Source organism: Pinus tabuliformis, chromosome 1_2, assembly GCF_031772625.1.
Source record: "Pinus tabuliformis cultivar Carrire ecotype Pingquan chromosome 1_2, CPIR1, whole genome shotgun sequence".
NCBI classification, from domain to species: Eukaryota; Viridiplantae; Streptophyta; class Pinopsida; order Pinales; family Pinaceae; genus Pinus; species Pinus tabuliformis.
The window spans coordinates 284,618,927-284,691,015 of record NC_142298.1 but is presented as its reverse complement, the minus strand read 5'-3'; the positions used below and the strand labels follow the sequence as shown (position 1 = coordinate 284,691,015).

The 72,089-nt window shown below is 38.0% G+C and overlaps 1 protein-coding gene across 1 annotated transcript; it reads left to right on the top strand.

Moving 5' to 3' along the window:
- The first annotated feature begins 52,964 nt into the window (after nt 1-52,964).
- Nucleotides 52,965-66,829, top strand: LOC149205440 (sm-like protein LSM3A). The gene is made up of 3 exons (XM_089393470.1): nt 52,965-53,221; nt 54,109-54,204; nt 66,608-66,829. Exons 1-3 carry the CDS (start codon nt 53,105-53,107, stop codon nt 66,812-66,814), a joined length of 420 nt encoding a protein of 139 aa, XP_089249596.1. The 5' UTR covers nt 52,965-53,104; the 3' UTR covers nt 66,815-66,829.
- Nucleotides 66,830-72,089: the final 5,260 nt, after the last annotated feature.

Sequence of the window (72,089 nt, the reverse complement as noted above, 5' to 3'; positions counted from 1 at the left end):
TATTTTGGGAGTAGGGCGCACTACCGAAGGGGAAAGATCTAAGTCCTTTGAGGCTTCGAGGTGTGCTCATGCCCTCAACTAGAGAGAGGAAGCCCAAGGAAGGGTGCAGGATGTAGGTCTGGAGAACGAAGGAAGACCATTAAGGCTTCCCAAATGTGTTTTGCACTCAAGGGAGACAGGAAGGTCATAGGGCATACTATTGAAGGTTGAAGGGACGAAGCTTCGGGCTTCCCAAGTGCATTATGCGCTCAAGAGAGGTTAGGAGGGCGTAGAGTGTAGTCTAAATTCTGAAGGGATTAGTTTGAAGGCTTCCAAAGTGCGCTATGTACTGAAGAGAGTCAAGGAGGGCGCATGGCGTACTGCCAAAGGTCAAAGGAATGATGATGTTGCTTCGATGATGCCCCTTGCACTCAACAAGGAGGAAGGCTTCCTTTAAGGATGCAATTTGGAACAAAGAAGAGGAATAATGTTTGGGAGTGCATTATGCACTCTTGGAGGGTGCACAGTGCGGGTCCTGACTAAGGCTTAATAGTGCACCATGCGCTCTCCTAGCCTTAGTCGAAATTTGTCTAAGTCTAGAAGATAGAACAAGGGGTGAACACAATGAGTTTAGACATAAAATCAAGTGCGACACATACCAACTCATTGATAAAACTTAGACAAGCTTGAACAATGAGGAATACACATCAAAACGCCAGTTTGCAAACACTCCCCAAGTACAATAAATAAAGTGTGTGTGACTGCGACCAAAAGTGTCGTTTTACAACAAACAAAGGTGTTATAACCATGAAGTGCACTAGAGATGTTATAAACAATGGATGACACTTAGGAATGACCAAAAACACTTGAAACATGTGGTGTGACTTGAAACGACACTTGACGACCAAAGCAACACTTGATGCGACAGTTTGGTAGGCTCCAAAATTTGAATGTAGTGAAATTTTGGAGGGTGTTGTGGCAGAGACAACGGGAAAAGAAGGAACAAAACCCAAGTTCTTGTTTTTTTCCATTTCACCGACATATACCTCAATGAAGGAGAAATTACTAGAACACCTTGTTTCATGTATGATGAAAACAATTTATTTTTTAAACCATAAATAGATTTTTTGGAGAATTGGTAACTTCAAAAGATCAATTGCCACTATTACACCAAATACAACTATTTCAAAAATGCCACAAATGGGCCAGTTACAACATGTCTCTAGATACTTGAACCCGTGCTTAGATGGCTCAAAATTTCTTCACCATACCTAGAAGAATTTTCTTGTCTCCACCCACCTATTAAGAGCTTACCCGAAGAAAACTATCTCCACTCTCGACCTTTGGGATTTTCTTGAGCCCACCTCAAACAGGATCCAAAATCTACATGCAGTCCAAATCTCCACCAAACAGGGAACCCACGACATCGTGATTATATAGGAAATGGCATAAGGTAAATCCCATGCATTATAAATTCCAAGAAATGGCATATTTCTTGAAACTTGTGTATTCCAGAAATTCCAGTTTGATTTTTTCTTGAATTATACTGAGAATTAAAATTGAATTCTATTCTCATAGCAACTTGTAATAATTAACTAGAGTGAGTTGACTTAGTTAACTTAGGAATTTCGAGTTGGAAGTCTTTCTGAAGTCATGAATATGTTCTCCCTATATTATAGGGGTCCAAGATGAGTTAAGTATAAGTTGTAATTAGTTAACTCAGTTTACTGAGTTCAGTCCAGTTAAATTAGTTCCAAATTGTTTAAGGAAATAATAGTGAGTTAACATTCAATTGGTGCACTAATGCATTAACTAGTGCTACTCTAGTTAACTGAAGATTCCCTCATCATAAACTCATGCATGTCGATTCTAAGAAAGACCCAGTTGAGACTAGAGTGCAGGGACATTGTACTATTTGTTGTAGAATTTTCTAAGTTGTACATATAGTGCATGAAATCATGAACTAATCCTTGAAGGGATTTCATAGATTTGGATGCACTGATTTCCCTTTAAGATGGGCTAATCAACCATAGGAATTGCGCAAGGGAATAAGGACTTGGAGAGCTCGTGAATTGGCTAGGTGTTGGCCAAGAGCTTGCTTGTGAGTTGGAGATTGACTTTACTGAGTGCTGGAATTTTTCTTAAGAGAACAAGCATTGTATTATCATCTTGGATTTCTGATTAATGCAATATAGATAGTGGGGTTTTGAGCTATGGCTTTCCCCAGATATTTATTGTGTTATGTGCCATTGATGTTCTTCCTCTTACCGATTATTGTTTTGCTCGATCTTTATGTGTTTCCATTGTAAAGAGTAGACGTAGATTCTTGTCTCTTTTTTTAGTATATTACATGAGCTTGTGAATCTATAGGATTATCTACATGGTATCAGAGCTAGATTTGTAGAAATTTTCTACATGGTATCGAAGCTAGAGCAAGATTGTTTTTTGGGCCGCAAGTTTGCAGAGAAGATATGAAAATTTTTGTGTAAAATTTTCAGAAACAAATAGCATATCTACATTCCTTGTGAAAAAATACCAAAATTCAGAAGAAAAAAAAAATCAGCCGAATTGGAGTTCGGATGAGGGAGATATCGTTGATTTAAAATCAACTCTTTTTTCTAGAAAATTTCGTGAGGGTGGGACAAATGAAACAAATTGGTGTGCTAGTCAATAACTTGTATGCACTTGAGGTACAAGATGCATGCAAAGCCTTGAGGAGCAAGGAAAATGTTAGAGACTTGGTGGTTGAGGGAGAGTAAATTACCTCTCAAAATGAAGCCCTAAAAGAAGCCTCAGAAGCAGCTTCAGGAAGTTGTGGAGCAACCATAACTAGAGAAGCTGAGAGGAGACCGAGTGGAGGCATCCACTCATGCAGAAACCTCCAGTAAGGGGAAATTTCAAGCCAAGTAGGAAGAGGGAGCACATGCAGCCATACCTCCAGGTGTGAGGTGGGGCGATGTGAAGTGCTAGTCCCAAGTGGGCTGAAATTGGGCAGGGTCCATTGAGTGGTTTTATCTCATGGATCGTACCTTGCTATGGGAGCCCAAAGTACATAGTAGTGGGAGGAATCAGTGGAATTGATGCAGTCAGAGATCAAAGTGACAAAGGTTAGAGCAATCAGATACTGAAGAAGTGTAGATAAGGGTTGACAACAATGCAGAAAGGCAGAGTCACAAAAGCGCAGAGTTTCAATCGACAGAGGCAATAACAGTCAGAGACTTTGATGACAGAGGCATCATTCTGATTCAAGTTGGATGTTTTTTTGTTTCTAGAGTTGCTAGAGCAAAAACATTAGAGAGAAGTGTTGCATGCAAAACATTCCAAAGGTTCAGGATCGTGATCGAGTTGAATTCCTTTCTTGTTGAGAGGGAGTGTTGAAACTAGCAACAATAAATGATAAAAATAGAATCCAAAAATTCCAATTTAATTTGTCCTTGAATTAAACTAAGAATTAAAATTGAATTATATTCTCATAGAAACTTGCAATAGTCAACTAGAGTGAGTTGACTTAATTAACTTAGGAATTTCAAGTTGGAAGTCTTTATAAAGTCATGTATATGTTCTCCCTATATTATAGGGGTCCAGGATGAGTTAAGTATGAGTTGTAATTAGTTAACTCAGTTTATTGAATTAAGTCTAGTTAAATTAGTTCCAAACTGTTTGAGGAACTAATAGCGAGTTAACAGTCAGTTGGTGCACTAATGCATTAACTAGTGTTGCTCCAGTTAACTGAAGATTCCCTCATCAGAAACTCATGCATGTCGATTCTGAGAAAGACCCAGTTGAGACTAAAGTGCAGGGGCAATGTACTATTTGTTGTAGAATTGTCTAAGTTGTACATATAGTGCATGCAATCATGAACTGATCCTTGAAGGGATTCCACAGTTTTGGATGCACTGATTTCCCTTTAATATGGGCTAATGAACCATAGGAATTGCGCAAGGAAATAGGGACTTGGAGAGCTGGTGAATTGGCTAAGTGTTGGCCAAGAGCTTTCTTATGAGTTGGAGATTGATTTTACTAAGTGATGGGATTGTTCTTGAGAGAGCAAGCATTGTATTATCATCTTGAATTTTTTATTAATGCAATACAGATAGTGGGTTTTTGAGTTGTGGCTTTCCCCGGATATTTATTGTGATATGTGCCATTGATGTTCTTCCTCTTGTCGATTATTGTTTTGTTCGATCTTTATGTGCTTCCATTGTAAAGAGTAGAAGTAGATTCTTATCTCTCGTTTTAGTAGATTACATGAGCTTGTGAATCTACAGGATTATCTACACTTGGTCCACTTAGATGCAATAATGATTTTTTTCCCTAATGACTGGTTCCTTTCACTAGAATTTGTGTTATGATCATCAGGTGGTTCAATCTCCTATGTCTTGGGCACCTTACCCATAAGTGCCCAAGTCATTAGGTAAGTATGTTGGCACTCTCAAGTGAAGTGTTGAGACTCTTGGGCCTCCCAGCAGCACCAATAGATCACACATGTGCCAGAGCACTCCTTGCACCCATGACATTGTGCCACTTTCCACTAGATTTGATGATTCTTCAAGATGACAGATTTGTAGCCAACATGCCCCCAGGCCATCCTTAGCCCCTTATGAGGGATGATAGTTGATTCAGAGCCCAAATGAGGATGGTCTTGCCTTCATAGACTAGGGAGGGCTAATATCACATGGAAATCCCTCAACACTAGAGCAAGCCATTGAGGTTAGTTTGAGTCCCAAGACTCAAATCATGATTTTTACATGCTTCTACATCACATTTGACACCTCCTAGCAGTTGTACATGGAATTTAGAGCTACTCTATGCTTGACATCACCCTAGAAGCCTAGCAGCTCACATGTGTGGGCTTATTTGAGGATTTATGATGAGAGCCAGTGGGTTGGCTTGTAATTGAAGCATTTTTAGTGATTTAACTTGTATCTAGGGGCTTTTAGACTGATATCAGACATTGTCCTCCTCATATAAATAGATGAGAGGATCATTGTTATCAATCATCATCACTTGGACTAATTCGACCTCTCTTAGAGAATTTTATCCTCTTTGTATCCTTGGAAATATGTGATGATAATTTTATTTATTGGAGCTATATTCTTGTCTTTGGAGAAGTTACCTTGGATCAATGATTTGATTGTTCATGCATATTGCCATGTAAGTGAGCTTTATTGTTGAAAATTTTTTATTGTATGTCTAATGTATGGAATAAATTTATGATCAAGGGTTTTCTATTGCATAATTGTTATTGAAGATAAATTGTATGGAAGCTAGATCTCATTATTGCATGCATTACTCATGTATAATATGTGAATGTAAACCCCCTTGGTAAACATTAATTAGCTCTCCAAGTGAATTTTGATCCCTCACATGGATGATAGTTATGGTTTTGTTGTTAGGGCATCAAAGTATCCTCACTCCCTGGCAAGGTTTAGCTAATTTTAATCATCCATAGATTCCATCCACCCATAGGCATTGACTTTTTCTAATAGGTGATCAACCTTTACCTTATCCATAACTTTAATTTCTCTCTCTTTTCCTCTATTTCGACCTCCTTAAGGACAAGCAACCTCATGTATGACTTGGTGTGAATTTTCCTAGGAAGGAAATTTTTGGCATTGGAAGGATTCAACATCGAGAGTAGAAGTGGTTGCCTCAAAATCATTCCTCTTGGTGGCTAATCTCTCCATTTTTCTCCATAATTTCTCTTGCCCTAGCTATTTTACCCCAGGAGAAACCCTAGTTTGGTTAAACTTCAACTTGAGGGAATCTTGAAGGTTTCATGTGCCTTTTTTTAACTGATATTCATAGTTTGAAACCTTAGGACATTCCATTTTCCATGTTATTACTCAAACCCTAGGTATAGTGTGCCCTAATCAAGCTTATCTCTATGATGTGAATTGCCTTTTCATTATTGTTTGAGCCTTCCACTTAAGTTGAGATATCCCTTGGAATCATATTGTGTCACTTTAAACCTTTGAATTATCCTAGACTATCTCTTATAAGTGACCTAGATATTAGGACTCCTCCAATTGGTGAAAATCCATAAAGATAAGGGGTAGTAGTTATGGTGACAATGGGCTATTACCTTATTATTGTCACTTAGTCTGGTGCTTGCCTTGTAGGGTACCCCTCTACAAGGCCTGCTAGATTTGTGGAAATGGGCACGAAGGGAGATTTTGGGTGTAGGAATTTACAGGGTAAGTTCCTCAGATAGAACACCAGAGGACACCGCTCACAAACAGATCACAGATCAATGCACCAGTATCGTTGACGTGGTTAAAACCCTCAAAGAGGGAAAGAGTCCACGGCCTGAGCCAACGTAGCCACTTCAGGCAATTTATCAATAAAAGAATGAAAATTTACATAATCTTCTCTCATGAATGGTTAACCTACAAATGACCCTCCATGCTCTTTAAATAGAGATCATGGACCAATCGAGTGTTAAGACATGGATCAAATGTCGGTAATATCGAGGAGAGAATGAATTGTTAGATCACTTCATGTCTAGAACATATCGTGACCGTCGGATTGTAAGTTACAAAAGTACATAGTAAAGAAACACACTTTACCTAACTCTACACTCGGCCAAGTTATACTTAACTATTTCCTATGTGTCGGAATATCCTAACATCCCCCCTTAAGAACAACTTGGGATAGGATTGAAGGATGTAAAAATATGACACAATAGGAAAAGGAAGGAGGAACTAGAGCCTGTCCCCCCTTAGTGACAACTTCCTGAACTCCAACCATAAATCGAAGTTTAGTAAACTTCACCTCTGTGAGAGCCTTTGTAAAGATGTCTGCAACTTGATCATATGTTGAAAAATATTGCAATTCAATAACATGGTCATGAATGAGCTTTCTGATGAAGTGCATGTTTAGTTCAATGTGTTTGTTGCGCTGATGCTGGATTGGATCTTTTCATAGTTGAATGGCACTTTGATTATCACACCAAAGTGTACTCAAATGTTGCTGCTAAAAGCCAAACTCTGACAGGATCTGACGAAGCCACAGGGCCTCCTTACTAGCTTCTACGGGACCATGATATTCTGCTTCTGCTGAAGAAAGAGAAATGGCACTTGGTTTCTTGCAAGCCCATGTAATAGGTCCTGAAACAAGAGTGAACACATAACTAGCAGTAGACTTTCGATCATCAGGGTCACCAGCCCAATTGGAATCAGTGAAACCAACCAATAGGGGAGATGCTTCTCCACTGTAATGAATCCCAAACTGAATTATACCTCAAACATAACGAAGTATTCTTTTAGCTGCTTTCCAATGACTTTCATGTGGGTTTTGCATAAACCGAGTAATAAGGTCAACAACAAAGGAAAGGTCAAGACGAGTATGGGTCAGATACAAAAGTTTTCCTACAAGTTGTCGGTATAAGGTAGCATCAACTTCAAGGGAAGCACAAGTGACTGAAAGTTTGGCTCCAGACTGAAAGGGAGAAGGGGCTGGCTTACAATCTTCCATGTGAAAATGGCGTAGAAGATCACAGGCATACTTGGACTGGGAAAGGGAAATACTTTCCTTGGATTGCAAGACTTGAAGACCAAGAAAATAATGCAATTTTCCTAAGTCTGTCATTTCAAACTTCTTTTTAAGGTTGAACTTGACATGATTTATAAGGTTGGGATCACTACCAGTAAGGATAATATCATCAACATAAAGAACAAGAATGATACGAGACTTGCCCACTTTCTTGGTGTAGACAGTATTGTCAGAATGACACCTAGAAAAGCCAGTTCTAAAAGAAAGCTATCCATTTGGGCATACCAAGCTTGAGGGGCTTGCTTGAGATCATAAAGGGATTTCTTAAGCCGGCATACAAGGCTGGAGTCTGTTTGTATAAAGCCAGTAGGTTGTTCCATATAGATTTCTTCATGCAATGTTGGCATTATGGCTAAAGTGTTGTCCTTGATGGCAACCCATTCAGGTGATAGATCACTGTACTTCAAGTCAGCAGCAGAGGTTGATGATCAGCTATCAAATATTGAAGAAAATAAGGGGTACGCAGGTACACCTTACAGAAAGTGCGTACCCGCAGGTACACCATGCAGGGACCGCGTCCAGATACGCAGGCCAGCCGTTCAGGAGGTGCGTACCCCCAGTGCACACATTTCAAGGCAGAAAAAAGCACATGTGGGGTTTTCTTATGTTTTACTCTTGGTATTTAGCCGACGGTATTGGGTTATTATGGTGTCGGCTCGTGGTATTGATCCATGTTTTAAGGAAGAGCTCTCCTATATAAAGCAAAGGAGATCATTTGGCTTGAGCATGTTTTTGGTTGAATATCTTATGAGGGCTAGATCTAGTCTAGATCTAAAGAAGGCAAATCTACTGATGGACTGAGATCTCTTCGGCGCATGATCAGATCTGTAGATCTGACTGTCTGGGTTATTCTTGAAGTCTTGAAATCATTTATGGCCGAAGGTACGCAGGTACAGTGAAAGAAAAGTGCGCCGGTACGCAGGCTCAGAAGCGCTGCAGTTGCGGAGGTACGCAGGAAGTCTATTTGACACAGTGCGTGGGTACGCAGGTGCACAGTTCAGAACAGTGCGTACTGTACGCAGGCATTACATGGGTGAAGCTGCGTACTTCTCTTGAAATCAATTTAGCTGTTCATGTTTATCATTGCTGTGTTCTGGGTTTTGAAGTGATGTCTGGTTTCTGGTATTATGTTCTAATAACAGCAGTGATTGAGTGAATGAATATGATTAGCTTCAGAATTGATGGATCAGGTTCTTAATAATCTGATGGACTAGATCTGATTGATGACTCTCATTGTATATGTATTGATCTAGTGATTGGGTGTTTCAGAAGGTTGTTTGATTATAAGCTTCAATGTTGTTGTTGGGTCCAGTATGAAAATTGGATGAAATGTGGCCTTTCAAATTATGGGTTGTGCTTCAGTGTATCCAGTATGAAAATTGATGAAACGTGGTACTTGGAGGAGAGAAGATTGTAGGCCGGCGCCTACGTACTAGTATCTAAGCTAGTACAAGAGCTAAAGGAAATCTTTGGAGCATTGTAGCAGGTAGTAGCCTGCGTACTAGTAAATGGATCGGCTAGTACAAGAGCAAAGGGGGTTGTAGCTCCCGTACTGGTATAAGACTGCACCAGTACAAATATTGTAAAAGGATTTTCTTATTAAGAAGAAGATTGAGATGACTTGCAGCAGGTGGTTTTCTCCCGCATTGGGTTTCCACCTTATATCATTGTGTTCATGTGTGTGCCTTATGTGTGATGATCTACTTTATGTTACTGCATCTGTTAACTGATAATATGGTTGATAATGTTCTAATGACTCATTGAAGATCAATTAACTTAATCATAAGAAGTTGTGGAAGTAGCATATATGGATCTGATTATGGAAATGAAAAAGTTTTATTAATGTGATAATATTGATTCACCCCCCCCTCTCAGTATTATTTCCAACAATGTCTCCATCCAAGAAGGTAGATTTAATATCCATCTGATGGACTTCCCATTTGATAGAGGCAGCAAGGGAAAGAATAAGTTGGATAGAGTTCATTTTGGCAACATGGGAGAAGGTTTCAGTATAGTCAATGCCTTCAACTTGTGAAAAACCCTTAGCAACAAGACAAGCTTTATGTTTATCAACTTTTCCATCTGGGCCATACTTGGTTCTGTAAACCCGTTTGCATCTAACAAGTTTTCATCCCTTTGGAAGAGGAACAAGATCCCATGTATCATTTGCCAATAATGAACGATATTCTTCATTCATAGCTACATCCCAATCTGGATGGCCTAAAGCTTCTACAAAGGTGTCAGGATCATAATTCGCTGAAGCTTGAGCCAGTAAAGAAGAGGCTCTATCAAACTGAGAATGTGTGCGACATTGATCTCTAGGACCACCGACAAGAGCACTTGCTGCATCCCGAGTAGCATGGATCCATTTTGGAAGCTGAGGAGCTGAAGGAGGATCCTGAAAAGGTGGGGGAGGATTGTCATCCTCACTGTCATCATCTGAAGAAGAAATATTTTCAGAAGTAAAAGGGATAGAGAGGTGGCACATTCGCTGCACTAGGCTCGTAGGCCAATATATTTTCAGAAAACTTTACATCTCTTCTAATGATAACATTTTTGGACTTAAGTGGAATAAGTCTATATCCTTTGACATCTTCAGAATATCCAACAAAAATACATTTTTCACTCTTAGGTTCTAAAGCTTTATGTTTCTTTTCTGGAATATGGGCCCATGCTTCACTTCCAAAAACACGAAAGTGACTTACATCTGGTTTAATTGAGCTCCATGCTTCTTCTGGAGTGATTTTCTTTAAAACCTTCATAGGAGTGCGATTTACTATGTAATTTGCACAGTTAATTGCTTCTGCCCAAAAACTAAGACTAAGTCCTTTAAATTGAAGCATACAATTATCCATTTCCTTTAAGGTGCGATTCTTCCTTTCAGCTACACCATTTTGTTGTGGAGTATATAGAATAGTATGTTGCATTTGAATTCCATTCTCAGTGAAAAAGTTGATGAATTTGTTGTTAACATATTCTCCGCCATTGTTCTTAGCTTAAGAATTTGATGTCTAGATTGTTTTTCAACAAAGGCTTTAAAGGCCAAGAACATGTTAAATACTTCACTCTTGAGTTTTAAGAAGTATACCCAAGTGCATCTGGAGAAATCATCAATGAAAGTTAAGAAATACTTGTAGCCAGAGAATGAAACAACTGGAAGTGGACCACATAAATCACTATGCACAAGCTTTAAAGGGGCTGAAGCGTGCCAAGAGGCACGTTTTTCAAAACTATCCCGGTGATGTTTTCTGAGTACACATCTGGAACAAACACCATCTCTGCAAGATACCATTGGAAGACCAGTCACCATATTTTCTTTACATAGATTCTGCAGGGAGCGATAGTTTAAGTGACCAATCACTCATGCCAAAGTTTGCTCACTTCATCGTTATGAGCAAAAAATACCGAGGGAAGATTTGATGACCCAAAGTTGTTAAACTTATACAACCTTGTAGAATCATCAGCAATGCCAGTAGCTAAAATCTATTTAAGATCTCTTAGGTCCTTAATTACAACATCGTGAGGTGAAAATTCAACGATTTTACCTTCACCTGAATGAGTTATATGATATACGGATAGAAGGTTGTAGGATAAGCTTGGAACACATAATACATCATTAAATTGACCATTGTCTATATGAACAGTTCCAGTCCCTACAATACTAAGAGATCTATCATCACCAACATATATATTTTTGGTGTTACAATCATTTAACAAGAAAACATGGCTTTGTTTTTGGCCATGTGATAAGAAGCTCTAGAATCAATGAGCCACTCATGAGATTGAGAAGAAGAAGATACATTTAGTGCATAGCCAGACCGAGATGCTTGACAACCACATGCAAAAAGTGTTATTCCTGAAGATGAAGTTGAAGTTGAAGAGTGCTCCAAATGGATGTTATGCTTCTTCATTGCTTCTTCCAAGGCTTCCATCTTCTTAAAGCATTTGGATTCTAAGTGGCCATCTCGATTACAAAGGTGGCAATGTCTATCAGTCTTATTCCCTTTATTTTTATTTGCCTTATCATTTTGTTGAAATGATTTTTCATTTTGAGACTGAAATTGCTTAGGACCCTTGTTTGGTTTAGGACCATTCTTTTTAGGATATGGCTTCTTAGGATTCTTTGAATTTGGTTGCTGCTGAGAAGCTAAGGCTTTCTTAGAAGAGTTTCCAAGATTAAGAAGACCAAGATGTAAGAGTTTTTCTTGTTCTCTTATTAAAGAATCACAAAAGGCATCAAAGGAAAGGGACTTGTAGTCTTGTCCTTGAGAAATGAAGGCTTCTCTTGTAGAATGGAAGGTGGAAACAAACACAGAGTAGGTTGGTCCCAACTTAGTAAGAATGGAATAGATAAGGTTACCATCTTCTTTCTTAACCTTAACACCTTCAAGAGAAATCTAAGGGTCTTGAACTTGGACAAAAAATCTTCAATAGAAGAAAAATTATTGGGGTCCAATGTAAGCAACTCATTTTCGAGTTGATGGGCTCTAAGTTCATTTTTAATTCCAAAAACTTTAGTGATCTGTTTCATTGCTTCATTAGGAGTATCAAGTTCTGCGATATGGAATCTAAGGTCTAGAGAAATAGACATCCCTATCAACCCACGTGCTTGATCTTGCCTATTTTCCCATTTGGTTGCCTTCTCATCATCTTTCGGTTTGGTTTCTTGGCCTGAGGCTATTCTATAAAGACCTTTACATCTAAGTAAATCCACAATGTAGGACCACCATTGGAAGTAGTTGGTGCTGTCAAGAATAACTTGGGATGGAATTTCCATTTTAACAGAAAATGAAGCTATAGATGTTAAAACTAAGTGTTCCAATGGAAAGAAATTGAAAAATTAGGCTGATTAAAAAAAATGACTCTAAAAACGGCTTCTGGATGAAGAAGTTATGGCTTTTTGAAGAAAAGTTGTTGAAGATGCCGACGAAGTGTGGGAATGTGTGGAAATGAATGATAATGTTATATTTAAAAAATAAAAATAAAAATAAAAATAAAATAAAATCCGTCCCTTTCCAAACTTAATCTAATTAGCTCAATTAAAAGGTTAGTAATTTTTGGAAAAGAGGAAGGGGTTTTTTTTTTAGTCACTGAAGCTTTAGGGTGTGTGCTTACTTGAGAAAACTCATTTTTTGCCTACAAAACAAAAAACACAAAACCCAACACGGACATAAAAAAAAAACAAACCTTACGGTTTGAAGTTAGGTTTAGCCGGAAACTAAATATTTTCCTCAATGTTTCTGATTTAGATCACACTAAGGCACGGCGGAAAAGAGCATACGCATGATAAAAATCCTTCCTTTCTGTTTCTGATTTGCCCAGATCTCACAGAGTTGCAAGGCAAAGAGCATACATAGAAATGAAAGTTATAGATCCAATAATAAAAAAAACAAAGAGCTAAATAAACCGAAATAAATAGAGAGAAAATAACTAAAAACTGCAAATAAACACTGTATACCTACAGATCTTAAAAATGACGTAGCTAGGGCTATCGAAAACCTTTTCGCGTCAAAAAAAAGGGGTTCCTCACTGGAACAGATGCTCCTAACACAATATAGCAGTCCTCTTGGCCTGAAAGCAGTCAATAATAGTAGATCTAAGAAATGACAGTCAGATGCAGTTCTACCGGCTTCATATTTGGATCACCAACGGATGCAACCCTCAAATAGCTCTGATACCATGTTGGAATTTACAGGGTAAGTTCCTTAGACAGAACACCAAAGGACACCGCTCACAAACAGATCACAGATCAATACACCAGTATTGTTGATGTGGTTAAAACCCTCAAAGAGGGAAACAGTCCACGTCCTAAGCCAACGCAACCACTTTAGGCAATTTATTAATAAAATAATGAAAGTTTACATAAGCTTCTATCATGAACAGTTAACCTACAAATGAACCTCCATGCTCTTTAAATAGAGATCATGGACCAATCGAGTGTTAAGCCATGGATCAAGTGTCGGTAATACCGAGGAGAGAATGGACCGTTGGATCACTTCATGTCTAGAACATATCGTGACCATCGGATTGTAAGTTACAAAAGTACATAGTAAAGAAATACACTTTACCTAACTCTACACTAGACCAAGTTATACTTAACTATTTCCTATGTGTCGGAATATCCTAACATGGGGTTCTTCAAAATGTTGGTTTAGAATTGAAACAAATTTCTTTGAAGGTTTGATTTCCTCTAGAGTTACTTTGTCAAATCCATTGTCATGAATGTCCTAAAATAATTTTGTTCCTTATATTATGCTTGTGAAATATTTATCATCATGGCTAAAACAAAAACCCTTGAGTTCATAGTTTTCCATTTCAACCCATGTTAACTTATGGATCATGAGGGTTGACATAGGCTATGGGGGAGGCATTATAGTGGAGCATGAGCTTGGAACAAAAGTAGGCAATTCAGATTGGGCACATGCCACAACTTGTGCATGTTAAGTAAGCAAAGACGTCTTATATTTTTTTCTTTGCTTGAAAACTCATAACTCACCCAATTACTATACCTCACAGTGGATGATAACCTCATAGTATTTCACTTAAAATTCTATATTACCATTCAAAATGATGTTTGATCCATATCCCCATTGTACATGATGGACCACAATGCTCTATTCTCTATCAATATTTTTTTATTAAGTCACCCTTTTAGTGACCAATGTATCCCGTTTTATTTTTAAATTTTTTTACCTAGTACGTGTAAGTAATCATTTGGTGCCTTCTCTAATTATAATAGTCCCTTAACTCCTTCGTCGGCTTCATCTGACATGGTTATTATACCATGTGAGTTTTAAATGCAAAAATATGGACATGAATACACACATAAGAATGAGAGATAGTAGTTTAATTCATTAGATGTTCAATGTCAAATCGCATAGGTGCATGTTTTGGTTGTGCTTTACATTCCATGACATCTTATACAAACTCTGCTTATATGCACCAACTTTCCATAGAAAAACCATCTAATGGCTTTTCTACTTTTACCCATCTTGGAAGATAATCTGAAATTGGATTAGGTGATTTCTTCCTCTTTTCCAAAATAAAATAAAACAAAAATTAGGACCGTGTCATTGCTTTGCAAGGTAAGACTAGGTCTTGAAACAAACATGTTTCCAATATCTCTTCAAGTCATGAATTATTCTTCATATGTAACTTAACATAATGAACATAACAACACATAATCCATGCAGGCACAATGAAGAGCAAGATAAAAGGTTTGTTGACGGATTTCACCCCTCCTAGGTTACATCTTCGGACCTATCAACATGACTAGACAACTCATATATTCGGTATCAAATGAAGTACATAAACATTTGTTGCAGGTAAATATGTGTATATTACCCCTACAAGGTAATTTCCTCCTACAAAGAACTCTCACAAACAACATCAACTCAAATCATCTCCTACAAAGATGGCATACTTCAACTAAAATGAACCAAAAAGAGCATGTGAACACTTCAATTCCACATTGAAGCACTATTTTGGAGAATTTGGTATCTACGAATAAATACTAATTCCCTAGATAAGTAGCCATATCTAGAACAACAGTTTAAAGTGTTTTAGTCTTTTCCTATAAGCAATAGATAAGATGAGAGGATGAGAAGACCTACTTGTAATTCTGCTTTCCTCTCGTCTCCTTTGTATCGATCCCGTCGCTCCTTCCCGTACTTAATACGCTTGAGAAGTACCTGTAAACACAACAAAAAACAAAGAATCGATCAAAGAAAAAGATCTATTGAATATAAGTAAAAGGAATCAGATACAATTCACACATATAAGCATTATAAAAAAATATAAACATATGGAGAAAGGTTCAAACACTTTATTGAATAGAAGAATGAATTACAACCATTGGTGTCTGATTCAAAGCCATTCCCCCAGCTTGGATCCCATCCACATCACATCAAAAGCATGACAAACTTGTAGCATTACAATACTTGCTTCAAAGCCAAATCTCATAGCAACATTATCTCCTTACAATTCAACATAATCCAGCTCCTGATCACTTAGATGAGTGGTCCATTTATAGGAAGATGAAGGAGGTTTTGTCATAAATGGTGGCATTGAAAGGCCTTCCATACTTAGAATTAGTTCCATGGAGGAAGGGATGAGAGGATAGGATGGACCTTAACTCATTCCTCATCCATTTTCAGGCTCATAGGAGTTGATAAGTGAGGGAACCTTCTAGATGACTCCAAAATATAAGAATATTCCCCAAACCGTATGTGAATTTCGCTCAATCTCGCCCAGCGCAGGTGAAAGGAAGCCTAAGTGCTTTGCAGAGCACCCTGGCATGGACTTAACTACTCTGCAGCGCACCCTTACATGGGCCTACCTGCACTGGTCCCTCTAGAGGCTATTTCTGGATGTCTTCAAGTCATGAAACTGTCTGGGAAGGAGGCATTCAAAGGGGTGACTTGTTTAGAGCATGTAGCAACTGAAATTAGGGTTTCCTAAAACATTGATCTAGATGATGGGATTGATGTGCCCAAATGGATCTATAACAGCTGCCCCCTAAAGCATGAAGTTAGAAAAATGCCAATGTTGAATGAAATGCTTTACGATGTGATGAGGAGGTATCGAAGTGGAAGGTGACCTGCATCAATTACAATACATATATCATGATATTTGATTTTACATGAGTTGTTGAGGGAAGGCATACCCATGCTCAACTTATAAACTTTCATTACATGTACATAAAAAGTCGTCTACAGATATAGACCCATGATCGGAATGACATCAAAGTCATTGTACATATGATTTAGTACTCCTAAAATCGCAGCCCGGATGGATGAAACTAGATCCAGGGTCTTCTATCTCGTTCAATTGTTCGCTCAAGTACAAGTCTAACCATGTGAATATGTGATCTGAAGTCGAACATGGGAAGACACCATCTGATTACCAACCAATGATGTAAGTTGTTAACAGATGCGAGAGAAATCACCGATAATGATAATGATCCTCAAGGTACTGCAATACATTTTGCATGGTGTGAATGGATGATTTGATGTTGAACACCATACAAAGTCTTTCGGTCGAAGGCCATTGATGTCAACCTATTGCCGGAAGCGAGAAACCTACCATTGATGCATGCAAGCCTCAAGGTACTGGAAGGGTGTTTCTAAGTCAACTTCTTGGATAATGTGCTGATGTCGACAAGAAGTGACTTGTCGCAGGAGGGCCTTGATGTATCCCACATCAACGACATGAAACAAGTGTAGCGATTTTGGAGATGGAATTTGACAGGCGACACAAAGTTCAGGAATGGCGGTCATGAAAATGAAGGTTTATGGTATTGCAAAGAATGAATTTTGATTGAATGACTTCTCTTGAACATGTCGGCGACATTGAAATGAATTGGTAGCATTGATCCAAAACAAAGTGATGGATGGTATGATAGACCAATGGTGTGATAACCATCAAGCTAATAACCCAACCCAAATAGTCATAGCGATGGAGTGAAAGTGTCATGTTCAAGAGCGACCTGCTACCATAAAGTGGTTTTCCCCTTTTTCCCATTATCCCCAGCCATTGCTGACCAATACCTCTTTATTTTTATGAAGCTTGAGGAGAATAACATATGCGTGTTGTATAATTCCACCCTTCGGTTGAATCCATCGCTATTTGATGTTTTAACGAGTCTAGCGAAGGTGAAACTCGGTCTTGTCTAGATGGACAAGTTTGTTGCTATTTGATGTTTTAACGAGTTTAACGACAAAGATAACTTGACCCTTTTCATGTTTAGAGAGTTTGAAAAGGAACAAAAAGAAAACTCCACAAGTACTTTTTTGTAAATTAATATCTCAAGCTCGAAAAAGTCTAAAATAATACAAGAGAGATATCGTTTCTAATCCATTAACAAGCTGGAAAGGACAAGCACTCAACAATCTTTTCATGTTTAGAGAGCCTGAAAAGAGCTTAAAGAGGACTCCAAGGGGGTTCCTTTTCATTTTTAATAGAGCTCGAAAACGAGATAAAAGTGTGCTCTGTGGTCAAATGTACAATTTACAATCGAGCACGTCAAATTCTGTAAGTCGGTTGCAAAATCTGCTCAAAACACCACCAAATGTATTAAAAATACCTGTTTCATAGGTAAAAATAGGCAAATACTAATGTTTACTCGATTAATGAACATGAAATAAACATAGAACAAGTTTTTAACATGAAATTTTTACCATTTGGAACTTACCATTCAGTTTTGTGCTCTGAGCTAGTTTTTACCTCGAACTTCATCAGCTGATTGCGAGAGATTCTGCGGACCATTTCTCGAGCTGTCCGGACTAGGTAGGAGCTAAACCTCTCTTCTTTCTTTTCAAGTCATTCTTTTGTCATTTCATGCAAGTTTTAGGGTTTTTTGGGGGCCCTGGGGTTTCATTTTTTTTGCTCTGGGATCGGCACATGCTTTCACATCGAAAACTATACTTAAGAGCACCCAGATAGAAACTTGCATGCTTTGCAGCACACTATCTCTGTGCCTGGGCTATGTTGGGCGAGTTTCCCAAGTTTGATTTAGTTGTTTGCTCCAAAATTTGTCCTATTTTTTGCATGGAAAGGATCCTAACTAAGCTTATGATTGTGTTTTAGGCTTTCATCGGATCAGAATGTTGATTACATGGTGAGAAAGAGAGCACAAAGAACAAGACATGGTTTCCCTAAACAATCCAAGTACAGTTGAGGCCCTCAAAAACTGTGGGTTACTCAAATACTTCAAGTTGTCTGGAATGAGGCAACAAATAGAACTACTGTAGTTCCTTGTTCATGCATGGGATCTGACAGATCAGACTTTTCACATTAGGGACAAGATGGTCCCTATTACCATTGATGATATTTACTTTCTTACCAGACTATCGAGGCAAGGTGCCCCCATCTCACTTTCTGGATTTGCCCGTGGAGGTGAATCGGTGAGAGATTATATTAGACAGTTTTGTCGGCCAGGTACACAGCCTAGCAAGGATGGGAAAATAAACATCAGGGATGTAGGTGATTTTCCTTTGAGAACGATCCTCTTCAAAAATCACAAAATTAGCTGGCAGTGTGACACTACATCTGGCGAACAGGTCTTATATGCAATATGCATTGGAGTGTCTAGAGCCAAAAAATTTCAATTGGTGCGAGGTTGTGCTTTCTTCACTGAAAGAACAACTGACCAAGGTTAAAAGTGCTAAGGTGGAGAATTTTTGCTATGGTTCGATCTTAATCACTTTTACCTTAGAAAGAATCCCATTGATGCAACCACAGCATGTATCACTGGGTGTAGTTGGTCCTAGAGATCCACGTATGCAGAGGTGGGTCAAATTGATGGCTTGACATGTGGGTTGTTAAACAATCATTTTTTCCACTACATTCTTTAGTTGGGTAGAGTGACAACATCTTGTCATTGAGGAGCATCCATACTCAAGGATGGATTTCTGTGCAGATCCAGATTTTATTCTACTAGTTGGAGCACAATGGGGTGCTATGGGTAAATTGTTTGACCAAAAGTGTTTTTTGATTTTTCAAGTTTCTACATGTTTTTTGTGTTTTTAATGTTTTGAAGACTAAACTAAAATCATTCTTATGCATGCAGATGTGGATATTGTTCGACCTGTGGGGAACCAACAGGTTGCAGGTGGGCCAACGCGGAGAAACATTGGGAGAGCAGTTCTCTAGGACTTAGATTTGGCCGAGACCTTAGCAGAGTTGTAGGATCACATAGAGGGATTAACCCTTGGTATTCCGGATGTCCAGATCGAGGAGTTACCTATGAGGTTGCAACGCCACACTATTGGTATTCTTAGTTGCTGGGCGAGGCTTTTGCGCATGATAGCATAGGTTGTGACCTATTACCATGAGCACCACTAGATCTACTTAGGATGTTTTGCATGCATTTTGAGTTTTTTGGGTCACATGACCGAACGTGTCTTGGACACAAATTTTGTAAAAAAATTTAAAACACCTATCTATTTTACTTTCAAAGTTTTCTATGGTTATATGCAATCTTATTCAACTGATGATCTGAATTGAAAATATTACTTTTACATTTGTCGCAAATGTCTATTTAACACATAATTTGCTAGAGAATCAGTTAATGTGTTAAGATTTCTGGAAATATGTTGATATTGAATGTGTTCAAAATGTCTTTCCAAAATACGAACTCTAAGGAACATACGAAAAATTGTTGGATTTCGGACAGTATAAATGTTCATTAGTTGTAGTACAATGAGTTGCAAGTCCAGCCTAACAATGATTCGGCTAATACCAAGTGAAATGGCATCAGAGAGTAGTTCAATCAACATGCTATACTCAGCAATGTTGTTCGTCGATCGACCAATACAAATCCCTTGAAAACTCATTAACTCGTCGCTTGGAGCGAAAATAGCCCATGCTACAGAAGACAAGTTCTGCGTACTATGACTAGCACCATCAGCGTAACCAAAAAAAGGTTCCGAAGACTCCGACATCTGCAACAAATGTAAAGCGGATTACTAACCAGATAAAAACTCTAAAAGATACACACACACACACACATGCAATGAAAGCATATATACAATGAATTTTACTACACTCAATCAAGCATAGTAACATTTGAGGTATAGCCCGTTTTGGGGCTGTGACAATGGAATCCCATCATAATATGCTAACTCGTAGGCACCTTTTGCCAGAACATGCTTGACGATATAAGGACCCATCCACATTGGTTCGAATTTCCCTACTCCAAGTTTATCAGCTTCCTGATCGTAAAGCAAGACCAGGTCTCCTTCTGAGAAGACACGAGGCTTGACATTCTTATCATATTGCGCCTTGATACGTTTCTTATGCACTTCATTAGCCAATGCAGCATCACGACGGGTTTCATCCAGATGGATTAATTCCAAGAAACGCTCTTCTTCGTCAGAAGTGTCGGGTAATAGGTCAATCGTGATTTTGAGAGATGAAATTTCACATTATATCGGTAAGATCGATTCCAAACCATACGCCAACTAAAAGTGTGTGAATCCAGTAGCATTTCTCACCGAGGTTCGATATGCCCACAAGGCATAATACATGATTAAGTGCCAGTTTCGCTTATGAATCCCTATCATTCTCTGCAACATCCGCTTCAGGACTTTGTTGATGGCCTCAACTTGTCCATTCGCTTGCGGGTAATAAGGGGTAGAACTATCATGTGACAGTCCTAACTTAGCAGTCAACTCAACCATCATGTGATTGTGAAAATGCGACCCATGATCTGTAACTATGGCTTGTGGTACACCAAACCGGGCAACCACATGGTTAAAAAAGAAAAGAGCAGTCGTTTTGCCACTGTTGTTCAATGTTGGCATCGCCTCGGCCCATTTGGTAAAATAGTCAACGACGACTATAATATACCCATGCCCCTCGGCCGAGGTGGGGTTACATGTCATAAAGTCAATGCCCCATTTGGCGAATGGGCCAACAACAACGACTGGATGCAATGGTGCAGGTGGTAATCTGGTTTTTCGGTCATATATCTGGCATGTGTGACAGCTCCTGACAACAATAATACAATCTTTGAATATAGTTGGCAAAAAGTAACCAGCACGGATAATTCTCTGTGCGGTTGCATATCCAAATAAGTGTCCACCATAGGCACCTGAATGGCAATCATTTAATGCTTTCTCGACTTCCTCATGCGTGAGGCACCTTCGTAAAATCGTATCAATACCACGACGGTAAAGAGTGTCGCCAATGATCAGATAATCTTTGGCTTGGTATCGAATACGTCGTTGTTGCGAGCGAGAGGTATCAGGCCGGAAATTTTGGGTCTGGAGATAGATCAATATATCTCCATACCATGCGTCAGATGACGATATCAGAAACAGAGACTCATCCAAAATCGATGGTTCAGATGTTGAATCAATGGAGGTCGAGGGAAGGTTGCAAAGTAACTCTGTGAAAACTAGAGATTTCTTTGATTTGGACTTGATGAATTCCAGATCAAACTCCTGCAAAATGACTATCCATTTTGAGTATTTCCCCCCCAGCAATTGATGTGACAAAATGTATGTCATAGGGTTGCAATTCGAAATGATAGTTGTTTTCCGGAGCAGGATGTAATGGCGAAATCTTTGAACAGCTTGCACAGCTGCCAAAGCTAGTTTTTTGACATAAGAGTACTTACTTTCTGTATTGTTGAGATTTCGACTCAAATAATAAATCGGATGTTCAATCGCATTTTCTTCCTGGACTAAAACCATGCCAATGGTTTTATCTGCAGCGACAAGATACAGGTAATAGTCATTTTGATAATTTGGAGAATACATTAATGAAGCTCTAATCAAGGTATCTTTAAGAGCATCAAAGGAAGCTTGCGCAACCTAATCCCAATGGAAGGGTATCTCCTTTTTCAAAAGATGTGTAAAACCTTTAGCCATCTCAGCGTAATTAGGAATGAACCTCCTCAGAAAGTTTGCCTTCCCTTGGAGTCTTTGTAACTGTAAAAGATTTGAAGGTGGAGGCAAATCAAGAATTGCTTGAACCTTTAATGGATCGAGTCAAATCCCCTCTCTAGACACTACAAATCCAAGCAATCGACCAGAACCAACACAAAACACACATTTGTGTGGATTGAGTCGTATCTTGTAGTGTCGGCACCGTAAAAATATTGCTCTCAAATGTTGCGGGTGATCAGTCCGCTTTCGTGAATGAGCAGGTAAATTGTCAAGGTAAGGTTGAACAATGTGCTTGATGTCATGGAAGGCATAATTCATTGCCCTCTGAAACGTGGCCCCTACATTCTTCAAACCAAATGGGAGTTTCCTATATGCGAATGTGCCCCAAGGACCAATAAAATTTGTTTTAGATTGGTCCTGTGGGCGGATATTGATTTGATTGTAGCCAGAAAAACCATCCATAAATGAGAATATTTCACATCCAGCACATTTGTCAATAATATGGTCGATAAAAGGAGTATGATAATTGTCCTTTGGACATGCCTGATTTACATCCCTATAATCGACGCACACTGGAATTGTCCCTTGTTTCTTCATGACAAGAACAATGCTGGAAACCCAGTCAGTGAGAGGTACAGGGTAAATGAAACCAACGCATAAAAGTTTTTCAACCTCTGCTTTAATTGCAGCGGCTTTCTTTGGATGAACAAGTCGAAGTCGCTATCATACTGGCTTGACATCAGGGTACATTTTGATTTCGTGTTCAACAATACTAGAGTCAAGCCTGACATCTCCTCGTAAGACCATGGAAATATATCTGTAAATTCACGAAAGAGAGTACGGTAACTATCGAGTTCTGATGGATAACAAGATTTGTTGACATGAATGTTCTCTACAACATTAGGCTTGGTCAAAATATTAATAGAAATATTTTCTTCAATATTTGATAGGTTTCGCTCAGATTCTACTGTGTCTATGAAAACTGAATTCGAAAGGAAATCAACAACTGAAGGGTGGTTTAGCTAATTTGAATAATATTTGATGTCATTTGGAAGATGGGAACGATGATTATAATATTCCCAAGGTTCTTCTCCTATCATCATTGATTGGACGATTCCTTCATCCATACAATGTATACGTCAAAAAGGATCTGAAGCAGTACTATATTCTAATGAATGGTCTACCTATACAATTGGTGAATGCGGATTTGGGTTTGTCACACAAGCCTGGAAAATTGATTGCTATGATAGTTCAACGAGGCTTAGTGGCATTACCTCAATATTACTATTAACTTCAAAATTGTTGGTAATCCTCCTTAAATTAGATGAGGTGGAGGATTACTCATTAGGGAAGGATCTTTAAAGAGACCTACTCCAACACTTTGAAGTGACAGCGGGGGTCCTTCTACCAATGGAATGCTTCTTGTAGCCTGTGAACTATTGGCAAAGAAGGCAAGTTGATCGATGACTGTGATTCCACCCTTATGAGGGAATGCAATAGTATGAAAGTACGTGGAAACCACAGTATCCATAGCATATACCCATGGCCTTCCTAGTAAAATGTTGTAATCGAGGGGTCCGTCAACTACCTCAACTTCAACAGTAACTGTTTTGCCCCCTAGTTCGATTTGCAAGTTACTCAAAATCCCACAAGGAGTATATGTTCGTCCGTCAAAATCTTTTAACATAGTTGGTGATTGTGACAATGGCGGTGAACCAAGTGTTTTCCAACAGCTCATTGACATAATGCAAGTAGATGCCCCCTCATAAATAATAGTTCGGTGAGCATTCTTATTGAGAGATTTAACTTGAATTAGGAAAGCTAACTGCGTCGGTAACTGTGGTGTATATCCCGCATGGTTAAAAACCACAAGATTGGAATCCATTGGATCTATTCTGCCAATTGCCGACAATAAAGCCTACTTTTGGGAGGGACAGTTTTGTAACACCTCGAGTGTCGACATAGCAAAGGGTGATTGAGCAAGATCTTCCACTATGTTATAATTCTGACCTACTCAATCTTGAGAGTTAAATGTCGATTTATGCACAACTTCCTTTGGTGGTTTTATTGTCAATTCTAGTGCAATAAGTGGTGGAATATTTTTACATGAAGTTGAAGTCAAGGGATTAGGTTGATTAGTGGCTTGGTTATTTGACGATGACAGTGGATTTCAGTAATCTTTGTTTCTAGTTGACACCAAAACTTCATTTTGTGGTTTAGTGATGGATAACATGAGTACTTGGGATGTGGAAGCATGGTCTGTCACAACCAAATCTGTCTCCGATTTTGGAAACGGATCAGTCAACACTACAGATGTGTTAGAAGTCTTTAAAAGTTTAGAGACCTCTGAGCGGTGTGGACAATCTCTTGTAAAATGCTTGTCATTATAGATTAGACATGGATAACAAGGTTTCCTTGCTGAAGTAGAGGAATCAAATGATTTCTCTTGAGGGGAATTATCTTTTTTCTTCTTGTTTTTCCCCTTTTTCTTGCCTCCTAGTTGCTTTTGATTTTTGCCTTTGTCAGATGACACGGCATTAAATTTGGAAGTAAGAGTGTTTTCTAATGCATTGGTAGTTTGATTGGTAATGGCAAGAGTTTGACCAGATGGTCTTCCTGTCGTTTGCATGCTCGAAGAACCAATCACACCATCGTTAGCATGAGAGTCCTTACTCGATTGTGGAGGAGGAGGAACAGTGAAAGCTGGTCAGGGTGCATTGGGAATTTTGTCGTAGAGCGTGTCGGATTGTGTGTAAATCAAATCCAAGTATTGGGCACGAGAAATTACTTGCTCTTCTGTGACAACTCCACCTTTTGCCACATCCTCAGTGATTGATGGAAACAAGGATTTTATGAACCACTCAGCCAAAAGTTGATCAGGAACATATGTCTTAACCATTCGACAACGACGTCGCCACTCATGAATATGATATGATATATGGGTAGCAGTGGTCTATTTAAAGTTGGTTAGGAGTTTCGTTCCAATCTCGTATCTGATAGGTAACTAGAAGTGGGTCAAAAATGTGGTGGCTAAAGTCGTAAAGTTGTCGAAAGAAGCTCTTGGTAACTCAATGTACCATTTAGCAGCCGGACCAGTAAGTATTCTTTGGAAAAGACGGAGTCTAACCGAATCATCACTTAGGGAGTTTGATGAACACCACAAGTGAAAGGTCATGACATGATTTGATGGGTCTTCTCCAGGATTTCCATTGAATTTCAGAATGTCAGAAGGTAACTTATGTGGAATCACTGACCACCAAGGTGCATATAAGATTGGATCATTAGTGAGCCAATTTAAATCTGGTAATTCTAAAGTTGCTACAAATGGAAACTGTCGATTCAGGTCAGGTTGAGCATACCCAGGATATGATGGAATTGCTTGAGCAATAGGTCTTTGCATACCAACATAGGGCATCTGCATTTGGTAACCTTGATAAGGTTGTTGTTGAACAAATCTGGCATAAGGTGGTTGTTGATAACCAGGTTGAATTTGCGGTTGTCCATAACCTACAAAGCCTTATTGACCAGGACCTTGGTAAGCTTGATACTCTCCAAACCCTGGTTGAGCCTGTTGGGAAAGTCCAAATTGGGGTTGGAATTACTAGAATTGATGTTGTTGAAATTGGGGCTGCCACAGTTGTTGAATCAACTGTTGTTGTTGTTGGTACAAGTGTTGTTGATTTAACAGTTGTTGTTGCCCAACAATGAAAGATTGACCAGGTTGTGAATAAACTATACCAGTGTAAGCTTGGGTCAGTCCAGATAAGGGTATACTAAACTGAGGTTTTTGTTGAACCCCGGAAACAATTGGCTGTTGTACAAAAACTTGAGAAACATGAGCTTCTTGACCCGAAAATTGTGGTTGCGAGGTAGAAGGGCCAGTTTGTACCGATTGAGATACAACAGATTAAACTTGTAACTATGGTATAGTAGCGACAACAGGTGTAGTAGGAATAGCTGACACAGTTTGCATTGGTTGTGTTGGATACACAAGCCTTGGTTGAACTGGCATTATTGATTTCCATTAACAAACTAGAATTTCGGGTTGACCTGAATACTGCGGGATATTACCATATGGAGGATAAGGTGAATAAGCATACTGCTCTCCATATGGTGGCAATCCAGTATTTAACGGATACATAGGTCTTTTTTGACCAGATTGCCTAGCTTGATATTGATATGCAGGATCAAACTATTGAGTTCTCGTTAAAGAAGAAGCAGGTAGAATCCCGATTGAGGACATGGGTGATGACCATGGTGTAGAAGCAACCCCTGAGTGGGTTCCAGATAAAGATTGGTAACCAACCGGGATGGACGATTCACCATATAGGTGCGACTTAAGTGTGGTAGAAAACATCGAAGAGGTTGCAACAGAAGATTCTGTCACAGCTGCATCAGATGATATAGTCTGGGATGTTGACGGTTGTTCAGCGATAGTTAACTGACCCAAAAGTTGTCCTAAAGAATCGAAGGGTACTTGAAAATAAGCAGGATCAAACGGAGCAATAAAATGAGGAGTATGAGGGTAAATATAAAGCCCAGTTCCAAAGTGGAATGGGGTTCCAGGTGTAGAATCTTCTTCCAATTCTTCCTCGACAACAATTAAACCAGGTGGAAGAACTTCACCATCTGGTCTGTAAAAGATTTATGGTGTTGATAAAGTGGAAGTTTCAGTAGTTACTGATGTATGAGGGGTAACCGGTTGATCATCTTCCGGTAAAGTAACAACTTCTGAATGTTCAAATTCAAAGTCTAGATGTTCGGGTAAAAGAACAACAGTTTCAGAAAGAGGTTCTTGAACAACTTCAGGTTTAGATGTAGCTTCTGTTTGAACTGTGATAAGTTCTGGTTGAATTGATTCAAGTTCAGAAGTAATTTCTTGTTGAGCAACTTCAAGTTGAGGATCAACTTGTTGTTGAACAACTTTGGTTATTGTTTCACTAGGATCAATGTTAACATCCTCAGGTAATTGTGAAACTTCTTCTTCAGAAACGGATGTACCAGAAATAGTTGGAGTAACTGGAGTCTCAGTAATTATCAGAAGAGATGATTCAAGTAATTCAGATGAAGAACTAGGAGTTCTTGATGTACTTGACTCAGTTAAGCGATACCGCTTTGACCGAATAGGTGTAGCTTCAAGTGGCAAAGGCGGTTTACTCGTTGTTCTCTGTGAATGACGAGGTAAGGGTTGATGTTCCTCCATGATTTCTGATTAATTTTATTATCAAAAAAGAAATAAACAAAAAGGGGTAAGCTAGGCAAAAGGTTTACCAAGCAACTGTGAACTGTAGAATACCTTCTGGTGAACCAAGAAGTACAGACAAGCAATCTCCCCAAACGTTGTGTTCGGTGTATCACAATGTACAAGGTGGCCGACTTAGTTACCTAAGGATGGATAGCAACCTAGTGTTGTCCTCCCATATATACCCGAAGGTACGTGGAGGCCCAGTCCGTATAAGCGTTGTCTAATGAAAAACCACACAGTGAGAGCATTCCCATATACTTTACGTACTGTAACACCGCCCTATATACCCGAAGGTACGTGGACGAGCTACGATATACTCATGTACGTGGAATGAGGTATCACACTCGAGATGTATTGCAGACAAGTTAGCGACAATTGCTTTGTTTTACGATGCTAGAACACATCTCTAGCCTAGAACCACTAAATGTTCTCATTAATGACAATGCTCCATTAGGTAAATTGATGTTAATTTTAAGTTGATCTTGCTTAGGAATTTGCCTTTCAAGTTCACCACGTGATGTATTCTGAAATTACTAGGAATGAAACTATCATGATAAGCATCCTTTCTGTTATCACTGACAAAATTTCAAAGAAAAAAAAAGATCTCCATAAACAAATCTCACTTCAAGTAAGGATATGCTTCAAAGTTTTGGTAGTTATGCTTGGTATAATCTTTTCAAACATTTCCATTCAGTTTTGGAGGGTCTTGAAACATTTGAAAGAATGTTTTAATAGAAAATTTCTCAAATAGCAAAGTTTTGGGTTGAAACTATGATTTTTGAAACAACTCAGCAGTTTCGTAGCGCGCTACGAAACTGCTGAAGGTGACAGTTTTGTTTTTTGAGGATCTACCTTGAAAGAAAAAGAAGATTATTTTGAAAGGGATGTTGCTGCAGAGGTGTAATAAGATCACTTGAGAAGGTTTGAGCCCTAATCAAAAGGAAAATTCAAGAAATTAAGATACATACGCATGCTAAACCTTGCGCTACGAAATCAGTGTTTTCGCAGCGCGCTGCGAAACCCCTGTAGCAGCCTGTTTCAGCAGAGAAAACTGTTTTACTAGGTAACTTCCAGAAGATTTCCAGAGTAGCTGAGAACTCAATTTTTCAAACTGAAAGAGGCTTTTCTTCCTAACATGTTGAATTACAAAAACCTCTTTCAGTTTCTTCAATTCCATTCTGAGGTGGGAGAAATGTGTGGTCAAAGTTGCGCTACGAAACTGCTGTAGGTGCAGTTTTTCATCTCCTGTTTTACACCTGTTTTTCAAAGACTTATTCTGGGCAGCTGGAGAAGTGTTTCAAAAAACCAAAAGAGGTTTTTGTTCAGCATGGATTTTTTCACAAAAACCTCCTTCATTTTTTCCAAATACATTTTTTACGAGAAGTTATGACCTCTGTCCCAAGACCCATTTTTCAGCCAGAACAGAGGAAGGGACAGTTTCCTGTTTGACACATGTTTTTCAAGGACAGATTCTGAACAGCTGGAGGAATGTTTTAAACAACCAGGAGAGGTTTTTGTTCTAGACAACATGGGCTACAAAAACCTCCTTCAGTTTCGTAAAATGTGTCATGGATGAAGAGATAAAGGCTCTGCAATTTTCAAGGATCTAAACCTAAAAACAGGGAAACATGTTCCCTAATTTCTAGGGTTTGTCATCAGCAGTTGGGTGACCACGTGGGAGGCTTCATCAAATTCGACTTCATGGAGTGTTAGGTGTCAAAAAATGCTTTAAATGTTTAGATAAGGTTGTTGTAATCATAATAAGGAGTTACACTCCTAGTTGTATTGGGTCTCTAGGACTACTAGTTAGGTGTCAAATACATTTAATGGTTTGTTTTATGGTTAGAATAGGTGTCATTGATAGCAAATTCGAATTCTCTTGAGGAGGGATGATGGAATCCTAATTGTAAATGCTTTTTATAGAGCAAGAGGTCAAATTAGCAAAGGGTTGGAGACTCTTTGGCTCAACTACTGCTCTATGTGCAGACTGTGTATATTTTTAACCTAATGCAGAATTTCTACTTAGACAACTCAAGATTCATGAAGAGTTCTTGTGTGTTCTTGTTTTGATGGCATCTTCCAATACTTACATTGCAGTGAGGTTTACTTATGATACTCAGAATTCATCAATGATGCTCTGACTTCCTTCATAGATAAACTAACTGTGTTTCACTGTTTTATATTTGCATTTCTGCACTTGAACTCTATAATGCCTTGACTTCCATGCTAGGTAGAATGTTTTGGCTTCACTACTCAGGATTCAAAGAGGGTTTTTAATGTCCTATTATCTCATGGCTTTCCTCTTTCACTTACTTGTAGTGGTATGAATACATGTTACTTAGAATTCATCAATGATGCTCTAACTTCCTTCATGTATTTATAAACTGTGTTTCCTTGCATTGTATCTTTGTTTTGTTGATGTATAAAAACTCTTTATGCCCTGACTTCATGTTAAGCTGGTCTTGCTGTGGTACTGAACATACTTTGACTCCATAGCCCAAATGGTAGCCAACCTTCATCTTTCAACGTATAAACATATACAATCACAAACCATAGAGTTAGCCATCTATCTTATTCTTTAATCAAAATCTTTAACCCTTTGAGAGAGCCCTCTCAGGCTGAGGAGGCTAAGCCTCAGCCAAAAGTTTGGTTTGAAACAGTTACTCAAAGTCTTCCTGATCAGAAGCCTATCAGGGACATGATTTTGAGATAACATTTTGGTGCGTCTGCCGGGAGCCTGAAGTCTATTCATTCCCGAAATTAAGAGGTTGAACTTCTGAAGGTAGCAGGAGCTCAGACATCTATTTGAGGCTGTAAAACTACCTTGGCGACTCCACACATCGAATAAGAAATTGGAAGGTGACTCCACTGCTAGAAGATCAGTAGTTTGATGAAGTTTCAAGATGAGTTCCACTGCAAGAATGAATGCCAGGTATGTTCCTATGAATCGGTCTCATATCCCTGGTTTTCCAAATCCTATGCCAAAGGTTGATTGGTTAGAGGATCTTCCGATATTCAAAGATGAAAAGAAAGACAATGCTGCTCTTCATTTGGTTAGGTTTCATATGCATGTACACAGTCTTAAGGTTCACTTTCCTGAGGATTGTCTCATGAAGATGTTTATGACCACTTTAGAAGGAAAAGCATGGTCTTGGTATAAAAGTTTGGAAAATGGTTCATTATATTCTCTTGCTGATTTCCATGATGTGTTCTATGAAATGTATAAAGAATGTCATCCTTCCTTATTGTTGCTCAAAGATTGCTGTAGACATTCTTTAAATCTTATTCAATACTCGGAGGATTGTTATGATGATGATGAATTTATGGATGAAGAAATTTTAGAGGCTCTTCATAACAATGCATTCCAGCACCAAGAAGAAGGTATAATATCTCATGAAACGAAGCATGAAGATCAGCAGGTGTTTACTTGTGAAAACCATGTTCAATCCTCTGATATTGATGTAGAGATGCAGCAGATTTGTCAGGCTTCAGATCATTATGAGTATGAAATTGATTGCAAACAGCAAGAAGAAATATTGGAGGAAATTTTCTATGACCCTCAGGCGGAGGAAAAGGTTGTTCATTTTTGTGATTCCTTGCAGCAGCTTGCATCAAAGAATGATCTTTATAATGAAGAAAATTACATTGTTTGTGGGCATCATTTAGAAAGGCAGATGGATAGCATATCTAAAGAATCTGGTGTGGTTGAGAATTAGTTGTCCAGAGATGTAGAATGTTATGATGATCATCAACATAACCATGTATTCTTTGACCCTATAAGTGAATATATGGACAAGCTTTGTACTCCGGTCTTTTGTTTTCATTTGCATTATGAAGATCAAGTATATTATGAGTTGATGTGGTCATCTCACTACCATGGTTATTTTGAGGTTGAATGCAGTCAAGAGCCTCCAATATCAGAGAAGACAATTGATTGGCTTTATTGGAAATATCATGTTGCTTGAGCTACAAGTGGAGCTTGTAGCTGATAGGGTAGGTAGGTAGGAAAGTGCAAATAAGCTCAAGGTGACTGAGCATTTTTTTCAGTAGATATAGACTTCTTTCTCCTACAGTGATCATCAAGCTTAAGCCTGAGGTGAAGGCCCAAGGAACTTAAAGAAGATGTTTGTCAAATAAATTTTTGTTCATGATAAGAGGATAAGGCACTGGAACTGCAGGTTCTTAGTGTACCACAAGGGCACACTATCCCAAGTGGAGCCACTATTATCACTGACAAAATTTCAAAGAAAAAAAAAGATCTCCATAAAGAAATCTCACTTCAAGTAAGGATATGCTTCAAAGTTTTGGTAGTTATGCTTGGTATAATCTTTTCAAACATTTCCATTCAGTTTTGGAGGGTCTTGAAACATTTGAAAGAATGTTTTAATAGAAAAGTTCTCAAATAGAAAAGTTTTGGGTTGAAACTATGATTTTTGAAACAACTCAGCAGTTTCGTAGCGCGCTACGAAACTGCTGAAGGTGACAGTTTTGTTTTTTGAGGATCTACCTTGAAAGAAAAAGAAGATTATTTTGAAAGGGATGTTGTTGCAGAGGTGTAATAAGATCACTTGAGAAGGTTTGAGCCCTAATCAAAAGGAAAATTCAATAAATTAAGATACATACGCATGCTAAACCTTGCGCTACGAAATCAGTGTTTTCGCAGCGCGCTACGAAATCAGTGTTTTCGCAGCGCGCTGCGAAACCCCTGTAGCAGCCTGTTTCAGCAGAGAAAACTGTTTTACTAGGTAACTTCCAGAAGCTTTCCAGAGCAGCTGAGAACTCAATTTTGCAAACTGAAAGAGGCTTTTCTTCCTAACATGTTTAATTACAAAAACCTCTTTCAGTTTCTTCAATTCCATTCTGAGGTGGGAGAAATGTGTGGTCAAAGTTGCGCTACGAAACTGCTGTAGGTGCAGTTTTTCATCTCCTGTTTTACACCTGTTTTTCAAAGACTTATTCTGGGCAGCTGGAGAAGTGTTTCAAAAAACCAAAAGATGTTTTTGTTCAGCATGGATTGTTTCACAAAAACCTCCTTCAGTTTTTCCAAATACATTTTTTACGAGAAGTTATGACCTCTGTCCCAAGACCTATTTTTCAGCCAGAACAGAGCAAGGGACAGTTTCCTGTTTGACACGTGTTTTTCAAGGACAGATTCTGAACAGCTGGAGGAATGTTTTAAAAAACCAGGAGATTTTTTTGTTCTAGACAACATGGGCTACAAAAACCTCCTTCAGTTTCATAAAATGTGTCATGGATGAAGAGATAAAGGCTCTGCAATTTTCAAGGATCTAAACCTAAAAACAGGGAAACATGTTCCCTAATTTCTAGGGTTTGTCATCAGCAGTTGGGTGACCACGTGGGAGGCTTCATCAAATTCGACTTCATGGAGTGTTAGGTGTCAAAAAATGCTTTAAATGTTTAGATAAGGTTGTTGTAATCATAATAAGGAGTTACACTCCTAGTTGTATTAGGTCTCTAGGACTACTAGTTAGGTGTCAAATACATTTAATGGTTTGTTTTACGGTTAGAATAGGTGTCATTGATGGCAAATTCGAATTCTCTTGAGGAGGGATGATGGAATCCTAATTGTAAATGATTTATATAGAGCAAGAGGTCGAATTAGCAAAGGGTTGGAGACTCTTTGGCTCAACTACTGCTCTATGTGCAGACTGTGTATATTTTTAACCTAATGCAGAATTTCTACTTAGACAACTCAAGATTCATGAAGAGTTCTTGTGTGTTCTTGTTTTGATGGCATCTTCCAATACTTACATTGCAGTGAGGTTTACTTATGATACTCAGAATTCATCAATGATGCTCTGACTTCCTTCATAGATAAACTAACTGTGTTTCACTGTTTTATATTTGCATTTCTGCACTTGAACTCTATAATGCCTTGACTTCCATGCTAGGTAGAATGTTTTGGCTTCACTACTCAGGATTCAAAGAGGGTTTTTAATGTCCTATTGTCTCATGGCTTTCCTCTTTCACTTACTTGCAGTGGTATGAATACATGTTACTTAGAATTCATCAATGATGCTCTAACTTCCTTCATGTATTTATAAACTGTGTTTCCTTGCATTGTATCTTTGTTTTGTTGATGTATAAAAACTCTCTATGCCCTGACTTCATGTTAAGCTGGTCTTGCTGTGGTACTGAACATACTTTGACTCCATAGCCCAATGGTAGCCAACCTTCATCTTTCAACCTATAAACATATACAATCACAAACCATAGAGTTAGCCATCTATCTTATTCTTTAATCAAAATATTTAACCCTTTGAGAGAGCCCTCTCAGGCTGAGGAGGCTAAGCCTCAGCCAAAAGTTTGGTTTGAAACAGTTACTCAAAGTCTTCCTGATCAGCAGCCTATCAGGGGCATGATTTTGAGATAACATTTTGGTGCGTCTGCCGGGAGCCTGAAGTCTATTCATTCCCGAAATTAAGAGGTTGAACTTCTGAAGGTAGCAGGAGCTCAGACATCTATTTGAGGCTGCAAAACTACCTTGGCGACTCCACACATCGAATAAGAAATTGGAAGGTGACTCCACTGCTAGAAGATCAGTAGTTTGATGAAGTTTCAAGATGAGTTCCACTGCAAGAATGAATTCCAGGTATGCTCCTATGAATCGGTCTCATATCCCTGGTTTTCCAAATCCTATGCCAAAGGTTGATTGGTTAGAGGATCTTCCGATATTCAAAGATGAAAAGAAAGACAATGCTGCTCTTCATTTGGTTAGGTTTCATATGCATGTACACAATCTTAAGGTTCACTTTCCTGAGGATTGTCTCATGAAGATGTTTATGACCACTTTAGAAGGAAAAGCATGGTCTTGGTATAAAAGTTTGGAAAATGGTTCATTATATTCTCTTGCTGATTTCCATGATGTGTTCTATGAAATGTATAAAGAATGTCATCCTTCCTTATTGTTGCTCAAAGATTGCTGTAGACATTCTTTAAATCTTATTCAATACTTGGAGGATTGTTATGATGATGATGAATTTATGGATGAAGAAATTTTAGAGGCTCTTCATAACAATGCATTCCAGCACCAAGAAGAAGGTATAATATCTCATGAAACGCAGCATGAAGATCAGCAGGGGTTTACTTGTGAAAACCATGTTCAATCCTCTGATATTGATGTAGAGATGCAGCAGATTTGTCAGGCTTCAGATCATTATGAGTATGAAATTGATTGCAAACAACAAGAAGAAATATTGGAGGAAATTTTCTATGACCCTCAGGCGGAGGAAAAGGTTGTTCATTTTTGTGATTCCTTGCAGCAGCTTGCATCAAAGAATGATCTTTATAATGAAGAAAATTACATTGTTTGTGGGCATCATTTAGAAAGGCAGTTGGATAGCATATCTAAAGAATCTGGTGTGGTTGAGAATTAGTTGTCCAGAGATGTAGAATGTTATGATGATCATCAACATAACCATGTATTCTTTGACCCTATAAGTGAATATATGGACAAGCTTTGTACTCCGGTATTTTGTTTTCATTTGCATTATGAAGATCAAGTATATTATGAGTTGATGTGGTCATCTCACTACCATGGTTATTTTGAGGTTGAATGCAGTCAAGAGCCTCCAATATCAGAGAAGACAATTGATTGGCTTTATTGGAAATATCATGTTGCTTGAGCTACAAGTGGAGCTTGCAGCTGATAGGGTAGGTAGGTAGGAAAGTGCAAATAAGCTCAAGGTGACTGAGCATTTTTTTCAGTAGATATAGACTTCTTTCTCCTACAGTGATCATCAAGCTTAAGCCTGAGGTGAAGGCCGAAGGAACTTAAAGAAGATGTTTGTGCCCAAATGGATCTGTAACAAGCACATAAACAAAACTTCATGTTAAGAGAAGTTGAACCTGAGCTAAACCCTATTAGTTACAACTACTGCAGTAGACTTCTGGAAGTAAGAATACTCCTACAAGGTCCTCTCCATGCCCAAATACCTTCAATAACTGCTTCCAAACCCTAACTGATCCACACACCTTTAGTCTCAAACTTGCAAAAATACTATGTAGATGTGCTCAAATAAGAAATTATAGGTTACCAATAGATTCAAAACATCCAAAAACCCCTAAGTGGACTCTTTCTGAGCTCAATTTGGATGAAAGCTCAAAAATCTACGAGCTTCCAAGCTCTCCCAAAGTTTCTTCTGCTAACTAATCTACAAAATGGACTAGACTGCTATCCATCCTACGAAACCTCCTTTTCTGGGCGCGCCGAATGACAATTTCACCCAGCACCAACGATATTTGCGCCAAAATTGATGCAAAATGTCGCTTAGTTAAATTTCCCAGTAAGGCCTTGGGCGGAAAACTAGGGCCACATGAGGCCATGAGCTTGAGCACTGGGGCTAACCGCTCACCCCCGTCAGCATAGCCACTAACTCTTTGGAAGTTGGTTCCATGTGTGGCATAAAACCTAGGTCTATCCCCAAAATTACACACTTGAACTCTGAGCCCTCCGCTTTATCATGCACTAGTCACATGCTGGCATGAAACTGTGGGTTGGTCCCAAAACTCTGCTCCGGTAGTTTTAACACTTCTGCACTAGCAGGTGGTTATATGGGGTTCCATATGCTCTAGGGTTGGTCCCCATCTTTCAGCCCTTATTTGTTTTTGCACTCCGTGATTTCGATATGTGGGCATATGGTAGGCATGGGACCTCGGCCTAGTGCCTTGTCCCAAGCCTCGCCTCAACAAGTGTTTAACACTTATGCTCCGCGTTGTTTGGTGTATGGTCATGTGGAAAGGACTATGGTGCTATAACTTGGGGTCAAGGATAATCCCTAGCCCTTGGCTCCCCTACCTGCGGTTCCATGGGCGTGGGGTGACCGGGGCTAGGGCTTAGCCCCAACCCCATTTCGTAAATGCAAAACACGTACCATTCAAATAAAAATGCGCGACTATAAGGGTTAAGATCCACCCGATGGCCTGGTAGTAAGGCACCTTGGTGCTAGACCACTGATCATGTATTTGAATCCTATAGAGGCAGTTTGGCCGATAACAAAAATTTTAATGCACGGTTGGGAGGCCACGTGGCAACCCTCCATTAGCCCATGTGGCCTCCATTCATTGGACCACTTAAAATCCACTTCGACCAATCAAATAATAGAGAGAGGACACTTGGCAGCCAGTCATTGGCCTAAGAAACCCAGTCGACATGTCCAATCACCCTACCTAGTCAGTGAACAGACTTCCCAGTCAATAGTCCTGCATCCAACCTGCAATTTTGTTGCCAGTTGGGGAAAACGATCAGAACGTGATATCACGAGCATACATATCGATTTTGAGCGATTCAAGTTGCATTAGATTCAGTTCATCAAGATCTACTCTCTGGTATATGTTTTGAGCTCTTTTGAATATTTTGACCCTTGCATCACTCCTCCCAACTAGAAGCTTTTGGACCTCCCAAAGTTCAGTCAACAAACAGATGAGGTACAGCTCCCTTACCCTTCCCTTTTCAATCCATTTGGCTCTGCCTGGTTTTGTACCTTTGAACCCCATATGAAGGTACTTCCCATTCCTTCTTCTTGAAGTTCTTATTTCTCTGTCAAGGATAGGATCTTGTTGCAATTCTTCAAGATATTTAGAAGAGAAAACTTATGTTAAAGAAATATGAACATTCTCTCCTATGTCTTCAATCAAAGGAGGCTTACCCAATTTCAAGTTCTTTTCACCTCGAATTTTTTCTTTGCTGATGCAAAGCTTTACTTCATCTCCAACCTGAAAATTGTGGTCAACATGAAGCTTATCATGTCTAACCTTGTTTTTGGCTCGACTCTTCACCAAATGTGATCGCCATTGCCATGCACCATTCTTCCTCAAAGCCAAAACATTAGGAGACCCACAAGAAGATGTATTAGAACTAATGTTCCCTTTGTCAAGTAGCTCTTGCTTCTGCTTCTTGGTTCCTACTTTCTCTAACACTGGCATCTTGTTCATATCAATGTTTAAAAATGATGCATTCTACAACAATTCCACTTCATTTTGTTTTCCTATTTTGGGAGGCAACACATTAGATTCCTAAAACATATTATCACGTGTGTTAGCAACTTCAACTAAATCAGATTTTAATGTTGCATCACATTCTTGGAAGCCTTCAGATTCATCAACATCTTTATGTTTAATCATCAATAATGCAAAATTCTGACTAGCATTTACAAACCTCTTCATTTGTCCAACATTCACAAGTGATAAATTCAACTTCTTGCGATGTTATCTAACAATGTACTCAATCCCATATTTAAACAAGTGATACTTGTTCCCATGGCGATGAAAGATGGCTTTCCCATCATATAAGTATTGGTTTCCCAAAACAATCCCACAAATGTCAAGTGGTACTACATCCAGTTCTACCTCATCAATAAAATTTGCAGTGATGGCAAATCTAAGTATGCATTTTCTTGTCACTTGCAACTTGGCATTGTCACATACCCAACCCAAAGGATAAGGTTTAGGGTGAGGAATAGTTTCCAAATTTAGTTTCTTGACAATGTCTTCTGAAATGAGGTTTGCTTGAAATCCACTATCAAACAAAGTATCTACTTTGTTATGTTTTGTGATGACTCTAATATGGAAAAGCTCTATTCTTTCTCTTCCATTTGAGTTTCGATGGGTTTGCTAGAAGAACTAGTACTTGCAATTAAATCATTACCTTTCAATCCCATCTTGGAAAGCAACTTCATACCTATACCTTTGGTATGTTACTCAAACGTTGCAAAAGGGTTGTTATGCATATAAATGGGAGTGGTACTTGAGATGTTGATTACCTCCTTAAACTTGTCATTCATCTTTTCAGCTTTTGATGATGACGATGATGGCCAACTTGTAGATGACTATAACCACCCACTCTTTTCCACTAACATATGGTGTGCTTCTTGAATATGTTTGAAAAATGCACATGCAACATCTTCTACATATGGTCCAAAACCACTATTTGAACCATGACCATATATTGGCTTCATTTTGGACGTTTCTCTTGCTGGTACAGGAGTAGAACTTTCTACAACTTTCTCATCAAGCACTTGTTGCAAAACAAAGCGCATGTGTCTCTTCTCCTTTTCAATGATCTCTAACATCCTTCTCAATTTTATGTTCTCCATCCAAAGAGCCAAATTCTGCTCCTCTAGCTCTTGAAGACTCTATTTGTCTAACATTCTTGCAACTTGGTCAACTAGTGATCTGATACCAAACTAATCTGTTATGGAAACTTGAAGGTGATGGATCAATTTACAAAACACATAAAATACTGATTTTTAAACTTAGTTAAAAGCAATAACAAAGACAATATACCATATCAGAAACACATAACAACAAAAATGATAAAGGAGTTCACCCTCTCTTGGGCTACATCTCCTGGTCTAGCTTCCAATGATGAGCCTCTTTCATTAAGTGCTCAAATTTGTGTTTACATGGATTTACAGTGCTCATAATGTAAATATTATGCCTCTAATGGCTTTTGAATAGTAAAAAACTCATAGTTGGGCTTTTGTTGGGCTTAGTTTGGCAAAAAACTGAAGAAGTTATGCTCTCCCAAAGTTTCTTATGCTAACTAATCTACAAAATGGATTGGATTGTTATCCATCCTACGAATCTGCCTTTTCCAGGTGCATCGAGCAACAATTTCACCCGGTGCTAGCGATATTCGCACCAAAATTGGTGCAAAATGTCACTTAGTTAAATTGCCCAGTAAAGCCTTGGGCGGAAAACCAGGGCCACATGGGGCCATGCGCCCGAGGGCTGGGGCTAACCACCCTCCCCCTTCAGCATAGCCCCTATCTCTTCGGCGGTTGGTTCCATGTGTGGCATAAAACTCAAGACTATCCCCAAAATTACACACCCGAACTTCGAGCTTCCACTTTGTCGTGCACTAGTCACATTCTCACATGAAACTGTGGGCTAGTACCAAAACTCCGCCCCACACTATTTTAACACTTCTACGTTGGCAAGTGGTTATATGGGGTTCCATATGCTCCAGGACTGGTCCCCATGTTTCAGCCCCCATCTATTTATTGCTTCCGGCTTTCGGTATGTGGGCATATGGTAAGCATGGGACCTCAGTCTGGTGCCTTGTCCCAAGCCTTGCCTCAACAAGCATTTAACACTTTTGCTCTACGTTGTTTGTTGTATGGTGTATGGTCTTGTGGAAAGGACTATGGTGCCAGAACCCAAGGTCGGGGCTAAACCCTAGCCCTCGACTCCCCTGCCTGCGGTCCCGTGGGCGTGGGGTGACCGAGGGCCAGGGCTTAGCCCCGACCTCGTTCCCCAAACACAAAAAACATACCATTCAAATAAAAACACACAACTATAAGGGTTAAGATCCACCTGATGGCCTGGCAGTAAGGCGCCTCGCTGCTATATCATAGGTCATGTGTTTGAATCCTGTGGAGGCAATTTGGTCAATAACAAAGTTGTAATGCACCGTTAGGAGGTCACGTGGGAGCCCTCCATTGGCCCACGTGGTCTCCATTCATTGGACCACTGAAAATCCACTTCGACCTATCAAATCACAACAGAATTCGACCAATACAGAGAGGACACTCGGTAGCCAGTCATTGGCCCAAGAAACCTAGTCAACATATGGACTGTCCAGTCAAGAATCCTGCATCCAACTTGCAATTTTGTTGCATGTTTGGGAAAACAATCAAAACGCGATATCAAAAGCATATGATATTGGTTTTGAGTGATTCAAGTTGTTTGGGATTTAGGTCATCGATATCTACACTCTGGTACATGTTTTGAGCACTTTTGAACACTTTGAATACTGAGCACTTTAATGATCCCCTAGATCAGAAGAGTTTGCATCATTTTGTAACTTAGTTTATTGCCTTGCTCTTAAACTTGTTATAAGTGTCATATCAAAAGGCTCAATCCCAAAACTATTCTCAAATTTCTTTTTGTTGGAGAATGTCACTAATTTTGGTGTTCATAATTTGTATCATTATGTATTTTATGTAAAAAAAGCAAAATAAAAGAAAAAGAACAAATATTATTATTGTTTTTCTAGACAAGCATGTTCTTCATGCTTCTAGGTTTTTGAGTTAAAGTCTTATTTGGACCTATTGTAAAAGAAAAAGAAAAATAAATTTTAAATATGTAATTTTGGGTCAAAAACCCCTTTAGGTGCCAAGTCGACCGACATGTCAAGTTGGCCCTGCCCCAATGGACATGTCTATTCGCACCCATCTGGACAGTGTAAGTAGAGGGAAGATGGAGCTCATTTGGACACACACACACACACACACTTGATGGTTTGTGCTATGAAATATCACAGAAATAATAGAGAAGAAGTGGAGGGCCAAAGTCTAAAAAAAGGGATTTCTTCTTGAACTAGAGTTTGTGAAAAATATGCCTTGGTACATCTCTTGTTGTTGGTCTCTTGTTGGTGGATTTGCGGGAAAGAAAGTAGGATTGACTTGGCATCTAGAGGTGGAAGTTTTTGGCGATTATAGGTTTTGGATATCTCATTTGGCTTTATTCTATAAGAAGATATTTTTTTGGGTTTTCCCCTTGGAGGGGTTTTGCCCTGACTTGGAGTCTATATCCTTTGTTCTTTTGTTTATGTGATCTTCATGTTCATGTTATGGTAATTCTTTGATGAAAGAATCATAATAAATATTAATGAATAATTAAATTAAATTCACAAGCAATTACTATGGAAAGGGAAATCTAAATTAAAATTACACGCCTCATGATTTTCCAACATAGTATCAAAGCTAAGGATTGAAGTATGACGCTAAAAGATCACTCAATTGGCATTTGATTAAAGTATGAAGTATCTTGTGGCTTGTCTCAAATCTCTCGAAAGGCTTGTCTTTTGGTTTCTGGTTATAAAAAAGTCTGTTATGATCTTGGTGCATTATTATGGGCGAATCTCTACGGTAAAATTTGTATGATATGGCTCATATCACATGGTTTGAAATGCATCAAATGGAACACATATATTATGATTTATCTAAAACTATTGAAGTTCAAATTGACCCTGAGGCTCACGTTTACAGTAATTGATATGTTGACGTTTGAAACAGTGATTCAATTACATTCCTGGACTCCAATTACAGTGAGAAGCTAACACTTTGTAGTAGCTCACTCTAAGGCATGAATTGCAGTGGCCTGTGGCTTGTATATTTAATAATAGAACACATTTCATTAACATCGCAAAATAGTGACATTACTTTGCTATGGCTCACACTCATATAATGATGGTTCACACTTGCACCTATGTGGCTCGCTCTTGGCTCATGGATCACTCTACACAATATATTACAATGATATTATTACAATGGGTCGCATTATCTCGCTTTTGATATATCTAATGGCATTGGGCAGATCATATGACATCCTTGTGACTTGAGGATAGGAATAGTGAATTGACTTGTAGAATCTGTATTCTCCCCGTATTTTATGGTATGATTTGCATAATAAGGCCCACAATTTTCCAAACCTCACAGGATCGCAATTCTTTGAGCTTGAATATCTAAAGTTCGCACCATTGACCGTGACTCGTATGAATCACATAAAGTTCTACAGTGACTTGTTGTGGTTCATATTTCTTCGATGCCTTGACAATAACGGTGATTTATAACAATAATATTTGAACAATGATGCCTATGTGGATTAGTCAACAATGTTTGAAATGGACATTAACCTTGATAAAAGACAGTGATCTATATGACATCAATACCATGATCTATTATGGAAGTAAAAGACAAGTGACATTGCTACTCTACGATATCGTTCTCTGTATCATTGGCTCAATGATATACGTTATGACACTCTATTTGATGACTTGCACATGCTTATGGCTCGCATATACATAGATGGAGTTTGATGCACTTGAAATCAAAGGAATGGAACATATGACCAAGGCATCAATTTAAGGCACAATTGGTGCCTTGGTCACATTTTTAGCAAGATCCGAGAGTGGAAGTCACATATATGATAGAGGACACCATACATAACAATGATTTCTTATGACAATGATCTCTAAGCTCGTGTCAACAGTGGAAGTGACAGTAATATGAAAATACTTCTACATTGCTTTGGATTGTGAGGGCCCTATTGGTGGCTATGGTGTGATACCTATTCTATAGTCACAAAAAAGAGCTTTCGAAACACTTTGTGACCTTAAATGATGTGAATATATCATCGTGGCCTACTGCCATGCCATAGAACGAAGGTTTTGTTTATAAATATGGGCATCTAAGTATTTATAACAAGCCTACTATGTATCAGAGGTAGGTAGAGAACTAGGTTCATGAGCATTTCCATCTAGTCCCTTATGGATAGTAAAAGCTAATGGGTATCTATCCTAATGGGTCTATTTCCTATCTTGTAGAAGTTGTCATCTACAAGTCATATGAATCTTATCAGTGGGGAAACTGGTGGATCTACAACTGGTGGGCACGTACAAATCCTTCCGAGTCACGCACAGAACCCCATATCCAGGGCATGGGGGATCGAGAAGTAAAGTAAAACAAGTAACGGGGGATCTATGATTGTTGGTAACTTACAACCTCCTGGGCACTAATAACTGGTAACAGAGTATTGTATAACACAGACCTTGTAGTGAAGATTGGCACAAAGCTTGTAGCACGTAGTATAGTTTATGCACGAAGAATAGTTCATGCACAAAGTATAAGTTTGCTGCTGCCTGGGATCATTTCTTCTAGATGTACAATGCAATTTCGGTTGCTTTGGATTATGAGATGAAGACTTTATGAAGCATGTCCTTAGAGAATGATCTTTGCAAAAGACATATAAGGAAAAAGGACCTAGTTCTTAAACATGAAAGGTACTAGATCATGCTAATGTGAAGACCAAAGCTATGATCTTGTGAACCCCATGAAGAAACAAGGACTTTGTATCTTGAAGGACAAAAATAGGAGCACCTTTGTTGAAGAACAATTGGCCCTTGACAATGGAATAAATATTGTATCCTTACAAAGAAGAAGGCATGGTAAAAGGTATGTGTAATTTATATGTGCATTCCATAAGATTATCATAATAATCATTATAAAGGGTCTGAAAAGTCCTTAGGATTTTGCAATTAATCTATTGCATATTTTGATAATCTAGGGTTTATAGGTATGTAAGGTCTTAAAGAATCTTTGTATTTAGGGTTTCTAAACTCTATAATGACCTAATCCTAAGAGTGAAAACCCTAGCCCTAATTAGTTGTTTCCTCTAAGGAAACCCTAGCTCTTGACATCTAGGGTTTGCAAGATCTAAAGTTTATACTGATAATCTAGGGCATGTGGCAAAACCCTAGCAAGGGTTTAAATGAATAAAGCCTAGGGCTGATGTTTCCACTGAAAGTAAAAACCCTAATAAGGGTTAGATTAAGAAATATAGGAACCCTAGAAGTACTCCATAGAAACCCTAGATTGGTAGAATTGACATCACACTCTTATCTTTGTATATTTTGCTTGGTTGCACTTGCTGGAATTACAGGCACAAAATTATGGAAGCAAGATGACAAGGATGGAAGAACAAAGCAAAGCAACACTCATGCTAGTTGGTGACTCCTTCAAAATGATGAGCATGATGGAAAGAAGGAACTTTAAGGACCCTGATGGACATGATGCTGATGAGTTCATTCCAAAGAACACATTGATGATTGAAAGATGAAACATAATCTTGTTGTAATATGAAGATAAAGAATGCAAAGAAATGTTGACTTCAAAGGGAGCAAATAACAAAATTTGACACCTTGCCTAAAATACTATTATAAGTAATGATTTGCTTGGAATATGACTTGGTTCCTTGATAGGACATATTGAAAAAACATGTGAAGAGGTTGGAAGGCGAATTCGTTTGATCAACATCTGATATGATCTCCTAAACAAAGGGAGAGAGTTGACAATGAAAACTCCGAGGAAGAAGATATTGTAGCTTGCTAATTGGTTTGTTCCATTGGCACTTTGATTGAAAAGTGAAAAGCACGGAGAAGGATTTTTGTACAATATGTAGGAGGATGTTGATCTCAAAGGAATCAAGTAAGCATAATCTATTGTCTTGATAAAGACCATCATTTTTGAGGTAATTATAATATTGATGCTTTGTTATTGGTTATCGAGTTGATGGTTTTGTTACCAGAAAGAATGTTGTAGAAATGTATAATGGCAGTTGAGACAAGTGCATCTACAACTGCTTATTTTGAACTCAATTCAGTGAATACATGGATCGAGTGGACGGCTTTGGTAATCCTCGGAGGATTATGTGGTCAAGATGTCTACATCATCTTAGGATTGAAAGGTAGCGGTACAAGAAGATAACCTAATGTTTATGTTTCAATGATAATGAATATCACTTTCATGATTAGAGGGAGCTATAATTAGCTCTACTTCGATTGACTCAATACAATGCCTTTGTTGATGATGAGTAGAAGAAAGTGATATGAAAGGTTGATAGCCTAAACCTTGTCACGGACTGAAGGAAGTTTGGCTCCATTACAAAAGCTCAATATGATGAGATATAAAGGGGAGGAGGATCCATGTAGCTACTACTTGAAGATCTCCATGAAGAACTAGTAGTTGATGTATTGATGAAGATAAGATAAAGATCTTGTGGTTATAACTTCCCAATTGAAAGGAAGTAAGGAATCTCCTCTATGCTAGAGGGGGAGTAAGAAGTCTTCTTAAATGTTTGAAAAGGAGCAAGGATTTATTCCCTGATCAAAAGGGGATGAGGATTATCTCCCTAGTTAAGAGGGAGTTATGATGGGCATTATATTTTCTTCTTTACGTGTCATGCACTAGGCTAGGACTAATAGTCGTACGTCTAGTGAAGGCCATAGAGGGAATGTAACAAACTAAATTTATATAAAAATAAACATAAATAAATGTAAAAGACAATAAATAAGATTAATGATTAATTAGTTAGCAATTAATGAAAAGGTATGTCCCTAAGGACATAACCGTTAGTGAAAGAGTACTTACCTGGATATATATACACGACCCTCGTTCTCATTTGTATCATTCTTCATACATTTTATATATAATAATATTTGTATCCTCAATGGATATTTTCATATTCCAAGTCTTCTGGAGTATTTAACTTGAAGGACGAACTTTGTTAGTTTCATTGGTATCAGAGCTTCGTCTGACCCAGCCTTTGGCCATCAACCTGTCGTCAACTATGTTATCTTCGTGATTCTAGCGTTTCCCTACCAGTTTTGAAGTTTCTCCAGCTTGTTGTTAGGCCTTTGGCCATTAAATATATATATATATATAAATCAATTGTATCATACAAATATACATACAAAAAAATGATATTAAAAACAAAAAAAATGTAGAAAAATAAATAAATAAAAGGAAATTCATATTACAATTTTTTTTCCCTGTGACCCTGTATGAAACATCATTGGAACCAAACAAGGGGAAAGCAACACTAAAGGTTCACCCACGACACCACTATCAAAGCAGGTTGGTTGAACAAACATCCAACATTCGTCGATTACCATTCACCAGCTGCATTTTCCTTGGCTGCCATCGAGACACAGCCCACCGATTGGCAAAGCCACAGCATCAACCACCCATGACTGTTGCCACCACAATCGACACAAAACCCCCGTTGCATTGGTTGTCTCCAGTGCCACCGTCGTAGTCTAACACCAAAGCACTACCATCAACCGACAGTCGTATTCGGCAACGACCACCACCACCGTAGGGGCCTCCCATCGCCATCTAAGTGGCATCGAATCTTGAACGAAAGGACACATACATTAAACTGATATGTTGTGATGGTCAACGCAAAAGGGTGACCTGATACATTGTGTCGGGTTATACAAGCAAACGATAAGTGATACACACCGGTTATATAACGTCACAGGTTATATAAGCACTAAAAGATACAGGTTATATGATGTTAATAATAATTATCAATACTGATACGATTAATAATAATAATCCAAACTATCACAAAATTAACAATTTATATAATCCCAATTAATTAATTTAACAAAAAAAAAAAGAAGGAAAGTTTGACCGTGAAATTCACTCTTAAAAATCTCCTTAAACATTGGTAACATAAAGTGGATGAATTTTAAAGGACTTACTATTAAGGAAAGGGACGTTGAATAAAATATAGTATTAGAAAATAATATAAAAAACAAAAAAAAAAAATAGAAATAGTGAAGGTTTAACAAAAAAAAATGGGATCAATCATTGAAAAAAAAATGGTGCATATCAATTCTAAAATGATTAAGGAAGAAAGGTTTTCCTATAATGGTCTTTCAATTATAGATCACAGAGTAATTACATTAAAAGGAAGTATTCAAGGTAGAGAAGTTAATGTCGCCATCAACCCAAGCAATGATAAAAATTACATCAACATCAACTTAGCAAATCAACTATTAATTCCAGAGCTAAGCAATGGTGTAAGGAATATTTTTTTGACCAAAAAGAGTATAAAATTAGTGGTCTACAAGTGACAATAGGTCATTGTGAGTACATATCTCAATTTCATGTTGTAACGACGGATAAAAAGACTGACATCATACTCAGTCAACCCTGGTTTAAGGATTTGGGTATGTTCATGTTAAACATAGAGAAACAAATTTTGACTCTCTTATAAAGGGAAGATGGTCACATTTCGAGACAGAACAAGTAAATTAAAATTGATAAAATCTTCATTAGAAGACCTTAAGGATATCTCAGACTTGATGTTTCAAGATAACGAAAAAACTATATCAAAGAAGCAAAAAGAGCTTGAAGAAGTCATCTGTAGCAAAGACAAAGAAATTTTGCGCCTCAAAGATCACCAAGAAAAACTACTCGAACAAGTCAAGAAAGCTAAAGAATCAAACAAGGAACTCAAGGAGCGTTTATTAGAACGAGAAGAATAAAATTTACGTTTAAAGAGCCTTAACCAAACATTAGTAGAACAAATCAAGTGTTTAAAAGACGAGAAGCATGAAGGCCAAAATGAAGTTGACTCAAAGAATGAGGAATGCTTATGTCTCAAAAATCATCATCGAAATCTGCTCAAACAAATTAAAAAACTTAAAGATGAAAATAAATCATTGACGAATAGGTTCAAAGAATTTGTTGCAAAGGAAGCATCAAAATCTCTAGATGCAGTAGTCCAAACTAAAGAAACAAACATCAATACCACTAATCTCACAGTTCAAGCAAATCCAAACCCTATTGAAGTAAAAACATACTCAGAGGTTGTCTTTCAAACATAGGAAATTCCAAATAAAGATTCAGTAGTTAAGTCAACAACAACAATGCCTGATGGAAGTTGGGAAATTTCCATAAAAACATTTAAGTAAGTTCAAACAAGAAAAATTCCTTATCTACATCTAAATCACAAGAGTAGAAGCCTTAATAAATCTACAAATCTATATCACGCAGAACATAAACAAACTTATGTTCCGAAGAAAATTGAAATAAGCTCAATCCAGTCATACGATAACTGTTCACCACACATCTCCAAAGGTTAGAAGATTTCCCAGAAGATTAATATAGGATGGTCTAATCCGTTTTCAGTACAACAATTATGTCTATCGCTCAGAACATCATATCATCTTGTATCAACTAAGATGAAAGCTCAAGATGTTATGTCGATCAACAGAATAGAACTGATCCTTCATCAATAAGCTTTGAGGACAAAGCTTTTTGAAGAGGAAGGCAGTGTAACAAACTAAATTTATATACAAATAAACACAAATAAATGTAAAAGACAACAAATAAGATTAATGATTAATTAGCTAGCAATTAATGAAAAGGTATGTCCCTAAGGACATAACGTTAGTAAAAGGGTACTTACCTGACTATATATATATAGGACCCTCATTCTCATTTGTATCATTCTTCATACATTTTATATATAATAATATTTGTATCCTCAATGGATATTTTCATATTCCAAGTCATTTGGAGTATTTAACTTGAAGGATGAACTTTGTTCGTTTCACAATGGGGCTTGAAGGATTGGATAAGCATCTAAGATTTGCTCGAGGATAGAGAATCCAAGATATGAAGTAAACCAACACTCTTTAATGATTGGGTAGGTATCCAATACAAGAGTGGTCAAAGAGGACTGACATTCTTTGAGGATTGGGAATCCTAGATAAGAATAGTCCTAAAAGGACATACCTAGTGAACATCTAGATGGGGTATGTGCCTTAAGAGGTAGTGTGGTGTCTCACGTAAAGCCTTCCAACATTATGCACTTATATAAATAGACCTTGTCAGTTAACAACCTTACTATGTTAACAATGTTGGTTATGGTGTTGATGCTCAAATATGGCTTATCAATCTCACTCTTCTTATGATAATATTTCAGTTTGAGAGTATCCTTGTACCAGGTGTACAATTATGAATACCTCCCTAATTAAGAGGGAGTGTTGGAGAATGTAACTAAGTTTGTCTTTCATAATTTGCACCATTATGTATTTTATATCAAAAAAAGCAAAAGAAAAGAAAAAGAAAAAATCTTATTATTATTTTTCTTGATAAGCATGTTCTTCATGCTTATAGGTTTTTATTTTCTTTTACAAAAATGAGTTTTTTTCATTAAGTCTGCGCACTGTCGCGACAAATACTTGGGAGAGTTACAATATTGTTTTGCTCATGGACATTTAGATTATCATGTTGCATCTATCTATCCCATCCCAGATTACAACAAAATCCCCACACCATATCAACATTCTTATTATCCTAGCAGTATACATGAGACAAAATTTGAAACAACATCCATAAACATTTAACTCCCAACCATTACAATTATATTTGATCAAATCCCTTAGTAGTGCGATTAAGGTCAAAGCCTCGCGGAGGGTCTCTTGTTGGGCACAGTGGACGGTTGATCTAGAAATGCAAATCCATGATAATACTATGTAGGGCTTCCATCTCGTCCTTTAAACGACTAATTCTCTTTTGTTGATCCTCCAAGGTTTCTACTGTGGCTATGTCTGAATCCTGTTGTTGATACATTAGAACTTGCAAGTCATAAATTTCCACATTCATTTCAGTGTGTGCCTTTCTGTAGTGGTCACAGACAATTGAAGCCAAGGAGTCTGATTCTGAGCTGCAATCCATGAACAAAGATTGCCAAGACCCAAACAAGATGAAGAGGAAATAGGGCGAGACTGAGTTGTACGAAAAAAACACCAACTTTATTTCCTATGCAACGAAATTGGCTACTATATAGCCCAATTGTCTAAGTTGGAACTGGATACCCAATCGAACAAAGATAACCATTGAAGAGCCATACTACCCGAGCCAACAAACCAAATTCTACTTTGTTTTGGATGATGTTTCAAGACTTCTAAATGAAGAGAAAACTCCCTCTGATGCACTGAAGAAATTGGACAGGAGTGGATCAAAATAAACATATTGCCACCCTACCCTGATACAATGGAGCTTGATTATCGACCCAAGATACCAATACTAGAGAACCCAAGAAGCCTCTGTGAGCTCGATAATGAGCTTCCAATTTTTCCAATTTCTCACCACTTTGAATTGTAGATCCTCCCTTCTCCCAAGGCTCAAAATATGGACATACCATAATCGTCCATGCTTCTAGGTTTTTGAGTCAAAGACTCAAAGCCATATTTGGACCTATTGTAAAAGAAAAGAAAAATAATTTTTAAATATGTAATTTTGGGTCAAAAACCCCTCTAGGTGCCAAGTCAGCCTACATGTCAAGTCGGCCCTGCCCTAATGGACATGTCTATTTGCACCCCTTTGAATAGTATAAATAGAGGGAAGTTGGAGCTCATTTGGACACGCACACACTTGATGCATTGTGGTCTGAAATATCGCAGAAAGAACAAAGAAGAAGTGGAGGGCCGAAGTTTGAAAGAAATGGTTTCTTCTTGAGCTAGAGTTTTTGGAAAATTTGCCTTGGAACATCGCTTGTTGCTGGTGAATCTGCAGGAAAGAAAGAAGGCTTGACTTGGTATCTAGAGGTGGAAGTTTTTGAAACACACCTCCTCTCATATCTACCCACTTCACTACCTTGCCCGGGGTAAACATGAGCTGAGGGGATACTATGACATGACTCAACCTCCTAGATGACCTTAAGGAAATGAAGCCGACATAATAAGACCTTACTAACTTCCCCCAAGTGCTACAGGACGCCCAGGAACTAACCAACCATTTTAGGTGTTCAACCCCTAAGATAACTTTCTTTTTGGTGAGATAGACTCTCGTCGCTCCCATGACAAGGCCTCCAAGCGACTGTAACCCTCCAGTCGCTCCCACAGGCCTGCTTCCCAATGACTGTAGTCTCTTTCAGGCAATTTTGTGCCAGCGACTGCGAGATTTAAGCCACTTTTTCAGGGCTAGGATCTAGACCCCTACCTAGAACTTAATGAAACTTCCAGAAATGATAAATAACATAGAGACAAAGCCTCTAACACAAAAATTACTCAAGGACTTGACCTAACCCAATCTAACCATGACAATCATTCCACCAAACACATGATGAAAGTGTAACCAACAGGACATGAATTCATATCTGAACATAAAGATTTGAAACTTATTTGAGGTTTACCAAGAATGACTAATGCCCTCTCACAATAATTGCCATAATACAAATTAGGTCATGCATTCATTAAATAGTCGTTCATCAATTAAAAGGTGATAAGAGCCATACTTAAATCTGTCATTGAACCATGCTTATAACCAACACATAACTAGATAATTAACAATGATAGAACATCCATTAAAACCACATAATAACAAGTAATTTTACTCATAAAAGACAATAGAAACTTAGCTCTTATTAGCCATATGAAAAACCAACCAAGTTAGGGACTTCCACGTACCACCCGACCATATATTGGGTTGAACCAAATCTTTCTTTCAACCAATCACCCCCGTGACATATTCCAAGCATGAATATGGTATTTCATGGGATAAACCAATCCATGAACAACTAAGGGAATCCATAGGTTAAACCACCTCCACCCTCACACTACCGTGATCTCACCTAAACCCGTCTTGATATCACAAAAACCAAACCGAGCTTGGATGCCTCAGAATTCCTTCACCATCCCTTGAGGAATTTTCTTGTCTCCACCCACCTGTTGAGGGCTTCTTGGAGAAAACCATCTCCACCCTCAACCTTTGGGGATTTTTCTGAGACCACCTCACTTGAATCCAGAACCTTCCAACAATCCAAAGCTCAACCAAGAATGAATCCCATCACACCATGACTATCCGAAAATGGTAAGGCAAGGCTGAAACCACCACCGAAACCTGACAAAACCCATGCTAATGACAACAAATAAACAAAATACACACATGCATATACCATGCATGCCAAAGCCAGATATGAAATCATACATGCAACTTGTTACCTATAAGTATTCCCACTGAAGCCGCTTGATCCAACTTTTCCTTGCTTTCCTTGTCCTTATTTTGCTTGCTTGCTTTCCTTCTCCTCTCTGAAACCAATTTTGAAACTCAACTGATAAAAGGCCCCAAACTGATGCTCTGATGTCTTTTTATAATTGATGCCTCTAATTTATTCATTTTCTTTCATTTTCCTTCAATTTCCTCCTCACATGCAACCTGTGACCTTTCACCTCCCTTTTCTCCTATTTTCCTTTATTTTCATAAAATAAATGCCAATAATGTCATTTTTTGCCTTTTCAAAGCCTTTGCCGATTTCCCCTTAGCCATAATAAACAATAAGTGATGCCCACTAAGATACTTTGCCCAACATTAAACTTATAATGCGTGTCCCATGACCTTGGTCTTATTTTGCCTTTATTAACTTTATTACATGAACTTTTAATCTGGGGCAGTTACAATTTTATGTGGTTATAGGTCTCAGAAATCTCATTTGATCTAATTCTATAAGAAAATATTTTTTTGGGCTTTCCCCTTGGAGGGGTTTTGCCTTGGCTTGGAGCCTATATCTTGTGTTTTTTTGTTTATGTGATCTTCATGTTCATGTTATGGTAATTGTTTGATGAAAGAATTAGAATAAAAATTAATGAAAAAGTAATTTAAACTCATAAGCAATTACTATGGAAAGGGAAATCTAAATTAAAATTACAGGTCTCATCATTCTCTAATACTTTTTCCATTTGTCTTACTACAAGAGCTTAGTGCTCGTCTGTCTAAACGTCAAAACTTTATTAATGCTAAGTGCTCATCAGTTTAAACGTCAAATCTTTATTAGTGCTAGTAATAGTCAATATATCAATACAAATTTTCTTTGTCTTATTCTTCCATTGTCATGTCACATGATTTCAATTGTTTTCCAATATCCTTAATTTTTAGTAAATAATCTTGTAATAAGTTAGATTAAACCATTTTATTTGAGAATAACATATTGTAAATGGAAAATGTGAGGTTTCATGCATCTTTTATAAACTTCTTTTATAAACTCCCTGCATGATAAATGTAGTATTACCACACCTTAAACTTTGAGAAGCTTCCTATTCATTATTAAGAGCTTGATTAACATCATAGCGTCTTGATTCATCCTTTTATTAAACATCTACATCAGTGTCACTCCAATTTTCTTTTCCCAATACAAAATTTTTCTAGTAGATGCAACCATCTTTTTTGTTTCCATCATTTAAAATTTTGACCATTCAACTTTTTAATTTTTCCCAATATTATATAAGACAAACTAATCATTTTCATTTTCAATGATTTAAATGCATCAAGCAACTACACTTTTATTTCCCCGAACAAACACTCTTCACAAAGAATTAACCATAGTAGGACTATGGTTCCAAAAATAAAGTCCTTGCGTACCCATCAACTCATAATTTCTTTATAATTTGTCAATCTCACATTATCAATTATACTATTAAAAAAAAACATGTTTATGCTGTTATAAAAAAAACAATCTCACATTATCAAGCGCAACTGAGCTTCTCGACTTCGAATTTACGCAAAAGGAGGCGAAGCGGAGATTAGAAGTATCGGATTTTGGAATTGTTGGAAACATGGCGACTGAAGAGGACAGTGCAGTGAAGGAGCCTTTGGATCTCATCAGGCTCAGTCTCGACGAGCGTATTTACGTTAAACTCCGCTCTGATAGAGAGCTCCGTGGAAAATTACATGTAAGATATCAGATTATGTTTTCTTTTCCGGCTTGTCATTGTGAGTAGATTTTGGAGAGTAATGGTTACCTGGCAGATGTAGTGTTGAGTTCAACCTGTGGGAATTGAACCCACGCCTTTCTTGTCCATGGCTTCTTGTAGAGTGCTTTGTGGTTTTTCATCGGGTTCTGATGCCCTGGAACTTGAACCTTTGATTTCTTCTCATACAGGACCTTGCCTCCTGTCTCTTTGATTGATAGGCACCGATGCTAAAACTGCTACCAAACCCAGTTTTGATTGAGAACGAGAAAAACCCTAAACCGCTAGTTTAGACCTACTTTTAGCACGCATTCTTTTGAAAGTGCTTCCTTTAATCTCAAGAGAAGCACTACAACTGTCCCGAAGAGGTCCGATACTCCAATTGACCTGTTTGCTTGGGTGGCCCTCGAAGGGCGAAACAATGATTGCAAACACTGGAGGATAATTTTCCGTGAAATGCTTCCTTTAATCTCAAGAGAAGCACTACAACTGCCTTGAAGAGGTCCGTTACCCCAAGTGACCTGCTTGCTTGGGTTGCCCTCGAAGGGAGAAACAATGATTGCAAACACCGGAGGATAATTTTCCGTGAAATTCACCCAGGACTTGCACCTGGAAACAGCTGCCTATGTGTGTCTTTGGGGATTTTAACATTGGTGGGTGGCAGGGCATGCTTCCATCATCATCTCTGAACCACGACCCCATTGTCTTAGTTGGATGATATTGTCTAGGCGCCTGTTTGATTTTATATCAAAGCCACCTCTTTCCTTTGAAAATAGAGTGTAGGAGATACAGGGAATTGAGTAAATCGGTAGTAAGTTTTAGAAGGTGCAAAATTGCAAACTGAGGTTCGTTTTGTTTTGGTGTTACAGGCTTATGATCAGCACCTGAACATGATTCTTGGTGATGTTGAAGAAGTCATCACCACGGTGGAGATCGACGATGAAACTTATGAGGAGATTGTGAAGGTGAGTGAACCTGATATGTGGATATGTGTTTCTTCTATTGTGGTCATTGATGTCCTGCTTTCAAAATTGTTACACGTGGAGAGGAAAGTAACATGGTCTCCCAAGAGATTTGGTTTTATCGTATATATATATATATATTTTGTTTTATTTTTATTTTGGGGGGCGTTCAAATTTAGTTCCTTTGATGAGACTTTTTGATGCGAGTATTTTTGCAGAATATTATATTTACTTTCTGATTTTCAAACTGAAATTTTGGACAGGGTTTGTTCATTTATTTAGTCGTTGGCAATAACCACCTTGTTTTCATCAAAGCCTTTTAAGTTACCTATCAATCAGAAGACTTAAAATACCCTTAGACATGCATCCAATGACGTTGCGTATTAAAATTTAAAACAGAGTTCTTGCCATTTCCTTATTCTACTAGCCAGAAGTATGCAACCGACAATCTTTGACTAAAAAAACTTCTCATTGAGTATTTTGAAAGAACTCAAATTTCCGCAGAATAAATGAAATGGCAGTGCTTTAATTACAACAGTGTATTGTCTGTAGAGTCATGCTTTTGTGAGTCTTTATTTAGGAACAAACGTATAGCAGTCCCTTCTAAAGGTCTTCAGGTGCATCGCTCTCTTATGGGCCATCTTAACTTGAAAAAGATGACATCTTTTATGTACACAAACCATACTTACCATGAATGAACATCCCCATCTCTAAAATCGTGGCACGGGATCAAAACCCAAATATATATTATTTTAAAGCCCATCAAAATCCACCTGCAAATAGCATTCTGTCCTCTTGGATTAGTTTCAAGCATATATTAGTTACGTCATGACACATGATGAGAGCTTATAAGCTAACATTCAAAAACTTGTTAAGCTTTTAACTTTTCTTCTTGTAGCTTTTCCTCGTTTTGCATTCTTCTCATCCAAGTTTCTCTTCGTGGATAAGACATCTTTTCTTATTTTAAAAACCAAGTGCAGGCTATGCATGGCATTTGTGCTAATCTTGTACATAACAATTTTGGCTACTATTTATCATTATTGAGCCAATAGGCTCATTCTACAGCCTAGTATGATGTGTAACGCTGTCTGTCCGTCATCAAAGTTGAAATTTTGCTCAGGTTGACCAAAATAAAAATTTTAAAAATTCTAAAAATAAAATAAAATAACTATACAAAACATTTTAATAATGTAGGCTCATAAAAATATTTGCATGTGAAGTAATTGGATCCCTCTCAACTCATATTAGATCCATATTTAAGATGGATCTATGCTGGTATATACATGCAATGCAATGAAGACTGTACATTTTTGTAGGCAGCAAATATTTACATCTTTTTTTTGTGTTAGCTTTCTTTTTCACTTTGCCAAATTCATTGCCTCCATGTTTCAGCTGCGAGAACACATCTGTTGGTATCATTATGCTATGATTAAGGCTTTGGAGTTCTATAGTTATGTATCTCTGGGTTACTCACCATCCATAATGCTCCTTAAACTCTCCTCTTTGATTTCTTGGGATTATGTCCAATCTTCATTTAGAGTTTCTCAATGAATTCTATAGATTTCTCAAGTGGTTTGCAGCTTGTCAGCGATTTGCCAGTGTTTGCAGATTGCCAGTTTGTCATTACATGCCATCTCTCAAGCTTCTACTTGTTGTCCATGAATCTTTGTGTCGAGAGATGCTCAACAGCCTAGTATGGCAGCGATGTTGTAAAATGTTGTGATGTTATGTTGACTTGGTCAAAAATTATTTTTAAATAAAATTAAAATAAAAAATAAAAATTATTAAGATAAATTTGAGTGAGTCATTTGATGGGTTTACCAATGGTGGTTTACAAGCCCATGGTATTGCATAGCCCATGGTATTTGTTATGATGAAGCCTATTCAAAGGCTTAAGGAAATCCATAATGAAATGCAAGAGCACCAACTTAGATCCATCTTAAGTCTGGACTTGATCCCTCTCGGCGCTTGGTAGATCCGGATGTAAGATGGATCTAGGCTGGTTATGCAGTTGCAATATCTCCATTGCATCTTGCAAATTATACACTTTTCTGCACGTGTCCAGCAAGTTTCTGTCCATATAACTAGCGAAATTGGCATTTATTCCATGACTTTTTCTTGCCTTATATATTGCAGATTTTTGCTGTGTAACCTGTGGTATGGTTCGTGCAACTCGCAGATTTCGTGAGTAAAACCTACGGTGTCGACTGACAATGCTTTATAATGTAGATGAACGAAGTTTCGGTGCCAAAGTTCACATTGATGATTGTTGTCATGAATCGGCGCATGAATTGGTCTTTCATTGATTTTATAAAGACCTTCAAATCTCGATCCCAGAGTGAAGGCATCTCTCATGCTAGATCTCATTGGCCAAGTGGGAACTTTTCCATTTATGAAAGCAACTTTCATTCCTTTGTCTTCTAAGGCAGATATAAATACAAGATTTTTTTTCAAAGCAAGCACATAAAAAACTTCTTGAAGAGATATGGTTTTACCACCTTTGATCTAGATGAAAAAAAACCAGATCCCTTTGTAGGATATGTAGAGTTATCTCCAAGAATGATTTTCAGATCCGTCTCCCTCTGAACCAAATTTGAGAGAACTTCTTTATAACCAGTTGAAGCACCACTATCAACCAATCAATTGTCACAAGAATCTGCAAGAGAGGAACTAGAAAGAGTAGAAACGAGAAAGTACTGTGATTGTGTTTCAACTGCGTTATTATCATACCTTGGTTTACTTGAACTCTTGGAAGAACAATAGCTTTTTTTACGAACAACATGAGCTTCTCTTCTTTTATAATCAGATATGAAATTGTTGCTATGATTGTTGTAGTTGGATCTTGGTGCTCTTTTATTTTTTGGACAGTCGTGAGCATAGTGGCCATACTTATGGCAATTGTAGCATTGAACTTTTGATAAGTCCTTGTTCCATTTATTGGAACTGTTGGATCTAGGAGCAGACTTTCTTGCCTTGGACAGCAAAGGCACTAGGTTCTCCCTCTTCATGCTTGGGAATTCTTCCTCTGGAAATCATTCTGGCCTCTTCTTGACTGCACTTTCCCGGGAGCTCATCAAATATGATAAACTTATCATTGTTGCTGATGGTAGTAATAAATGTTTCCTAAGTTGGAGAAAGACCTCCAATTATAATCAACACCAGCGCTTTATCAGATACAATTTCACCAACAGTTGACAGCTGATCCTTGATTTTTGATATCCTCATGAAGTGTGTTTGCATGTTCTCTCCTCTATTCATCTTGATGTCCTTGAGTTGATTCTTCAAAGCAAAGATTTGACTCAAGTTGTTTACTTGATACATTCCAATGAGCTTGTCATACATTTCCTTAGATTTCTTCAACTTGGAGAAATACGTGATGAGATGGTCTCCAAGAGAATCAAGGATAATATTCTTAGCCTTGACTTCTCCCTTCTTGAATCTGACCTTGACAACAACATTCAAATTTTCTGGTGGTTCTGCTACCTTGCCTTCCACATATTCTAGTACATCATGTTCTTCAATAGTAATATCCAACCTTTCCTTCCATGGACCAAATTCAAAGCATCATTCAACTTCTCTTCAATCTTGAAGTAAGAAGAAGACATCTTGATCAAGTCAAACAAATTTCAACAACAAGTAAGATCTATTTGAAGTAAAATTTCTACAAAAGGAGTGATAACTCTTATCTTCTTGGGCTTGTCTTCACTACAACTTTGATACCATGTTAAAATTCTAATGTTCTATGTTGAAACAATTACTTATTCCGTTTTATTATTATTATTATTTAATTATATATTCTCTCTTTCTCTTTCTCTTTCTGGTGCGATACTAGTTAAACAATTGAAGATAGAACATAAACCAAATGCACAATAGAAGACAACCAAGAACAAAATGAGACAAAGAATTTAGGTCTAATGACCAGGGAAAAACCCACAAGGAAAAAACCCAACTAGATTCTTCTTCTATTAGATATACATTGTTCCACAAAGATACATAGTACAATGAGAGATAAAGAGAATGAGTAAGTTCACCCAAATCTGAACAAGATGAAGCATGGAGATCACTAGTAGCAACAACAAATGCAAACACTGAATCAATCTTCCCTTCAACTAAATCAACATTGAAATATTGAAGCACTGAATCAACCTTGGCTTACCAAGTTTTGCTCTTACTCTCCAAATCTTTCTCTCTCACAATCTTCTTCAAGTATCTCCAACTGTCTCTCTCAAATTCAAATTCTTTTTTCACAATGCACAAGTAGTAGTAGTCAGGTGAGAAGACATGAGACACATATGTAGGAAGAGCAACGAATTCTTGTCATAAAGGAGGAGCAATACGCATGCCTTGAGGAAGAGTAACATATGCCATTTAGGGGAGTGCAACTCATGCCATTAAGGAGAGAAATGCATGCGTTAGTAACTTATGCTATTCAGGAGAGGTATGCATGCCTTAGTAACTTATGCCATTAAGAGAGGTACGCATGCCTTATTTAAGGAGAGTGTAACATATGCATTAGAGAGAGCGTAAGTGGAATCTTTTACGACATGCCTTTAATGAGTGTAAGAGGAATATGCCACGTCTTTAATGAGAGCGTAAGAGAGAGTGAACGTATCATTAATAGAGAGAGAGTTACGTAGTGCCATAAGAGTCATCAAGGAGAGAGGTGCAAAGTGATTGAGGCGATGAAGGTAAGGTGACTTGTAATTCCTTTTAATAATAATATCATAGTATCATAAAGGATAATAATAATATTAATAATATTGATGATTAAGTCAAGATTGAACTATTAGGATTGATTAATGATAAATTAAGTGATTTACCTTCAAGTATACTTGATTACCAATAGATGCAAGGTGATTTACTATTTTTGGAAAGTCATTCTTGAGATGCTAGACATGACTTTTTAATTTTAGAAAATCACTCTAGAATTGTCAACAATGTGATTTTTATTTAAGGAAATTCATCCCTGAGTTGGCAATTTTCAACGCTTTTCATGATGCACCTATGGCTGGTCACCTGGGTTTCTTTAAAACCTACATGTCGATTGGGGAGAGATTCACATGGAAAGGACTTAAGAATGAAGTCCTTAAGTATGTTAGAGAGTGTCCTACTTGCCAACAAAACAAGAATGAGCATACTTATCTTGTTGGTCTGCTTTAGCTTGTACCCATTCCTAATCATACATGAGAATTTATCTCTTATGGATTTCATCACAGGGCTAACTAAGGTATTGGGTAAATATTGCATCTATATTGTGGTTGACAAGTTGACTAAGTTTGCACACCTCTTTGCCATTTCAGCGACTTATGCAACAGTGCAGGTAGCTAATTTGTATTTCCAAGAGATTTTTAGTGATACGGAGAACAAGTTCCCGAGTATGTTTTGGCAGGAGCTCTTTAGATTGAGTGGGAATAAGCTCACTCCTAGCACTAGCTACCACCCACAGACAAATGGTCAAACAGAGATAGTGAACAAATGGGTGGAGGGGTATCTCAGGAACTATGTTTTTGGACAACAGAGAGCTTGGATCAAATGGCTACACCTTGGTGAGTATTGCTATAATACTACTTATCACATGTCTATCAGGATGTCTCCATTCATGACTTTATATGGTTATGAGGCTCCCAACTTCATGGATCTACTGTTTGGGGACAATAGAGTGTGTAAGACAAAGGACTTACTACAAGAGAGTCAGGACATCATGAAGTCACTAAGGAAATTTGCAATAGGGACGAAATCGTAAGTTGTATGCTGATCAACATTGGATAAAGCGCAGTTTTGAGGTTGGGGACATGGTTTATTTGAGATTGCAGGCATATAGACAGTTTACTCTCAACAAGAGTGAAGTAGAGAAATTCAAGCCCAGGTTTTATGGACCATTCAGAGTATCTTAGAGGGTTGGAGAGGTTGCTTATGAACTTGAGCTACAGGCTAGCATCAAGGTTCATAATGTTTTTCATGTATCCAGGCTCAAGAAGGCACTTGGTCATAACGTGGTTCCTTCATTTGAGTTTCCACCATTGGATGAGGAGGGGAAGTTGATATTGATTCCAGAGGCCATCATTGATACTAGAGAGAGGACTCTTCATAAGAGGGTCATCAAAGAGTTTCTGGTCAAATGGAAGAACTTGCTAGTAGAGGATGCCACATGGGAAAACAAATAGTTATTGCAGCGTCCAAAGCTGAGATTGCTTGAGGACAAGCAATTTTAGGATGGGCGGACTGTAATGTCCCCTTCTTAACTAGTGGAGTTGGTGGACCTCTAGCCTATCAGTTGGGCCTCATAGGCTATTGAGTTAGGGTTAGGGAACCTTGGAGGAAATTAATCCAACAATTTGGCAATGTTTGATGGTCATTTGATATCTCATCAGGATTATTTGCAGGATGCCTTTTTTTGGAATGATTTTGGGATATTTTTCCAATACTTACTATTTTTAGTAAGTTAGTTTCGAGCATCGACATCAATTGGCAGGGTTAACATTTTTAGTATTGTCGGTGGGTTCAATTTTGATGACTATCTCAACATTTTATATAGTCTGGTGGTTTTAAATAAAATAATGATAAGTTGTGGATTTAACTTTATCGTTATTTTAATATTTTTAATGAAGGGATTGTTACCGCTCAAACTAGCAGGGGACCTAAGGGGAATCCTAAAGGGCAAATGCTAGGCAAAGGGCAATAAATGGAGTCTTAGCCCATTGTCACCTCAGTTAAGGCTCCCTTCTATTTACGAACTTTCACTGATGGGGGGAGACCCAATATGTATGGAGTCACCAACGAATGATAAGTCAATGGATATGAGTGACCCAAACACTCCCCGAGAAGTTTTTGAAAGATGGAGTTTGCTTTCTTTCTAAGCAAAGTACTATGCTCTTCTAGGGAAAGGAAGAGGATTTTGGGGGTTAGGTGTATGAGAATAGGCTTTGAAAGGAGTTCCCCACACCCTAAATTCTTGTTAAATTAGGTATCCTGGATGGTTCTTGATGAATGGCCCTTTGAAGGAGCGGGGCCACAGGGGGCCAAGTGGACCTGGTCTAGAGTATGAGGAAGGTATGAAGTAATCAATGATTTTCTTGCCCTAGACAAGGTGGGAAGGATCAAAGAAATAATTTCACTCAATGATGTTGTTTTGACCCTGGGAAGTGCTAGCCTTGGGGATGGCAGGGCAAGATTTGATCTCGGAGCTAGGGCTTGGCTTTTCTTCCAATTCCACCGTTGGAATGTCTTCAAATTTGGAGGAGGGCTAGAGGAAAGGCCAACACAAGAGACCCTAGGAGATCAAATTTTTTTAGTGGCTAGCTTGTTAGGAAATTGATGCCCTAGGCACCCCAATGTGGCTAGACTTGGGAGAAGGTGAAAGAATAGGAGTTTTGGTGACCACCCTTGGTAGATCAGTGCCTTAATGCTTGGGAGAATGGAGTCTATGTTGATTATGTGTAAGATTTCTTGGTTTCTAGTCAAGGAGGCCTCAAAATTGCTTCACAAATCCTCTAGGTCAAGTGAAAGCAATCCTGTAGCTTTTATACTTCAAATGCACAAGAGGAATGGCTTGTCAAGGTCAAGTTTTACCTCTAGGAGATTTCGCTCGTACTACAAGGGCCAATGCATGGAGAGAATGTTATGATAGAGACAATCCCACAATATTAAGCAACAATTTGCATGCAACAATTAGCCTTAAAACAACGAAAATCCCATCCAACATATATGACAAAGTAACAAGAATAACATAAAAAATTTCGTACTTACAATGTAGTAGAGTATATCCAACCATTCACAAATGACAATAACGAAGCTCCAAGAGAAGACAAACCAATAACCATACATCAAAATTCATCCATAAATGCTCCAATTCATCCTCCAACAAAAAGTGCGAAATTCTCTAAAGAAGAGAGAGATCCAATCCAAAGTGATGATGAGAAAATTATCCCACCTCACTTGTATTTATACACTTCTAAGGAGTTCGAATTAGCCTCCTTGGCCTACATAAGCCCCAAAAATAAAATAATGTGCTAAAAATACAACATCTTGGTGACAAGCCCACCAAACTAGCTCACAAATGAAAAAGTAAGCCTCTCAAGAGGTCAAATGAGGCCCATGGGTGTCACAATGAAGAATAGGGCCCTCAAAAGAAGTGGACAAGGGGTTGGCCCCTTGTAATAACCTGTGGTGCTCCAAATGACTGTGGGGGCACACAAGTGCCTTCATGGGTCTCCAAACAAATCGAAGATGCCTGTAGGTTGCCCTCAAAGGCTAGGATGATAATGTATCGTAGAAGTCCTGGATCATCCGCCAAGTGTACGGTGTAGATTTGGGGCCACCTGGGCATGATGGATCAAGTGCATCCTCCTCGTCCAATAAGTGAACCACGAGCAATCTATGAATGGCTGTAGGGATCCATGAAGTGCACTCTGTTGCTGTGGAGGCCCATGGCTCTTAACGCTCACCCAGTGTGTGCCAATGTAGCCCTCTGGAGGATTAGGACCCCATATAGGGAGACCAAACTCCAAATGGAAGCCATATGCAATCCTGCATAAGATCCAATGCGTCCCCAGGCTTCCAGTACAACAAGTCATTATAGAAATCAAGTAGATGAACTTACCTAATCATGGACCACGGGTGGGGACTTCATAATGGTCTGCCCTTCGATAATGGGTTTCGAGATGCGTCAATGTCTCCTAAACTCCTAATGGGGTTAGCCAAGTAACCTATTACGTGGTTTATGTTTCTAAAGGGGATAATATAGTCAAGGTACATCCATCAAAAGGTGGTGGCATGTGGTAGGTGGGTGAATGAATTAGGGAATGAGAAAGGGAAACCCTGGGTCACATGCTAGGGTACAAGGGCAACTATCAAGTGGGAAGCCCACACTTGGGTTTATAATGTGTAGGAGGGAGCAATCGTGGTACATGAGGTGCCTCGTCCTTGATTTTTCCACCCTTCTTTATATGCCTTTTGCCCTTTTATGGTTTTCTTTGATTAATTGCTCGAGGCTCATGAGGTTAGAGCATGATGTATAAGATATAGCAGTGAATTCCCCCCTTTAAGGTGGGGTGGTTCATCGCCCACCAGGGGTTGGGACAATCATGGGTTCCTATATGATGAAGAAGGCTCATAGAACCTGTTGGAACCAGGGTGATGGCCATGATGATGGGGTAGAGCTCATGTATTGGCTTTTGCCCATGTGCTAAATGTTTTTGTCCCAGCCATCTTTTGCATTTTGTGGTACTTTTCTTGTTGAATGTGGCCATTTATGCTTTTAACTTTCTTTTTAGCTGCATCAACCTCCAGGCTTCATTCCAAGCCATGACCCAAGGTGTGGGCAAGGGGAAGGGGTGAGCTGACCCTATGTGGACCTGATGGAGGAATGTGGACCCAGGTGGGAGAAATGATGGATGGGGTAATAATGAGTGGAAAGAGGGTAATATAAGCGGATAAGGGAGTGAGACCACGCAACCAAAATCGGGGTTTCCCGTGAAATACCATCCTTGAAACCAAATGGTCAGTAAAAGAGATCCCACGGGACTAGAATCCAAGGTTAATTCCTAAAAAGGGTGTAGGGGACATCATCACAAACCTAGCCCATTCTTTCCACTGAATCCCCCCATTAATCCATGCCCATAAGTGTCCATGATAAACAAACTACAATACTCAATTTCAAAATGACAAGGCATACCTTTAGATTCGGGAGGCCCACCTTCAAACATACGATCATGGCAGATGGGCGAGGGACCACATGGCTGGCTTAGGTGGCAGAGAAATGGCACAATGAGCTAGTTGATGGCTGCAAGGGGCTGCTGGCTGCCGACTGAGGACCATTTTGGAAATAAATTTTCTCCTAGGGATATTACCCACAAAATGGTGGGTAACAGGGACTATAAGGGCCAGTTATAAAGTGAAAGATGTTAAAAAAAAAAAGAATGAGGCCTTTAATTGGGAGACTAAAAGTGATTTTATTTAGTCCCACATGACTTGATGAAGAAGGTCGAACTTCTTGGGAGAGTTATAAAAGCAAAATTGTGGAGCTCATTTCATATGGTGGTTTTGATATTTGATATTACCATTTTCTGGAGATTACTTTTTCTTGGTTTGTGAGGTTGAAACCCTTTGCAGGCGACATTCTCCACAGTATTGAGAGATATAATTTTGAGAATATCTTGGTGATTTCACACAAATTTCACAGCTGGGCTTTATTGTTGGTTTGATGTCTATAGTCTAGAGCAGATTTGAGGATATTTGTGGCAGCAAAAAGGATATTAGAGTTCACTACTGTCCCGTGTTACAGTAATGCTGCTACAATGCCGTTGCTGCAGTGTCGTACTACAGTACTGCTGCTACAGTAACATTGCTACAATGATTTTGCAGATTTCAATTCAAAATCAGATTTATGCATTTCCAGATTTAATGAGTCTGCTTGGATTGTGTTTTTAAAGCATTTTGGTTATCTGGGTATTGTTCATTTTGATCATACATTGTAATCCCAACTCTTATATTAAATCTGAGTTATATCAGTTTGTGGGGTTTACTAAATATTGTTATTTTCTGAGTTATTTCATTGCTGCCAGTACTATCATTGTCAAACAAATCTTCTGCATATCTCTCTCTTCTGTAAACACAACCATGACATAAATGAAACCTAATGCTCACAAATGATTGAGCTTATTCTTACTACCCTACTCTACATCATGATGATACAAATGATATAAAAGGCCAATACAATCACAGTATCATCTCATCAACAATACAGGATCTCCCCTTGCATTTGGCAGTAAACGGAAACAAGGCTATGTTAAGTATCGTGGTAGCATATCTTGAAATCTTCATTATTGCATGGCTGGCAACTGATGTGAGTTCCTAAAGATGGAAACTAAACATCAAATTATTTAAAGGTAAGTATGTGCCACTATATGCTTAATCCATCCAATATTGGGTAGGGTTGATATAACCTCAGCATGTGAATATGACAACCCATAATCAAGCCAAGAATCACCTCCACAGACCACTATATGTCTTTCCAAAAGCTATTTACATGTTCCATTGTGCATCTTCCTTCGCTGCCATGAAAATTAACTGTCATACCCTCCAACAATAGGGTTTTCAAAGCCGGCGCAATATCAACTTGTATAAAATGTGCTGCCCTTCTTTGCAGCCCTCTATTAAACATGCACATAAGTATAACACAAAAATTCAGAGCTGGAAGAATAAATCAGCTTATGATCTATAGGGCTAGATGCCCTCCTTTGGGAGGCTGAAAAATTCTGCAGTAAACCAAAGATTGAACATACTGCTGTCCCAAACATATTGAAGCCCCCCAAAATACATCTCCTTGCTGATGTAATGTTATAAAAATGTTCGTACAACATGGCCTTCTACAACTTAATCATTCTTCTCTTCCATCGGATCTGAAATCATAAGTGGACCATTCTTCTCTTCCATCCAAGCAATCCTCATGTAATGCCATCATATTTCCCTCCAACTTTTCGTTCTTTGGATCTACAACAAATTCTTCTTCTTTAGGTGCAATGTGATCACCCCATATGTTATCTGCAATGTGAAGAGTTGATATCTCATTTAATAAAATAATGTGCTGGTCCGTTACCAAGGGATTCTCCTGAGGCCTACCTTCTTGCTTTAAATGGGCTTATTTTTTATGTATTTCTTTTCTGTAATAGCAACCAAATAATTTAATGCATCATACATTTCCTTAGCTTTAACTACCACATCATCAAAAGGGTCATTTTGATATACGCCCACCAAATCATCAACTTCACTTCTTTTATTGTGAATCCTTTCAACCTTGGCGTATGCCTCCAAGCATTCATTATTTCCATGTAGGGCTGCCATACAAAAATGTAAACATCATCTTTTTCATGAAGACATTCACATTCCCAACACCAGATAGAATCCTCCGATGCAATGGATTTGAAATAATCCAACAACTCAAACTTTAGTTGGTTTTCCAAAATCCTAAGTCCAAATTTCTTCTTAAGGTTATTACGGAACTTTTTTATTTTTATTTTTCTTATTCAATTTTCTAGGGCCGCCAAGTATGCTAATTTCGTATTATCAATGCACATTTTTATCAAGAAAAAGGAAGATTGTAAATCACATGCGTCAATATAAAGCTTTATAACATACCCTCTACTCCCTTTTTGATGGAGGGGTTACTAACAGCACTTTGATGAACTTGAGATGAAATCTAATATGAGGCTTAGGTTCAAGCTTTTTGTTGTCATTAGAGGAAATTTCAGCCTAAAAATGCCCATGAATTTTCATGTAATTTCCATGTCACAATATATATGTAAACCAATAAAAATTTTTTAAATTAAAAAAGAGGTACATGTAAATATTTTGGAGGGAAAAGAAGAAAACTATTTTTTAATTGTATTTTTGGCTTATCTCCTTATAGGTTTACTCAAATTTCAAGTTTAGAGACTCGTTGGATGTAGAATTAAATTCCACATCTAACCAGTACCCGTTATGCATACTTTTGAGAAGACTCACATTGATAAAAAATGAAGATACATTAAAAAAGCGTGTCGAGGCTATCAAGCTTAACCTCTTGGAATCACTGTTACTTTGCTCGGCTTACATGGAGATGAATGAACACCATTGATATAAGGAACGGTCATGCTATAAGGTTCGAGTGCTTTGATGTAAGTGTAATTGAAACATAGAGAGAGCTAACATACTCTTGTAACTAGTGGAGTCAATGATTAGCATAGAGAACAACTTAGATATGTAATTACACATATGCAATGGCTTGACTTTACCCTTGTTTATCTGATTTGACAACAATGATTATTGCTATGCTTAGTGTAATGAGCTTTGTTGATTCATTGTTTACTAATACCATATTTCTACTCTTATAAAAGTTATCACTATTAGTACTTATTTACTCAGTACTTATTATGTATATGTTACTGATTTGGATGTAGAATTAAATTCCACATCCAATGAGTACCCATTATGCATACTTTTGAGAAGACCCACATTGATAAAAAATGAACATACATTAAAAAAGCGTGTTGAGGCTATTAAGCTTAACCTCTCGGAATCATTGTTACTTCGCTCGGCTTACACGAAGATGAATGAACACCATTGATATAAGGAACGATCATGCTATAAGGTTCGAGTGCTTTGATGTAAGTGTAATTGAAACATAGAGGGAGCTAACATACTCTTGTAACTAGTGGAGTCAATGATTAGCATAGAGAACAACTTAGATATGTAATTACACATATTCAATGGCTTGACTTTACCCTTGTTTCTCTGATTTGACAACAATGATTACTGCTATGCTTAGTGTAATGAGCTTTGTTGATTCATTGTTTATTAATACCATAGGTTCTACTCTTATAAAGGTTATCACTATTAGTACTTAGTTAAACTGTACTTATTACGTATATGTTACTTATGATTCATAGGGAATAGTACTTGAGTCATATTAGTAGGATGTTACTTACCCTTTTACAACAACTCTTATTACAATAAGCTTGTAATCAAGACTAGTTCAATATTAGTGATAGCTTATTCTATTCAAGATAAGGTAAGCAGTTCAAGCACTTTTTTAAATATCGAGCCCAAACATCATATCCCTTGATCAAGAAGAAGATCAAAGAATTATTAGATATACGAAGAATATTAGATCATGAAAAACCACAAGATCGCTTTGTATTTCTGGTTCATAACAAAAGTGGGATCTATCTGCCTCCTCTTTGTAAAAGTCAAAGAAAAATTAGTCCTCGTCCCCAGATTGTGCAGGTCTTCGAGTCAAAAACTAAAGCGCGTAGGCTTCCCTTGGCTGGGTGGGCAACACACTTTTTTAATGTATCTTCAATTTTTATCAATGTGGGTCTTTCTCAAAAGTATGCATAATGGGTACTCCTTGGATGTGTAATTTAATTCCGCATCCAATGAGTGTCTACACTTGAAAATTTGAGTAAACCTATAAGGAAATAAGCCAAAAATACAATTAAAAAAGTATAGTTCTTTTTTCCCTCAAATTCATCTCTTATTTTATTATTTTTCCTTAGGAGGCCACTTTTAGGTCTGAAATTTCTTTTAATGAAAGGAACTTAACCCGCGAGTATTGATCCTCATGTTCATAACAATCAATTGGATTATCTTTTTTATTTGACTTCTATGGAGTTGCTAGATGAGGAAAAGATCTTCAACAAAAACACCTCATCATGTCAATATAGCTAATCAACAAATTTTGGGAAAGGGACTTTATTCATGACAATGAAGCCATTTTGAAAGTTACCTCCAATATTTGCATAAAAGATAAGTCCATTCATCAAGCACAAAACCTAGGGCAACTTGAGGACACCACCCATTATCACCTCGGTGGTTGCCCTCCTCACTTTAGCCTAGCTATCCTCTAAAATAAGGGTGATCCCTTGCTAAGACTGCAAATATGTCATTGCAAATCTTGATATAAAATCATATTTGTAGAAAGAAGATATTTGTAGAATGAAGGTATTAAACTCATAGTGAACCATTAAAACTAGTGTCTAGTTATTGGGTGATGGCGTCAAGATCAAAGAGCAAGAGGGTCTGAGTATGTTAGAGAAGACATAATTGAGACATGTTTTGAAATGCTACAATCAGAATTAGTTCAAAACTTGATTCCGGATTTGTGAAAGAATAAGGGAGGGCCGTAGTGTAAGATGCATCATCACAACCATGAGATTAGTGCCACATAATAACATGCACAACTATAATGATGAGATTATTGCCACATAATAACATGCAACTGTGAATAATAAAGAATTCACCACATATGGAACCCTAAATGAAGTAGATTGTATATGACAACATTTTAATTGAATGATCAACCGACAACTTATAATATCCTCAAATATTATTTCACCATGAGGTCAACGATTCATAACATATCACATTTAATCTACTTTCTTATTTACAATAGACTTCAAACATTGAGTGAACACCTCTAAGTAGAAAATCGCATAAACAAAACTCTTCAATTATCCAAGGTAACATCAAGATTTAGGGAGGATTTTATCTCAACTCAAATGACCTCTTATTGGATCAATAATGCCCTTTTACAAAGATTATTTCAGTAACCAAATACAATGGAAATCCTAGCAAAACCCTAGTCATCCATGTAAGAGAAAGGAAAACTAGAGAAACCTTATTGAGCTTTGCCACTTCTTCCTCCCAAGAGATCTTCAACTAAGCTTAGATGGGAAATCCCATTCATCCAACGATCCCTTTACAAGTGAGAGCTCTTTTCTTTTATAGAGCTTCTCCTCAAACATTTTACAATAAAATATTCTTAAGTGATTTCTAGATCCATGAACCTTCTAGAAATAATAATATTAAAATACATAAAGAAGGTCTAGAAGCTTCATTCAAGCTAAGCGCTCTTCATTATGTGTGAAAAGATGCACAAAATAGGGCATTATTTAGTTTTTGTTGCCAAATGTTTTACCTTCTTAGCTTGGGCACTCTCTAAGAATAATTGCCTAGTAGCTTCATCTTACCAAAATAGCAATAGAACTCAAGAAAAGATGGAACACTCCTTTAGAAATGGTCAAATGTGGCTAGGGTTTTGCATCTATGTCTATGGGCATTGGCTCGGTGACAATCCGAGCATTTTGTCAAAATATATCTACTTTTCTTTTGAAATAGGACATAAAGAAGTTGTTCTAGATGTTCTAAACGAAACATTCCTTGCAAATGTTCTTTTCTCCTTTATGCCATGTGTGATATGAATGCCAATTGTCTTCTTCTTGACTAGGGCATTACTTTTCTTTTATATGTGTGATCCTTGATTATGTCATCAAAACCTGCATATATTTCTTAGGCATTCCTTCCTTGAAGAGTCTTTGACGATTGTTAGAGGGTTTTTAGGTGACGCATGTTAATCCTTTTAACGGGGGTTCTCTAGAAGCCTTTTTGTTGCCTTGTAGATGATGCATAAAGCCCACAAGAATGATGAGTGATGCTTCAACATATGTAGAAATGCCTTATGTAATGTGAGATGAACCCAAGTGGTGAGAAATGCTTTCAAATATGTAACTTCTACCTTGATAACTATGAGTACAACCCAAAGGCACCTTGCAATGGAGAAATATGCATGAAAATATGTAGATAAGTGTGCCAAATGCCCAATAGATTCACCTCTTGGTCACTTTACATCAATGCTCACTACTATCTTCCTTTGTTTGGACTATAGATTTTGCAGGCCTTTGAAGTCTCATTGTAACCTACAAATAAACCCTTGCTGTTGGAGAGTTCCAATGTAGTCTTATTTTCAATCAAGACATGGATATGGGACCAAAGATGCAAAAATAGCTCACCTCTCGCTTCACACCAATGAATGCCTCCTCTAGTATCTTGTCCTCTAGGGTCTTATGAGGAATGTAGATTGATTTTGAATGTAGATCGCTGTGTTGCATGCTTCTACCCAAAGAAACTTTAGCAAGTCTTGGTCATGAATCATGGCCTTAGCAACCCCTAGGATGGACCGATTCTTTTACTTTGTAGCTTGATTCATGGTTGTATGGAATAGGTAGGTCTCTCTTGATTCTTGTCTCCTCGTAGAAACTCCTTAGAGGTATACTTACGCCCACTGTTTGGCCTCAAGACTTTGATCTTCTCCCTTGTTTGGTTTTCAAATGAGCTTTGAACTCTCGAAACCTGCTAAAGCCTCATCCTTGGTTTTTAGGAGGTAGATCCATGTGTTGTGAGAGAAGTCATTAATCAAGGAAACATGCTACATTCTTACTGAAATCAATGTTATTAACATTAATCCACAAAACATTTGAATGCACTAGTTGAAAATCTCCTTAGACCTATGCTCATTGCTTGGGGAAAACATCCTTGGCATGCTTGCCAAGTGTGCACTCATTGTATACTCCATGCTGCTTAATGCTAAACTCTGGAAGACTTGTTACTATCTATCTTGGAATAGGCAATGCTCTATGATGTAGGTGCCCCATTCTCGTGCCGCAACTCGCAAAAGTTGTTTATGAACTAGAGCTTGAATAGGTTCACTTTGCAACTTGTAAAGTTTACCTTCTCTAACCCCTATTATTTGTATTGTATCTGGGCTAAATTCCTTTCAGTTTGATGAGGACTTGCTAGTTCTTGAGCTCAATTGCAAAGCTCGTATCCTCAGTAACTGAAATTGAAAACAAGTTCTTCTGACTTGGGACAAACAAGACATTGTCAAAATTTAAAGGGTTATTTGATTCAAGCTGGAAGGGAATGATATTAATTTTTAATACCAAGTCTGATTTATTTTTCTCAACAATTATTTTATTTAGCCGTTGGATGCTTTGCTCTGTCTATTTAACATGCAGCCTGGATCTGAATCTTCAACTTGTTCTGATGATGAACCACACTTGTTGGTTCGAAACGCATAGACAAATGCATTCGAATGTAATTTACGCCAAAAAATCTTAAAAAATTATTTTATACCCAAGAATTAGTTCACCCTGTGTAATATTTTTCTGAAATTGCTGAAAATAAATACATTGGTATTTTAATTTCACAAATAAGTTTGTAACGGAAATAAAATAAAAAGAGCAACCACAAAACAACAAAAAGCTATACCCAACAAATTTTCCTTCACTTTTAATTGGCTCAGGAAATTAGGGCTCCTTTAACGGAGAAATTGATCGTTAAAGAACACATAGAAAATTACAACAATATAGAGCATAGATTTTCGCCTCTTGGGAATTTTGGCCCCTTCAAGAATTTGGCTCACTAGAGATTCTCAACCTTTGAAAATTTTGTCTTCTCTACTTGCAAATCAACCTCCCCTTCCTTGCTCTGTACGACCCCTTGCACATTGAAGCAAATCTCTCTTTTACTCCTGTGCAAGATTCGCTGGAAAATCTCTGCCCCTCATAGATTTC

What these genes read in the sequence shown, in the direction of transcription:
- LOC149205440 (XM_089393470.1), top strand. Translation starts at nt 53,105, where the DNA reads ATGGCGACTGAAGAGGACAGTGCAGTGAAGGAGCCTTTGGATCTCATC. An exon ending in AGCTCCGTGGAAAATTACAT is followed by an intron (nt 53,222 to 54,108) that starts GTAAGATATCAG and finishes TTGGTGTTACAG; the next exon opens with GCTTATGATCAGCACCTGAA. An exon ending in CTTATGAGGAGATTGTGAAG is followed by an intron (nt 54,205 to 66,607) that starts GTGAGTGAACCT and finishes ATCTCCTTATAG; the next exon opens with GTTTACTCAAATTTCAAGTT.